The sequence below is a fragment of the Triticum urartu genome, chromosome 5A (genome assembly GCF_056163025.1).
Source record: "Triticum urartu cultivar PI428250 chromosome 5A, HENAU_Tu73, whole genome shotgun sequence".
NCBI lineage: Eukaryota > Viridiplantae > Streptophyta > Magnoliopsida > Poales > Poaceae > Triticum > Triticum urartu.
In genome coordinates, this window is record NC_141877.1 from 296,787,941 (window position 1) to 296,860,029 (window position 72,089).

The window sequence follows — 72,089 nt, forward strand, 5'->3', positions numbered from 1 at the left end:
GGATAGCCACCTCCTTGCTTTGCGAGAAGCTCATACTCTTCGACGGAATCCTTTTGGATCTCCGCTCCATACGAGAATATGGTGACATATCGACTGTATGACATATCCAGGAATAAGAGTAGTTCAAAGGAAATAGAAGTTGCGAAACAATGTACCGAGAACTTACTCGATGTACGGCCGCACTTCTATCAGGTTGTTGAAGATATACAACGAAATGGTCCGCCATTCTTCGTTATCCAAAGATACTGGATGTGAAACACTAGCTGGTGCGAGATTCCCTTTGAATAGGCTGAGGTTGGATCCACCCTTTTTAGACTCGTCAGCATTGTACCGAGGCTTCGGATTATGCAAATGACGATTTTTGGCTTCGTAGTGCGCTGTTACGAAGTTTGCCGCCTCCTCTGTGATGAATGCCTCAGCCATCGATGCTTCAATTCTACGTTTATTTTTACATTTTTCTCGAAGCGTCTTCTGCATCCTCTCAGTTGGGTAGCACCAACGATTTTGCACGGGCCCCCCCAATCTTGCCTCGGTCGGGAGATGCAAAATCAAATGCTGCATTGGATTAAAGAAGCCCGGTGGAAAGATCTTCTCTAACTTGCAGATCAACTCCGGCGCCAACTCTTCCATTTCTTCTAGCACGCCAGGCGATAGTTCTTTCGCACAAAGAACACGGAAGAAATAGCTGAGTTCTGCCAGTACTAGCCATTCATCCTCAGGGATGAAGCCACGCAACATCACCGGCATTACCCGCTCAATCCATATGTGCCAATCATGACTCTTGAGACCAAATATCTTCAGTCTATCAAGATTCGCTCCCCTCTTTAGATTCGCTGCATACCCATCGGGGAACATCAACTGTTGTTGCACCCACAAGAGAATTTCCCTCATAGCTGGCCTTCCAAGATTGAACCATGCCTTTGGCTTCGTCCAGTTCTGCTTTCCTTTCGGTTCTTTCATGTTTTGTAACGGCCTATCACATAGCGCCTCCAGATCGACTCTAGCCTTAGTATTATCCTTTGACTTCCCATCTATGCCGAACAATGTACCAAAAAGTGCCTCGGCGATATTCTTCTCAGTGTGCATCACGTCGATGTTGTGTGGGCAAATGAGGTCTTTGAAGTAAGGCAGATCCCATAAGCATGTTTTGTGAGTCCACGCATGCTTAGTATTATACCCCTTGAAGTACCCTGGACGTTGTGGATCTGGCTCGAGAGCGTTTAACTGATCCAGGGTCTGTTGGCCTGTCAATGCAGGTGGTGCAGAGTTTTTGACAACTCTACCCCTGATGAAGTTCTTCTTGTCTTTCCTGAACTTATGGCGAGGATCCAGGAACTGTCTATGCATGTCGAAGCAATAAAACTTGCGACCGGCCTGAAGCCAACGAAACTCAAGAGCTCCCTTGCATGTGGGGCACGGGAACCTTCCATGCACACACCAGCCAACGAATAGCGCATACGCCGGCAAGTCATGCGTCGAGTACATGTACCAGACACGCATTATGAAGTTCCGTTTGCTAAAGGCGTCGTATGTCTTGAACCCATTATCCCAGGCTTCTTGCAATTCGTCCTTAAGCGGCTGCATGTACACATTCATATTTTTGCCCGGATAGTTGGGTCCTGGAATTATCAACGTCAGGAAAATGTTCTTTCTTTGCATAATCTGTCCGAGGGGGGGGGAGATTGAGTGGAAAGACAAATACGGGCCAACAACTGTATTGGGCTGCCGTCATACCAAACACACTGAACCCATCCGTGCTGATGCCGACTCGAGGATGCCTCGGATCTGCCGCTTTGTCAGCATGTAATTCATCAAACTTTTTCCACGCAACACCATCCGATGTGTGTACCATCATCAGATTCCCATCTGCATCTAGTTCGGTTCTTTTGCCTGTTTTGTGCCATGTCATCTGTCTGGCCGTCTCTTCGACCATGAAAAGACGTTGAAGTCTTGGTACGATTGGCATATACCGAAGAACAGTAACGGGGATTTTGGTCTGTGTCTTCTCACCCATACCGTTGTCTACCACAATATACCTGGAAGACTTGCAAATGGGACAATAGTTCAAGTCCGCATAGTCAAGCCTAAATAAGGCACATCCTTTCTCACAGGCATGTATCTTCTCATAGGGCATCTTCAGTGCACGGAGGATTTTGTCCGACTGGTACAGGTTTGCAGGCATTACATGGCATTTGGGTAGAAAGCGTCCAAATACTGTCATAATTGCGTCATAGCATTCTCTGCCCAAGTTGAACTGAGCCTTCAGAGCCATTACTTGTGAGATGGCATCCAACTGACAAAGCTCAGTGTGCTCGTGGAGCGGACGTTTCGAAGACTCCAACATTTCATTGAAGGCCTTTGCAGATTCCTCCATCTCCTCGTCTGAATCCCGAGCATCATCATAGCCTTGCACCATGTTTTCCATCCCGGTACCATGCTCGTCGGTGCGACGACGATCCACCTCAGCTCGGTCACGTTGGGCAGACTCACCATGAAATGTCCACACCGTATAATCGGGCGTAAAACCACTCTTCTGCAGGTGTTTGCCCATTTCAGCCTCTGTCTTCTTTTCCCAATTGCCGCACCGGAAACAGGGGCACCAGGTTTTCTTTTGGCCATTTGCAAATGCGGCTTGCACAAACCCCTTAGTTTTTGTGAACCATTCAGCGCTCCATTTGTTCTGACCAGTGTGACCGGTATACATCCAAGCACGGTCACTCATCTTGACTTTCAGAGCTACTGGACACACAACAATTATATATGTAATTCACCATGTATATATTCATCAGTTGATCTACTTTGTCAATTTTATTACGTCCATGCAACCTACACTCTAATAGGTAATGGTAGGTCCTAATCCCACCCGTGTATGTGTAGATTGGGTTTATTTTCCCATGCTATGCTCCAGATTCGACGCAAATTTCGGCAGCACCTCCCCGCTGTTCTCCTGATACACGTCTCTGCAATAAATAGAGAGGATGTGTACCCGGAGAACAACAGGGGAGGCACTGACGAAATATATGCGTCGGATCCGGAGCAAAGCATATGGGAAAACAAACCCAATCTACACATACTCGGGCTGTCCATGGATAGCGTTGGACAATTCGAAAGAATCAAGGTTATATATATGCAAATGCATGCATATTTATAACTATGATGCTTTCGAACAGGAGACACATATTGGTTACGCATACTGATGATTCAAGACACATACATAGCTAGCTATCAAGTTTCATCGGAATAGATCAAATAATTAATGGGGGAGGAGGACTTGTCATTTGTGCTCACCCACGAACGAAGGGGCAGAGCTCGTCAAACGCACGGCGAGGTCGTCGAACACCAAACCTCGCAGCGATGAAACAACTGCACATTTAAAACTACACGATCAACACAATTATATATGATGTTTTTCATAACAAAATCGAAAAATATATGACCTAACTAATAATTCACAAATATATGACCCCGTTGGCCTCTGGAAGGCCAAAGAACACCTTTACGGGAGGTGTCGGTGGTCGGGGTGTCCTGTCGGTGTCGGCGTGCCGTGTCGGGGTCGGGGTGCTGTTTCGGGGTCGGGGGGTCGGGGGGTCGGGGTGTCGTGTCGATGTCGGGGTAGTGCCGTGTCGGTGTCGGGGTGTTGTTTCGGGGTCGGGGTGTGGTGTCGGGGTCAGGGTGTCGGGTCAGGCTCGGGGTCGGGGTGTCGGGTCAGGCTCGGGGGGTCAGGGTGTCGGGGTCGGGGTGTCGGGTCAGGCTTGGGGTGTCGGGGTCAGGGTCGGGGTGTCGGGGTCGGGGTCGGGGTCGGGGTGTCGGGGTCGGGGTCTCGGGGTCGGGGTCGGGGTCTCGGGGTCGGGGTGTCGTGTCGGGGTGCCGGGTCGGGGTCTGGGTACCGTGTCGGGTCTGGGTCGGGGTGTCGGGGTCGGGGTCGGGGTGTCGGGTCAGGCTTGGAGTGTCGGGGTGTCGGGGTCGGGGTCTTCTTCTTCCTCCTCCTTTCCTTTTTCCTCTTCTTCTTCTCCTCCTCTCCTCTTTTTTCTTCTTCTTCTTCCTCCTTTCCTTTTTCCTCTTCTTCTTCTCCTCCTCTCCTCTTTTTTCTTCTTCTTCTTCCTCCTTTCCTTTTTCCTCTTCTTCTTCTCCTCCTCTCCTCTTTTTTCTTCTTCTTCTTCCTCTTCTTATTTTTTCTTCTCCTCCTCCTCTTCTTCTTCTTCTCCTGATCTCCTCTTTTTCTCTTTTTCTTCTTTCCTAAAACTAAACTAAACCTAAAACTAAAACTAAAAAAACAGAAAAAGAAAAAAACTAAATCTAAACCTAAAACTAAACTAAAACTAAACCTATAAACTAATCCTAAAACTAAAACTAAATCTAAACTAAACATAAACCTAAAACTAAAAAAACAGAAAAAAGGAAAAAGAAAAAAAGGAAGAAGAAGGCCTCACCTGCAGGGTGGAGGAGGGGGGCGGTGCGGCCTGGGGAGACGGAGGAGCGGGGCGGGGCGGCCTGGGGCGGCGGCGGGGGGCGCTGGGGCGGGGGGGCGCCGGGAGGCGCTGGGGCGGGGGGGGGGCGCCGGGGCGGCGGCGGGGGGCGCTGGGGCGGCAGTGGAGCGGGGGGGCACCGGGGCGGCGGCGGGGGGCGCTGGGGCGGCGGCGGGGCGTGGTGCGACGGGGCGGTGGAGGTGGGAGAGAGAGATGAGGGTGTGGGGCGCGGCCCCGTTAACGTTACGTGGGGCCTCCCTCTTTGCCGTCCGCCAACCTTTGCCGTCCGCCTCCTTGCTCTTTGCCGTCCGCTAGCGGACGGCAAAGAGGGGGGCCCGTCAGGTTTTTTTTTTTGCAGCTCGTCAGTGGGGCCCCTCCCTCTTTGCCGTCCGCTAGCCGACGGCAAAGAATCTTTGCCGTCCGCTAGCAGACGGCAAAGGACTGGCTGATGGCAAACTTTGTCTTTGCCATCAGCCAGTTCTTTGCCGTCTGCTTTTTGGAAGCTGATGGCAAAGAGCTTCTTTGTCGTCCGCTAGCGGACGGCAAAGAACTGGCAGATGGCAAACTAGCTGATTCCAGTAGTGCATGAAAATTTCTACAATCATATTTTCCTATCTCATAATAATTACATGTAAGATCATAAGAAAATTCAACAATATAGCTATCATGTGAAATTTTCTCTTCATGATCCACATGCATGCAAAGTTGACACTCTTCCGAAATAGTGGGATTATCATAAAATAAAGTCATGACCTCTCCGAACCCACTTTTATCAGAAACTTCATAAGATTGAACATTATCCAAATATGTGGGATCTAAAGTTGACACTCTTCCAAACCCACTTTCAATATTATTGCAAACATTATTATCAATATCATATTCATCATGGGGCTTAAATAAATTTTCAAGATCATAAGAAAAATCACCCCAATCATGATCATTGCAACAAGTAGTAGACAAAGCAAAATTAGCATCCTCAAGCTTAGGGTTTTGCATATCATTAACACAATTGACATTAATAGAATTTATAATAACACCATTGCAATCATGCTTTTTATTCAAGGAGCTATCGTGAATCACTTTATAATTTTCTTCTTTCAACACTTCATCACAATTTTCAGATTCACGAATTCAAGCAAAACCTCATAAAGATAATCTAGTGCACTCAACTCACTAGCAATTGGTTCATCATAATTGGATATTCTAAAAATATTAGCAAGAGGATGAGGATCCATAAAATTAGATATTTAGCAAGCGAAGATGCAAGCTAATAGAAGGCACATGGTAACACGAGCAAACAGAAGGACGAACGGAAGAAGGGCGAAGAAAAGGCAAATTTTGTGAAGTGGGGGAGAGGAAAACAAGAGGCGAATGGAAAATAATGTAATGCGAGGGAGAAGAGTTTATGATGGCTACTTGGTATGTCTTGACTTGAGCGTAGATCTCCCCGGCAACGGCGCTAGAAATCCGTCTTGCTACCTCTTGAGCATGTGTTGGTTTTCCCTTGAAGAGGAAAGGGTGATGCAGCAAAGTAGCATAAGTATTTTCCTCAGTTTTTGAGAACCAAGGTATCAATCCAGTAGGAGATAACACGCAAGTCACCTGGTACCTGCACGAACAATCAAGAACCTCGCAACCAACGTGATAAAGGGGTTGTCAATCCCTTCACGGTCACTTGCGAAAGTGAGATCTGATAAAGATAGTAAGATAAATATTTTTGGTATTTTTGTTGTATAGATTGGAAAGTAAAGATTGCAAAATAGTAAACGAGATGTGAAAATAAAAGAGATGCAATATAATAAGAAAGAGACCCGGGGGCCATAGGTTTCACTAGTGGCTTCTCTCAAGATAGCAAGTATTACGGTGGGTGAACAAATTACTGCCAAGCAATTGATAGAAGATCGCATAATTATGAGAATATCTAGGCAATGACTATGAACATAGGCATCACGTCCATGTTAAGTAGACCGGAACGATTCTGCATCTACTACTATTACTCCACACATCAACCGCTATCCAGCATGCATCTAGAGTATTAAGTTCATAAGAACAAGGTAATGCTTTAGGCAAGATGACATGATGTAGAGGGATAAACTCAAGCAATATGATATAAACCCCATCTTTTTATCCTCGATGGCAACAATACAATACGTGCCTTGCTGCCCCTACTGTCACTGGGAAAGGACACCGCAAGATTGAACCCAAAGCTAAGCACTTCTCCCATTGCAAGAAAGATCAATCTAGTAGGACAAACTAAACGTATAATTCAAAGAGACTTGCAAAGATATCAAATAATGCATATAAAAATTCAGAGAAGAACCAAATATTATTCATAGATAAACTTGATCATAAATCCACAATTCATCGGATCTCGGCAAACACAACACAAAAAGTATTACTTCGAATAGATCTCCAAGAACATCGATGAGAACTTTGTATTGAGAACCAAAGAGAGATAAGAAGCCATCTAGCTAATAACTATGGTCCTGAAGGTCTGTGGTAAACTACTCACACATCATCGGAGAGGCTATGGTGTTGATCGAAGCCCTCCGTGATCGAATCCCCCTCCGGCAGATCACCGAAAAAGGCCCCAGATGGGATCTCACGGTTACAGAAGGTTGCGGCGGTGGAAAAGTGGTTTCGTGGCTCCCCTAATGTTTTAAGGGTATAAGAGTATATATAGGCGAAAGAAGTACGTCAGTGGAGCTCCGTGGGGCCCACGAGGGTGGGGGCGTGCCTACCCGCCTGGGCATGCCTACCCCCTGGGTGCGCCCTCCTATCTCGTGGAAGCTTCGCGGAGTTCCAGACTTCCACTCCAATTTTCCTGGTTTGTGTTTGTTCCAAGAAAGATCCTCGCGAAGGTTTCGTTTCGTTTGGATTCCGTTTGATATTCCTTTTCTGCGAAACGCTGAAATAGGCAAAAAACAAAAATTGACACTGGACCTCCGGTTAATAGGTTAGTCCCAAATATAATATAAAAGAGCATATTAAAGCCCATTAAACATCCAAAAAAGATAATATAATAGCATGGAACAATAAAAAATTATAGATACGTTGGAGACGTATCAACCCCAATATTCCAGAAACCCTAGGGGAGTCAACAGAAATCAATTCCAGCTGCCGCAAGTTCCAGATCCAATCTAGACACCATCATGGAGGGGTTCATCATCCTCATTGGCGCCTCTCCGATGATGCGTGAGTAGTTCATTGTAGACCTACGGGTCCATAGTTAGTAGCTAGATGGCTTCCTCTCTCTATTTTGATTCTCAATACAATGGTCTCTTGGAGATCTATTTGATGTAACTTTTTTTGAAGTGTGTTTGTTGGGATCCGATGAACTATGAGTTTATGATCAAATCTATGTTTTTATTCATGAAAGTTATTTGAGTTATTTTATCTCTTATATGCATGATTACTTATAGCCTCATATTTCTTCTTCAAATATTTGGTTTAGTTAGGCCAACTAGATCGATTTTTCTTGCCATGGGAAGAGGTGCTTTGTGATGGGTTCGATCTTAAGGTGCTTGATCCTAGTGACAGAAGGGGAAACGACACATATGTATCGTTGCCATTAAGGATAACAAGATGGGGTCTATTTCTACATAAATAGATCTTGTCTACATCATGTCATCGTTCTTATGGCATTACTCTGTTTCTCCATGAACTTAATACACTAGATGCATGCTGGATAGCGGTTGATGTGTTGAGTAATAGTAGTAGATGCAGGCAGGAGTCGGTCTACTAATCTTGGACATGATGCCTATATAATGATCATTGCTCGGATATCGTCATGATTATTTGAAGTTCTATCAATTACCCAATAGTAATTTGTTTACCCACCGTATGCTATTTTTCTCGAGAGAAGCCACTAGTAAAACCTACGACCCCTGGGTCTCTTCTTTATTATATTTGCCTTTGCGATATATTTTTATTTGCTTTTATTTTCAGATCTATTAATCCAAAAATACCTTGCTGAAATTTTTATTTATTTATTTTATCTCACGTTCCCACGAGATAAAAACTAGCTTACACCCGTTGTATCTGAACATAGAGTCTATCACACCCGATCATCACGAGGTGCTTCGAAACGACAAACTTTTGCAATGGTGCATACTTAGGGAGAATACTTTTATCTTGAAATTAAGTGAAGGATCATCTTATAATGCTACTGTCATCCTAAGAAAAATAAGATGCATAAAAAGATAAACATCACATGTAATCAATATATGTGACATGATATGGCCATTATCATCTTGTGCTTTTGATCTCCATCTCCAAAGCACCAGCATGATCTCATCGTCACCGGCATGACACCATGATCTCCATCATCGTGTTGTCACGTGGTTGTCTCACCAACTATTGCTTCTACAACTATTGCTAATGCATAGCGATAAAGTAAAGCAATTACATGGCGTTAAATCATTGACACGTAGGTCATACAATAAATTAGAGACAACCCATGGCTCCTGTCGGTTGCCATACTCATCGACATGCAAGTCGTGAACCTATTACAAAACATGATCATCTCATACATCAACATATATCACATCATGTTTTGGCCATACCACATCACAACATGCCCTGCAAAAACAAGTTAGACGTCCTCTACTTTGTTGTTGCAATTTTTACGTGGCTGCTAGAGAAAACTATAAGAATTGTTCTTATCTACGCAAAACCACAACGGTGATATACAAGTTGCCTTTTAACCTTCTACAAGGACCGCCTTTGCCAAATCAGATTCAACTAAAGTAGGAGAGACACACACCCGCAAAGCCACTTTTATGCAATACAAGTTGCATGTCACTCAATGAAACGGGTCTCTTGTGTATGGACAAGTAAGGTTGGTCCGAGTCGCTTCATCCCACAATAGCGCCGAATCCAAATAAGACAAAGAAAGTAAGCAATTTGAACATCAACACCCACAACTTCTTTGTGTTCTACTCGTGCAAATATATCTACGCATAGACCTAGCTCTGATACCACTGATGGGGAACGTTGCATGAAAATCAAAAAAATTCCTACGAACCACCCAAGATCTATTCTAGGAGATGCATAGCAACAAGAGGTGAGTGTATCTACGTACCCTTGTAGTCCAAAAGCGTTAGTATTGCAACATGGTTTATGTAGTCGTACCCGTCGTGATCCAATCATGATCCAATCCGATCTAGTGCCGAACAGATGGCACCTCTGAGTTTAGCGCATGTATGGCTCGACGGCATTCTCTCCTTACTGATCTGGCAAGGGGGAGAAGAGGTAGATGAGATCTGAACCAACACAATGGCGTGGTGGTGGTAATGACAGCGGAACACCGACAGGGCTTCGCCAAGCGCTGCTGGATCGAGGTGGAGGCTTCTCGGGAGAGAGAGGAGGCTTGGGTTTGGTGTGTCGAGCCCTTGCGCCCCTCCCCACTATGTATAGGGGTATAGGAGTGTTGGGGCGCAGCTCTAGCCCCTCCTCCAAGGAGGGGAGGCGTCCAAGGTAGGAAACTTACCTCCCAAGGCAAGTGGACTCCCACCCACTAAGGGTTTCTCCTTCCCAGATGCATGGGCCTTGTAGGGGTTGGTTCCCTTGGCCCATTAAGGCCAGGGCGCCCCTATAGCCAATGCTAGTGTATGGTACATGGTGGAACCCTCCAAGGACTCCCGGACCCCCTTGGAACCTTCTGGTGACTTCTCGGTACAATATAGAAAAAACTGGACCTTTTCCCGGAACCCCGACAACAACTTTCCATATATAAATCTTTACCTCCGAACTATTCCGAAGCTCCTCGCGATGTCCCAAATCCCATCAGGGACTCCGAAAAACCTTCAGACTTTCCACTATTAATATCTCAATACTACACTAGCGCTACCGAATGTTAAGCATGCGACCCTACGGGTTCGAGAATCATGTAGACATGACCGGGATTCCTGTCCAGTCAATAACCAATAGCGGGACTTGGATGCCCACATTGGTTCCCACATATTCCATGAAGATCTTTATCAGTTGAACCACGATGTCAAGGATTTAGTTAATCCCGTATACAATTCCATTTGTCTGGCGATATGTTACTTGCCCGAGATTCGATCATTGCTATCTCCATACCTAGTTCAATCTTGTTACTAGCAAGTATCTTTACTCATTCCGTAATAAAAGATCCCGTGACTAAACTCATTAGGTACATGCTTGCATGCCTCTTGTGATGTTGTATTACCGAGAGGGCACGGACATATCTCTCCGTCACACGGAGCGACAAATACCAGTCTCGATCCGTGCTAACCCAACAAACACCTTCACAGATACCTGTAGAGCACCTTTATGATCACCCAGTTACGAAGTGACTTTTGGATACACACTAAGTGTTCCTTCGGTGTCAAGGAGTTGCACGATCTCATGGTCTAAGGAACAGATACTTGACATGATGAAAGTTGTAGCAAATAACTAAACGATCTGATGCTAAGCTTATGGTTGGGTCTTTCCATCACATCATTCTCCTAATGATGTGATCCCATTATCAAATGACAACTCATGTCTATGGTTAGGAAATCTTAACCATCTTTGATCAACGAGCTAGTCTAGTAGAGGCATACTAGGGAAACGATGTAGTTTATGTATTCACACATGTATTTAAGTTTCTAGTCAATATAATTCTAGCATGAATAATAAACATTTATCATGAAATGGGAAAATATGATAATAACCAATTTAATATTTCCTCTAGGGCATATTTCCAACAAGAGAGTCTCCTATGTTTTCACTTTCATATACTAGTGGGAATTTTTTTTATTATAGAATTTGGCTTGTATATTCCGATGATGGGCTTCCTCAAATGCATGAGGTCTTCATGAGCAAGCAAGTTGGATGCACGCCCACTTAGTTTTAAGTTTAAGCTTTTCATACACTTATAGTTCTTAGTGCATCCGTCGCATGACAATCCGTACTCCTCGCATTGACATCAATTGATGGGCATCTCCATAGCCCGTTGATTAGCCGCGTCGATGAGGGACTATTTTCCTTTTTTTGTCTTCTGTATATTAATCTCTGCCACTGATTCCACCCGTAGTGCTATATCCATGGCTTATGCTCATGTATTGCATGGGGGTTGAAAAAGTTGAAGCGCATTAAAAAGTATGAACCAATTACTCGACTTGTCATCGGGGTTGTGCATGATAAATACTTTATGTTAAGAAGGTGGAGCATGACAAGGTTATATTATTTTGTAGGATAATGGTCTTTAGCATTTTTTATTTTGAAAGGAATGATTGTTTGTTGGTACGCCTGAGTATTGATGTCTTTATGTCAAATTATAGACTATTGCTTTGAATCATTACGATCTAAATATTCATACCATGAAAGAAAGATTACATGATAGACATGTCAGGTAGCATTCCACATCAAAAATTATGTGTTTATCATTTACCTACTCGAGGATGAGCAGGAATTAAGTTTGGGGATGCTTGATACGTCTCCAACGTATCTATAATTTTTGATTGTTACATGCTATTATAGTATCAATCTTGGATGTTTTATATGCAATTATATGCAATTTTATATCATTTTTTGGGACTAACCTATTAACCTAGTGCCAGTTGTTGTTTTTTTGCTTGTTTTTGGCTTTTCAGAAAATCAATATCAACATAGTCCAAATGAAGAAAAAACTTTGGATTAATTTTTCTAGACCAGAAGGGACCCATGAAAGTTCGCGAATAGACCAAAAGAGCCACGAGAGAGCGACAAGCCCGCTAGGCGCGCTCACGGGGGGGGGGGGGGGAGGGGGGCGCCCCCAGGCTTGTGGGCCCCTCGTGGCACCTCTTGACCTAATTTCGCCTCTATAAATTCCCAAATATTCCCAATATACCAGAGAGACACTCGAAACACTTTTTCCACCGCTGCCAGCTTCTGTTCTTCCGCGATCCCATTTGGAGGCCTTTTTTGGCACTCTGCTAGAGGGGGAATCGATCACGAAGAGCTTCTATATCGTCCTTGCTGCCTTTCGATGATGCGTGAGTAGTTCACCATAGACCTACGGGTCCATATCTAGTAGCTAGATGGCTTCTTCTCTCTCTTTGGTCTTTAATACAATGTTCTCCTTGATGTTCTTGGAGTTCTATCCAATATAATCTTCTTTTGCGGCGTGTTTTTTGGGATCCTATGAATTGTGGGTTTACGATCAGATTATTCATGAATATTAATTGAGTCTTCCCTGAACTTTATTATGCATGATTGTTATAGCTTTGTATTTCTGTGTGATCTATCGGTTTGGTTTGGCCAACTAGATTGATTTATCTTGCAATGGGAGAGGTGCATTGTGATGGGTTCAATCTTGTGGTGCTCTATCCCAATGACAAAGTAGGGGACACATATTTGTATTGTTGTCATTAAGGATAAAACAATAGGGTCTATTCATATTAGTTGAGTGTACTTTGTCTACATCATGTCATTTTGCTTAAGGCATTACTCTATTTTATACTTAATACTCTAGATGCATGCTGGATAGCGGACGATGAGTGGAGTAATAGTGGTAGATGCAGGCAGGAGTTGGTCCACTTGTCTCGGACATGATGCCTATATACATGATCATTGCCTCGAATATCATCATAATTATGCGTTTTTTTATCAATTGCCCAATAATAATTTGTTCACCCACCGTATGCTATGTGCTCGAGAGAGAAGCCTCTAGTGAAAACTATGGCCCTGGGTCTACTTTTATCATATATAAAAACACAAAAATACCTTGCTGAAATTTTATTTCCTTTATTTTGGTTTGCAATTTATCTTAATACCTACCACTACGAGATTTAGTCCTTGCAAATAACCACTGGGGGGATTGATAACCCCCTTGTTTGCGTTGGGTGCAAGTATTTGCTTTTGCGTGTGCAAGTGTTGCTAATGAGATTCTGTGTGGTTCTCCTAACCTTGATTCTTAACTGAGGAAAACACTTATATCTACTGTACTGCTTCATCCTCTCCTATTTGAGGAAATCCCAATGCAGCTCACAAGTAGCAGCCACCAAGGAGGTAAAGACCCTCCTTGGGCCGCCGGCCAAGGGGGAGGAGTAGACTCCTCCCCTAGTCCAATTCGCCCCCCCCCCTATATGACAAGGGGGCACCACTTCCTTATGGGCCTTCGTGGCCCATAATTCCTTCCACCACTTGGCCTTTTAAGGCCCATTGATATTAAATTAAATATATAAATGTTCTAAATATTTTTTAGACCATTATATATATATATATAATTTGACATCCCGGAAACATTTTCTACCTATATATATTTATCGGTAATACCCGGTATTACCTGATATTCACCGACACCCTTCCGGTGACCCCGAAACATTTCCAAATCCTCTTGGAACTATTCCAAATATTAATGAAATAATTCCACAAATATATTCTCATCACTCCTGTCCTACTTACACTCAGCATATCGTGATCGCCTTAAGCTTGTGACCCTGTAGGTTCGGTACCTCATAGACATGAACGAAACCGTTTGTTCAATGACCGATAGCAGAACCGTGGACGTCCATATCTTTTTTTCGAATCCGCAGACGTCCATATCAATCCCTATGAGCACACGAATGATATTTGAGTGAACCTTTGGCTATCATGTGATGTTCCCTTTGCTTCACGATACTTCACAAAACCCGAGATGCATCGGTATCCTCCTGAGTCATCACCATGCTCACTATACCGAAATCCTTGTTACCGGTTTTGTTCTTCTTTCTCGTTATTGCGTTTCGGCATCCCCGTAATGAAGTTATCTTTTCCTGGCCAAACAATACTTAATGTCTTCACACTAAGAGGGCCCTAAGAATATTTTCCATCGTCGGAGGAGAAAATCTCAGTCTCGAGCTATATAGTCCCTTGTCAAACTTTTCGATCTGCCTATAAGTTGTCTTTATGATCACCGTGTTACAGATGACGTTTGAGCAACCCCAAAGCTCACCGTACGGTAAGAAGTGACTACGATACTCTCATGGTCTAAGGAGCAAATTCACATGTTAACACTCCGTGTTATTACAATTGATTACAGATGATATTAACTCAATTCATAACATACAAGATTGGGTCGATTTAATATGATCGTTCTTCCAACGTCATAATCTCAATGTTGTTTTAGGACTATCGTTGCACTTAACGATATCCTAAGATCCGGAAAACATGATCACCAACAACACTTGAGCTAGTCTTAGAGACAAAACTAGGAACCTTTTATTAACCGTTTATCATTTCACACGTGGATATGAGTTTTCCACTAAATCACATATTGTGGGATCATAGTAGTTATAGAATGAAATGTAAACTCTATAACTATGAATATGGAAATATAATAATACAAATATTATTGCATCTAGGGCATATTTCCAACACCAAGCTAAGTTTTTCGACAAAGGGTGAATTTTATTGGCTCAAAATGGAGCATCAAGAGGATACAAACACAATGAGCACACCCGGCCTATGCATAACTAGGACGCACACAGCCAAAACTAACGCACGCACACAAAAACCTGCCAGAAATAGTAAAGTCATATAAGACCAAAGCTATGCATAAGCGAGGAAAAAATACAAAGCAACCAGATCCAATCAGCAAACTACATTAATGATCATATCCGCACCAACCATCTCATGGCACCACATGAATGACGAGGTTCTTCAACAGCAACGCCTTCAGGAAGGAAGCGATGATCAATCGCTGCCGTCACCAAATCCAACCACTCAAGTTCAGGATTTAGGGTTTCACCCTGAAGAATCAGTCTGAGCATATCCGAGCAATGCCTTCAACAAGGTAACGACGTAAAAACATCGCCATTGCCAGGCATAACCAACCTTGGTCACCTAGGCTTTCACACCGGAGCTCGAGACTCGGTGCTCGAGTAGCACCACCATCAAGTCACTCACGTGTTGTCGCCACCACTTTTCCGCGATCCCAGCAGCTACTTGCCATATGTGATCGCCGCTGCTACACCACCACCCCTCTGCGTCGAACCATTGTCCATAGTTTGCATCACTTCGCCTAAGTCAACCACCGGATCTAGAGGGAGAAACCCTCAGGAAGACCTTTCGGTGGTCACTGTAATCAATAGCGAGGCCGCCGCCTGGATGAGATGATCCAGCCGTCAGTGGGGCCCAACCGGCAACAACGTGTTAGGTCAGCCACACCAGCGATGGCCTCTGCATCCCAGCATGAGACGGAGCCCGATCCACCCAATCTGCATCTGGAGAAGCATGGAGTCTGACCGGATTGAGAGGCGTAAGAGCGGCGCAGAGAGGCCCGCCCATCCTCTCCAGACAAGCAGCTGGCAGACAACCAGCGGCTAGACAAATCCCAATCCATGGAGCGCCGCCCAAAGCCGTTGTCGTTGATGAGAACTCACACGATATGTTCAAAGCTAGCCTCAACCAACCACACAGGCAGCTTGATTGATTTGCAGCCTAACAACATATGCACGTCCGAGTAGACGTACTTACGAGTGAATCTGGCTTGATTGATTCGATCTCTTTGCAGGGCCCTCGTGACATCAAGAAGAACAACCACAAGCAGAGTCCCTGCCGCCGCCGTCAGCCGCACTAGCTTCGCCGGCGGCGTCCTCCGGCGACGGTGGGATGGATAGACGGGAGGAGAGGGAAGGTTAGGCTGGGGTACGGCGGTGCCGCCCGTGTCACCCAGGAAGAGCGACGCGAGGGCCAACATTATTTTTGGATCGGTTGTTTATCTCCAACACCAAGCCAAGTTATGTTGTGTGTTAAATGGAAGGTCAATTCACGTTTTAAATGATCCCACATCACCCCTTTACATCTAATCCACCCAGTTTATACTACACCATTGACTTTCCCGGGAGTTAGGAAGTTGTCTTGGGAATAAGGAAAGAGAGAGGGGCTAAGAAAGGATAGAGAGGTTTGTGTTTTAGAAATAAGGACGCAAAGAGAAACTGATGTGATTCAGGTTGCGTCAGAGGTTAAGGAAGAAAAGAGAGAGAGGATTTAAAGGAACGAAATTAAAGGCATGTGATTTCAGAAATACTTCCTCCGTCCCATAATATAAAATGTTTTTTAACACTAGTGTAGTATTAAAAAACGTCTTGGGACGAAGGAAGTAATAAGGAAGCAAATAAATGGATGTGATTCACGATTGCGTCATGATGCAGGTTTTGCCGTTGCTTCATGCGCTATCCAAGAAAATAAAACGTGGCTATTATGATCGTGCATATTTCAGATTTTAGACGTGAAGCAAAGAGAAACGGACGTGTGAATTTAAATTGCTTGGTGAGGTTTGCCTGCTGCCTGCACACGCTTGCTTAAGGATGGCAATGGGTTGGATTTGGATCGGGTTGAACAATATCAAATCCATATCCATATTCATAAACACAGTCTTTGCCCGTTCATGAAAAAATCCACGGGTGTAAAATTATATCCATGTCCAAACCCGATGGATATCCATTGGTCCTCTCGATACATATAAATAAGACATAACACAATGTTAACATAAGCACTTCCATTCATAACCTCGTGGCAGGCTAGGCTTCACTTATAATAAACATCAACTTGTGGTAAATGAACGTCCGCTAACAACCTAGGATCATTTAGTATTTTTCTAACAGATGAGAATGACGAGTAATTTAACAAGGAGATAAAAATAAGGGTAGGGGCGTTGGAGTATGTTATGGAAAGGATTGAATATCAACCAATAAAAGTTACAACAGGGATTGCGTAATTTGTTTTGCATGTTTTAGATAACAAAGTGTAAAATTGTAATGGGACATGTGGCTGTGAAGTAGGGATAGCAGATTTTTGCCCATTAACTTATACTATCGGGACGGGTTTGGGTATATCCATGGTACAAGATTATATCTATGCCCTACCCACGAGTAATCGGGTCGGGTTTGGACGCCGCCCATGAACACAAAAGCATATCCAAACCTTATCCATTCTGGTCGAATATCCATGGATATCCATGTCCATGGATAAAATTGACATCCTTACGCTTGCTCATATATCCCAAAAAATAAAACACGTCTTTTCGTACGACTACGACAATATGACATACAACCAGAAAGCAAAGAGAAGAAACAAACCGTGATTCCATTCTACGACGTACATCCGAAAAGCAACACGTTGTCCAATTAAGCACATAAACAAAACAAATAAACAGGAATATACGCTATTCCATACAATTAACATATTTGCTTTAGGAAAAACTGGACGCTCTATAAATTATACAATTTAGTTTCTTTTATTAACAACGGATGCATACAATATAAAGAGCTCTCATGCAAGCAAGAAATTTGGATCGCAATCTATAGTCACTAGTAGAGTGCCCGTGCGTTGCCACGGGCTCTTGAAAGATCGACATATCCATGTAACGATGTTCGGCCTTAACATCTATTACAAAACTATCAATATCATGAAAGTTGCCTTTAACTTCATTCCCATGATGTTTTAGCAAGTATAATAAAAAAACTGCTTCCTCAACTCATACTCATCCTGCACAAACAATATATGTAGTTAATATGAAAATTTCACGCCGAAGGTCTTAAAACATCTAACGGACAATACTCACCGCGCAAACCGGCTTGACCAATTCTTTACCATTCCACCAGAGCATAAAATGAAAAACAAAATAGCTAGACATATTCCTGCAATAATTTCAATTAATAATATAAAAATATAGTGATAACAAAAATAAATTGGAATTGGAATTGACCAAGTTGTAGGTTACCTAGATTAAAGGAATATAGGACGTCTAGCTGTGTGCGCTCTTTACCCGAGTGATAGAACCTATTGCCACATTGTTAGTTGAGTCCATGTAATAAGAAAGGCGAGAAAAGAGAATTACTACTAACCTGTTTTCTAAATAAGAAGATGGCATAAATACTTATAATAACATGGCATAAAAGTTAGCATAATAGATTCAATTTGCCCGTGCGTTGCAACGGGTGTGATACATATTGTATAGGCTCAACATCAATCATATGAACATCATCATGCACATCAAGCAGCATTATTGATTTCTTATTTACCGTTAAATCACTCATGTTCTTCTTCTTTCCCGATCCAACTTCGCCACTGACATCAATGGCACACCTAGCTCACAAACCCAACCTTCCACATCCACACGCAAATTTTTAGGGTTTTCTTCTCCATCCTTTTAGATTCACCATCAAGCAATAACAACAACGTAGGAAGAATTACCGTATACACCAAACTCCTCTACACTCAGTGCAATACCAGTCTGACCACGACCTCTCCTGCCTCACCTCCATGCCTCCATGTTGCGCGCCCTTTCGGCCACCACGGGCCGAGGCTGCCACGGCTGTCACATGTGTCGTTTGATTTGGATCCAAGAATCAAGATGACAACCATTATCATACAGATAGATTATATACGACATACTAAATGCAGAAGTGGTAACATCACAATTATCAAAAAGTCACCATATGGATAAAGTACATTGTATACCACATACCAAATGAGAAAGCTACGCCTACGAACTGAACTGAAACAACAAGTTAATCTGTCATATTGTGCATTAAGGAACTCTACACAAATTAAATTTGAATCCAAAAATAACTAACAGCAGTCGTATGATTAAGCAGAAAATTCTAATTAAGTGAAAGGACGCATGAGCCATCGCCGGTATGCACAAATGTGTCTCCAACAGACTCTTTGAGGTTGCTGAGCATGCACATCTAGTTGGATACGCTAGGTCTAAAGCAGGGTGTTAGTATGTTGATCAGTGACGCCTCGCATTGACGAGTGCCCAACACACCTGCTCGCCCATCATATTTCCCAGACTATGAGCCAATTTTGTTTCTTTTTTGCCCTGTGCAACCGACTTCTCCAGCCTCCAATTCTCTAATTCAATTAATTTAATGTCAGGTTATGGCTGCATAATCCTTAGTTTTTAAAGTCAATCTCGACTTGCCTTGTAGAAATTAGAACAACGTTTGTATGGCTCAACCACCAGCTAATAAGAATTCAGGCTTTTGTCTATCTTCAACTAATCTGAATGTAATACTTTCTGAAATCAACTGACTGCAACAAAGATGAAGCCTAATTAAAATGAAACCTAATTAACATTTGTCCTTCCTCGCCAAAATATATTTGCTCTTCAATTCGATCCAGTCGTGCATCGTTGTAGATGATTCCATGAAAGATGGGCTCCTTACTCCGCTTTCGATCAACAAAATTTGAAGCACAAGAAATCCTATGGACAACATCACCATAATTATCTGCAATATCATAATGTTGTAAACTGAACAATGGTGAAACTGGCTATAATCACTCGGACCACAATGTATATGTCAAGGGCATGTTAATTTTACATAAATGATGGTTGAGATTCATGACAGGAAAAGAAGTCTGGTTGAACAGTTCGGAGATCTTTGTGTTACACTACCTCCGTTCCTAAATATTTGTCTTTCTAGAGATTTCAACAAGTGACTACATACGGAGAAAAATGAGTGAATCTACACTCTAAAATATGTCTATATACATCTGTATGTGGTAGTCCATTTGAAATCTCTAAAAAGACAAATATTTAGAAACGGAGGGCGTGGTGTGCGCTCATACCTGTATAATCTAATTAAAATAGACATACCATTTTTGGTATCACATAATGTACAAAGAAAAAAGATCTAGATAGCCAACATTCTTGGTTAAGCACAGATTAACTCTAACCAATTTCCATGAAAATCTGGAAGGATATGGGTGTTTTGACTCAAGGCAGAAAGAAAAAGGCATACTTTGTTCATGTGACATCAAAAGCAATGTCTTCTTCATCAACTCATATATGGACACACCTCGATAATTTGAGATGAATAGTATACACCTTTACACGGTACATCCTCAAAGGTAATCTACATCATGTCAGAAAAAGGTAATCTACATTGGGAGAAACATGCAACTTACTTTCAGAAGCAGCTTGATTAGCAAGAAAAGGGAGCCGCAATATGGTTTTGAGCAATGTAATCAAGTAAAGCGCCAGTTGCACTTTGGCCACATTCCTTGAGCCAAAACTCAGGTACCATCGCTGGATCTGCAATGAAAAGATAAGCATTAAAATTTCAAGAAATAAAAGCATTAACTTAACATAACCAACATATGATTGCGGAGAGCAAACCACATACAAAAATTAATAGAGACGTTGGCAAGGAAGTAAAATATATGAAGGAAACTACACCAGACAAAAATAGTTCCCCAACACCAGGGATAAATAGCTTATTCTTTGAAAAAGCCATGTGGCATGTAAATGTTCCGCAAACCAAGACCATGCAATGGAATATTGCTTCTTCCTCAAATACCGCAGAAAAAATGCTCCACATAATCTTGTGCATTGTGTACCTATCTTAGGCTTGTACATATTATTTTTCTCTATCATTGCATCAATACACAAGTTTTTACGTCTTTCTTTGGGACAAATGTTTCACATAAATAAATGTGAAGCTTTAGAAGGAGTCATAGTTTCTTTAGAAAAACATAGGGGAACCGGCACCTACTTTCAGCTTTAAACTCTGCATTTGGCACACTTTCCATGACTCCAAGACACCCGGCATAAGCATCATAAGTGAAGTTCCAACATGAGTCCCGGGAAGCAAGCCTAACTCCTAAACATTGGAGGTAAACACCATTACAAAATGAAATACTGGAAATTAACATCACATACATTTATTATCTTGCTTCTAACATAAAAAACTACAAAGAAAGCACTTAGGTAATCGATTGTATCTTTGTTCACTCATGAAAACACTTTGCATTAACAGCTTAAATAGTGTCACATTAAATGAACTGCAAAACTGATCTGCTTGCCTTTGCAGAAGTAGGTGTCAAACCAGAACATAGATGATGACGAGGAAACACAATCAAGTGTCCTATTTGAGTTGTATAGAATGGCGTATTAGAAAATTAAGAACTACAAATGATACATCACCTTTAGTGAAAAAAAGGAGAAATGGATAAGCATTCAACCTGTTTTTGCGTAGCTCTCTTCATAAAGGTCTCCCAAACTTTCCGCCCAAAAGACTTCACCCCTTCCACACGGTTCCATACCACATGGTTTTAACTCCCTCCGCTGCTCCATGTGTGATAAGCTGCGGGTTTCATCACCAGTTTCCCTAGAAAAAAAAGAATGAAAGGAAACTTGTTAGAAATTCAGCTCATAGCTTATTACAAGCTTAGAGAGGTTGTGAGTTGAAACTCACCTATATAACATAAACCAAGATTTTTGTAGATTTTCCTTTACCCATAAATGTTTTAAAAGGTAAATCAATACGATACAATCAACGCCGGTAACTGTAAAATACACAGCAAATGTTGTCTACCGATCTTAAGAAATAATTCAAAACTATTTATCTGTATTCTGGGGAGACACTCCCACCATAAAATTGCAATACCGGTGAACTGTGAGAATTAATTCACTCGACTTGGTCAAGAACCCTATGGTCCATCCACACGATGATGCCCCTTCTTGAATCGCCATTCCAAGAAACCAAGACAGGGGAACCATCAGCACCCACAACAACTGCAAGCACCATCCTCTGTTATTAAGTTGGTAAAGCTCTACTCGCCTAACACAAAATTCTACATTCAAATTACTGAACACACAGGGCTAATGTGGAGAATCAACAAAACCCTAATTTACTACTATCAAGTGCCGCCAAAGTGTAGAAACATAGTTACAATGAGATTGTTGATGGGCGGTGGATGCTTACGGTGGAGAACTTTGTCATGACCTTGTGGGAGGGGCAGTGGAAGCCGACGTAGGCGAAGCTAGGGCCGCTGGTGCGCACGAACTCGATGCCGACAATGCGGCCGAGGGAGCCGAACACGACCTCCACGTCGTCCGCCGACACGCCCTCCGCCAGCCCGCCCTCGTCCAACAACATGACCTATCTGCAAAAAAAATTGAAATGCAACAATCATATAATAGTACATATGAGGCTATGATGAAGTGTAGACAAGGAAACTGACTATGATTTACTGCCATAATCTACTAACAGTGGGCTCCAGATCGACAAACAAGGCCCTTGAAACATGTTTCCTGAACATGTTAAATGCATCAAACAAAAAGCAAAGACACTTGTTAGTATGAATTCTTGAGAAAATTGTTAGTAGGATTTAAGCAAGGTGCGCTATCAATTCATAAACAGTACCCAGATGCCTCATGCTCGCTAAAATTAAACCAGACCAACAGATCATCTAACAAAAATCCGTGAACATTACACCTTTCATGATTTGCCAATGCAATTCTGAAAAAAAACAAATCAACAACAAATGATATAAAATAGTAACAGGCTGCTGCCTTTGGGCTGTAGTTAATTTAGCTGTTAGAAAGTAAACTTGTTAGAAATTCAGCTCATAGCTTATTACAAGCTTAGAGAGGTTGTGAGTTGAAACTCACCTATATAACATAAACCAAGATTTTTGTAGATTTTCATTTACCCATAAATGTTTTAGAAGGTAAATCAATACGATACAATCAACGCCGGTAACTGTAAAATACACTCCCACCATAAAATTGCAATACCGGTGAACTGTGAGAATTAATTCACTCGACTTGGTCAAGAGCCCTATGGTCCATCCACACGATGGTGTCCCTTCTTGAATCACCATTCCAAGAAACCAAGATAGGGGAACCATCAGCACCCACAACAACTGCAAGCACCATCCTCTGTTATTATAGTAGAATGCCCGTGCGTTGCCACGGGCTTTTAAAATATTTTGCTGGAGCTATGTAAATATAAAGCATGTTAAATTTCACGTGTAGAGAATAGATATCATGGGCCCAATCAAGTAACAATTTAAACCCACTTCACTTGCAATGTTAATTGATAGCAAAAAGGAAATTTGACCTTGGATACATATAGAACGATTATCCAACTTAAAAATTGTTACAAATTAAGATCTACTATTTATGCACTTAAGAAATCTCGCACAATATCAGAAATTTTGTTTTTATCTTCACTGGCATGAAATTCGAGCAAGTATAATAAAAACATCTTCCTGAACTCGTACCCATTATGCACAAGCAATATATGCAGTTAGCAAAAATACTTCACGTCAAAGGGATTAAAATGTCTAACAGAGAATACCCATCATACAAACCGGATGAAGTAATTCTTTACCATTCCACGAGAGCATAAAGAAATAATAACCAGACAAATCTCGGTAATTTCCTAAATTAATATTATTTTGAATATAGTGATAATAGAAGTAAAATGTATTCGTATGGTCACAATGCATGGAAATTTGAAGGGAGTGCCATTGCGATTAACTAAAAAGAAATGTGTGTTTTAGTCGAGCTCGATTGTCGCTGGTCTTCCTCCAAATGTTTGTCTTTTTCTTCACCCGTCGATCCAACCACCTTCACTACGCCACAATAGAGAGCATCTACATCCGAGCACCAAAAACCGCCCCTATACGCCCGGTCAAAAGGCCCGGTCACTAACCGGTCAGAAAAACCGACGCAGACCGATGACTCATAACAACCCTATAGGCATGGGTTGTCACGCACCCATCATATCTAACCAAAATCTGGGGCAGATATAGGAAGGCCGCGTCCGCTACATTAGCCTGGCCCATGCTAGCCCGCGTCGACCCCACTTTGTTCCTACTAAAATCCCCACCCGAAGCAAACCCTAAGTCCACTTCACTTTCAATCCGCACTCCATCGATTCACCTCCACTCCACGTCCATTCCCCTCCCCCTCTCTGTCCCAACGTCGACATCGACGGCGCCAGAGGTGACAGATCCGGCAAAGAGGATGACTGGGATGCCTTCGTTCTCGAGGTGGAGGGGGACAAGGAGGAGTTGCCCTCCACATCGCGCTATAGCGGTCGCGGGTTGACACGGGCAACAACTCCTGCTCATCTTCGCCCCTTGTCGCTCGCCACTGCAACGCCGATGTTGGTGTGGGCCCGTCCCATACCCGTGAACATACTGATCTGATGACCCTCGCAGCCCCTAGTTGAACCCGCCAACCCCCTGCCTTGAACTTATGTACTTGGAAATAATCGTCGTGGACAAGTCAATTCAAGTTTTCTTGAAGCGCAAATTCAAATTCATAAGATTAGATGTTTCTTTCGCGATAAAGAATGGGTCGGAGATTCGTTTTTGGGAAGACATCTGGCTAGGGAATGCCAGTCTCCGAGAACAATATCCAGGCTTATACAACATTGTTCGCGATAAGAATAATACTATTGCGCAAGTGCTCAGTTCATTCCCGCCGAATATTTCGTTCAGGCGGGATTTGATTGGCCCCCGACTTGTGTCATGGCATAATCTTTTATCCCGACTGGATTCGATTAACCTGACACAAGGGCAGGATGTGTTTCGCTGGAACCGTACTACATCAGGGTCTTTCACTGTAGACTCTATGTATCATGCGCTCACACATTCTGAGGTACCAGTGAGTAATAACTGATGGGGAACGTAGTAATTTCAAAAATTTCCTACGCACACGCAAGATCATGTGATGCATAGCAACGAGGGGGAGAGTGTTGTCTACGTACCCAACGCAGACCGACTGCGGAAGCGATGACACGACGTAGAGGAAGTAGTCGTACGTCTTCTCGATCCAACCGATCAAGCACCGAAACTACGGCACCTCCGAGTTCGAGCACACGTTCAGCTCGATGACGATCCCCGGACTCCGATCCAGCAAAGTGTCGGGGAAGAGTTCCGTCAGCACGACGGCGTGGTGACGATCTTGATGAACTACAGCAACAGGGCTTCGCCTAAACTCCGCTACAGTATTATCGAGGTATATGGTGGCAGGGGGCACCGCACACGGCTAAGGAATAGATCACGTGGATCAACTTGTGCCTTTTGGGGTGCCTCTACCTCAGTATATAAAGGAGCCAAGGGGGGAGGGGGCACCGGCCAGGGAGAGGTGGCGCAGGAGGAGTCCTACTCCTTCCGGGAGTAGGACTCCCCTCCAATCCTATTCCAACTAGGATTCCCCAAAGGGGGAAAGAGGGAGAAGGGTGGCCAGTCACCTCTCCTAGTCCTAATAGGACTAGGGGAGGGGGGAGGTGCGCAGCCCCCTTGGGCTGCCCTTTTCTCCTTTCCACTAAGGCCCATGAAGGCCCATATGGCTCCCGGGGGGTTCCGGTAACCCGGTAAAATCCCGATTTCACCCGGAACACTTCCGATGTCCAAACATAGGCTTCCAATATATCAATCTTTACGTCTCGACCATTTCGAGACTCCTCGTCATGTCTGTGATCACATCCGGGACTCCGAACAACCTTCGGTACATCAAAATGCATAAACTCATAATATAACTGTCATCGTAACCTTAAGCGTGCGGACCCTACGGGTTCGAGAACAATGTATACATGACCGAGACACGTCTCCGGTCAATAACCAACAGCGGGACCTGGATGCCCATATTGGCTCCTACATATTCTACGAAGATCTTTATCGGTCAGACCGCATAACAACATACGTTGTTCCCTTTGTCATCGGTATGTTACTTGCCCGAGATTCGATCGTCGGTATCCAATACCTAGTTCAATCTCGTTACCGGCAAGTCTCTTTACTCGTTTCGTAATACATCATCTCACAACTAACATATTAGTTGCAGTGCTTGCAAGGCTTATGTGATGTGCATTACCGAGAGGGCCCAGAGATACCTCTCCGACAATCGGAGTGACAAATCCTAATCTCGAAATACGCCAACCCAACATCTACCTTTGGAGACACCTGTAATGCTCCTTTATAATCACCCAGTTACGTTGTGACGTTTGGTAGCACCCAAAGTGTTCCTCCGGAAAACGGGAGTTGCATAATCTCATAGTCATAGGAACATGTATAAGTCATGAAGAAAGCAATAGCAACATACTAAATGATCGGGTGCTAAGCTAATGGAATGGGTCATGTCAATCAGATCATTCAACTAATGATGTGACCTCGTTAATCAAATAACAACTCTTTGTTCATGGTCAGGAAACATAACCATCTTTGATTAACAAGCTAGTCAAGTAGAGGCATACTAGTGACACTTTGTTTGTCTATGTATTCACACATGTATTATGTTTCCGGTTAATACAATTCTAGCATGAATAATAAACATTTATCATGAATATAAGGAAATAAATAATAACTTTATTATTGCCTCTAGGGCATATTTCCTTCAGTCTCCCACTTGCACTAGAGTCAATAATCTAGATTACACTGTAATGATTCTAACACCCATGGAGCCTTGGTGCTGATCATGTTTTGCTCGTGGAAGAGGCTTAGTCAACGGGTCTGCAACATTCAGATCCGTATGTATCTTGCAAATCTCTATGTCTCCCACCTGGACTAGATCCCGGATGGAGTTGAAGCGTCTCTTGATGTGTTTGGTCCTTTTGTGAAATCTGGATTCCTTTGCCAAGGCAATTGCACCAGTATTGTCACAAAAGATTTTCATTGGACCCGATGCACTAGGTATGACACCTAGATCGGATATGAACTCCTTCATCCAGACTCCTTCGTTCGCTGCTTCCGAAGCAGCTATGTACTCCGCTTCACATGTAGATCCTGCTACGACGCTTTGTTTAGAACTGCACCAACTGACAGCTCCACCGTTTAATGTAAACACGTATCCGGTTTGCGATTTAGAATCGTCCGGATCAGTGTCAAAGCTTGCATCAACGTAACATTTTACGGTGAGCTCTTTGTCACCTCCATATACGAGAAACATATCCTTAGTCCTTTTCAGGTATTTCAGGATGTTCTTGACCGCTGTCCAGTGATCCACTACTGGATTACTTTGGTACCTCCCTGCTAAACTTATAGCAAGGCACACATCAGGTCTGGTACACAGCATTGCATACATGATAGATCCTATGGCTGATGCATAGGGAACATCTTTCATATTCTCTCTACCTTCTGCAGTGGTCGGGCATTGAGTCTTACTCAACTTCACACCTTGTAACTCAGGCAAGAACCCTTTCTTTGCTTGATCCATTTTGAACTTCTTCAAAATTTTGTCAAGGTATGTGCTTTGTGAAAGTCCAATTAAGCGTCTTGATCTATCTCTATAGATCTTAATGCCTAATATGTAAGCAGCTTCACCGAGGTCTTTAATTGAAAAACTTTTATTCAAGTATCCCTTTATGCTATCCAGAAATTCTATATCATTTCCAATCAGCAATATGTCATCCACATATAATATCAGAAATGCTACAGAGCTCCCACTCACTTTCTTGTAAATACAGACTTCTCCAAAAGTCTGTATAAAACCAAATGCTTTGATCACACTATCAAAGCGTTTATTCCAACTCCGAGAGGCTTGCACCAGTCCATAAATGGATCGCTGGAGCTTGCATACTTTGTTAGCTCCCTTTGAATCGACAAAACCTTCCGGTTGCATCATATACAACTCTTCTTCCAGAAATCCATTCAGGAATGCAGTTTTGACATCCATCTGCCAAATTTCATAATCATAAAATGCGGCAATCGCTAACATGATTCGGACGGACTTAAGCATCGCTACAGGTGAGAAGGTCTCACCGTAGTCAATCCCTTGAACTTGCCGAAAACCTTTTGCGACAAGTCGAGCTTTGTAGACAGTAACATTACCATCAGCGTCAGTCTTCTTCTTAAAGATCCATTTATTCTCAATTGCTTGCCGATCATCGGGCAAGTCAACCAAAGTCCATACTTTGTTCTCATACATGGATCCCATCTCAGATTTCATGGCTTCAAGCCACTTTGCGGAATCTGGGCTCACCATCGCTTCTTCATAGTTCGTAGGTTCGTCATGATCTAGTAGCATGACTTCCAGAACAGGATTACCGTACCACTCTGGTGCGGATCTTACTCTGTTTGATCTACGAGGTTTAGTAGTATCTTGATCTGAAGTTTCATGATCATTATCATTGGCTTCCTCACTAACTGGTGTAGGTGTCACTGAAACAGTTTTCTGTGATGAACTACTTTCCAGTAAGGGAGCAGGTACAGTTACCTCGTCAAGTTCTACTTTCCTCCCACTCACTTCTTTCAAGAGAAACTCCTTCTCTAGAAAGGATCCATTCTTAGCAACGAATGTCTTGCCTTCGGATCTGTGATAGAAGGTGTACCCAACAGTTTCCTTTGGGTATCCTATGAAGACACATTTCTCCGATTTGGGTTCGAGCTTATCAGGTTGAAGCTTTTTCACATAAGCATCGCAGCCCCAAACTTTAAGAAACGACAACTTTGGTTTCTTGCCAAACCACAGTTCATAAGGCGTCGTCTCAACGGATTTTGATGGTGCCCTATTTAACGTGAATGCAGCCGTCTCTAGAGCATAACCCCAAAACAATAGCGGTAAATCAGTAAGAGACATCATAGATCGCACCATATCTAGTAAAGTACGATTACGACGTTCGGACACACCATTACGCTGTGGTGTTCCGGGTGGCGTGAGCTGTGAAACAATTCCACAATTTTTCAAATGTACACCAAACTCGTAACTCAAATATTCTCCTCCACGATCAGATCGTAGAAACTTTATTTTCTTGTTACGATGATTTTCAACTTCACTCTGAAATTCTTTGAACTTTTCAAATGTTTCAGACTTATGTTTCATTAAGTAGATATATCCATATCTGCTTAAATCATCTGTGAAGGTGAGAAAATAACGATATCCGCCACGAGCCTCAATATTCATCGGACCACATACATCGGTATGTATGATTTCCAACAAATCTGTTGCTCTCTCCATAGTACCGGAGAACGGTGTTTTAGTCATCTTGCCCATGAGGCACGGTTCGCAAGTACCAAGTGATTCATAATCAAGTGGTTCCAAAAGTCCATCAGTATGGAGTTTCTTCATGCGCTTTACACCGATATGACCTAAACGACAGTGCCACAAATAAGTTGCACTTTCATTATCAACTCTGCATCTTTTGGCTTCAACATTATGAATATGTGCATTACTACTATCGAGATTCAATAAAAATAGACCACTCTTCAAGGGTGCATGACCATAAAAGATATTACTCATATAAATAGAACAACCATTATTCTCTGATTTAAATGAATAACCGTCTCGCATTAAACAAGATCCAGATATAATGTTCATGCTCAACGCTGGCACCAAATAACAATTATTTAGGTCTAATATTAATCCCGAAGGTAGATGTAGAGGTAGCGTGCCGACCGCGATCACATCGACTTTGGAACCGTTTCCCACGCGCATCGTCACCTCGTCCTTTGCCAGTGCCCGCTTATTCCGTAGTCCCTGTTTCGAGTTGCAAATATTAGCAACAGAACCAGTATCAAATACCCAGGTGCTACTGCGAGCTCTAGTAAGGTACACATCAATAACATGTATATCACATATACCTTTGTTCACCTTGCCATCCTTCTTATCCGCCAAATACTTGGGGCAGTTCCGCTTCCAGTGACCAGTCTGCTTGCAGTAGAAGCACTTAGTTTCAGGCTTAGGTCCAGACTTGGGTTTCTTCTCCTGAGCAGCAACTTGCTTGCCGTTCTTCTTGAAGTTCCCCTTCTTCTTCCCTTTGCCCTTTTCCTTGAAACTAGTGGTCTTGTTAACCATCAACACTTGATGCTCCTTCTTGATTTCTACCTCCGCAGCTTTCAGCATTGCGAAGAGCTCGGGAATAGTCTTGTTCATCCCTTGCATATTATAGTTCATTACGAAGCTCTTGTAGCTTGGTGGCAGTGATTGGAGAATTCTGTCAATGACGCAATCATCTGGAAGATTAACTCCCAACTGAATCAAGTGATTATTATACCCAGACATTTTGAGTATATGCTCACTGACAGAACTGTTCTCCTCCATCTTGCAGCTATAGAACTTATTGGAGACTTCATATCTCTCAATCCGGGCATTTGCTTGAAATATTAACTTCAACTCCTGAAACATCTCATATGCTCCATGACGTTCAAAACGTCGTTGAAGTCCCGATTCTAAGCCGTAAAGCATGGCACACTGAACTATCGAGTAGTCATCAGCTTTGCTCTGCCAGACGTTCACAACATCTGGTGTTGCTCCAGCAGCAGGCCTGGCACCCAGCGGTGCTTCCAGGACGTAATTCTTCTGTGCAGTAATGAGGATAATCCTCAAGTTACGGACCCAGTCCGTGTAATTGCTACCATCATCTTTCAACTTTGCTTTCTCAAGGAACGCATTAAAATTCAACGGAACAACAGCACGAGCCATCTATCTACAATCAACATAAACAAGCAAGATACTATCAGGTACTAAGTTCATGATAAATTTAATTTCAATTAATCATATTACTTAAGAACTCCCACTTAGATAGACATCCCTCTAATCTTCTAAGTGATTACGTGATCCAAATCAACTAAACCATGACCGATCATCACGTGAGATGGAGTAGTTTTCAATGGTGAACATCGTTTATGTTGATCATATCTACTATATGATTCACGCTCGACCTTTCGGTCTCCGTGTTCCGAGGCCATATCTGCATATGCTAGGCTCGTCAAGTTTAACCTGAGTATTCCGCGTGTGCAAAACTGGCTTGCACCCGTTGTAGATGGACGTAGAGCTTATCACACCCGATCATCACGTGGTGTCTGGGCACGACGAACTTTGGCAACGGTGCATACTCAGGGAGAACACTTCTTGATAATTTAGTGAGAGATCATCTTATAATGCTACCGTCAATCAAAGCAAGATAAGATGCATAAAAAGATAAACATCACATGCAATCAATATAAGTGATATGATATGGCCATCATCATCTCGTGCTTGTGATCTCCATCTCCGAAGCACCGTCATGATCACCATCGTCACCAGCGCGACACCTTGATCTCCATCGTAGCATCGTTGTCGTCTCGCCAATCTTATGCTTCCACGACTATCATTATCGTTTAGTAATATTACATCGCGATTGCATTGCATACAATAAAACGACAACCATATGGCTCCTGCCAGTTGCCGATAACTTGGTTACAAAACATGATCATCTCATACAATAAAATTCAGCATCAAGCCTTGACCATATCACATCACAACATGCCCTGCAAAAACAAGTTAGACGTCCTCTACTTTGTTGTTGCATGTTTTACGTGGCTGCTACGGGCTTAAGTAAGAACCAATCTCACCTACGCATCAAAACCACAACGATAGTTTGTCAAATAGACTCCGTTTTAACCTTCGCAAGGACCGGGCGTAGCCATACTTGGTTCAACTAAAGTTGGAGAGACTGTCGCCCGCAAGCCATCTCTGTGCAAAGCACTTCGAGGGAACCGGTCTCGCGTAAGCGTACGCGTAAGGTTGGTCCGGGTCGTCTCGTCCAACAATACCGCCGAACCAAAGTATGACATGCTGGTAGGCAGTATGACTTGTATCGTCCACAACTCACTTGTGTTCTACTCGTGCATATAACATCAACATAAATAACCTAGGCTCTGATACCACTGATGGGGAACGTAGTAATTTCAAAAATTTCCTACGCACACGCAAGATCATGTGATGCATAGCATCGAGGGGGAGAGTGTTGTCTACGTACCCAACGTAGACCGACTGCGGAAGCGATGACACGACATAGAGGAAGTAGTCGTACGTCTTCTCGATCCAACCGATCAAGCACCGAAACTACGGCACCTCCGAGTTCGAGCACACGTTCAGCTCGATGACGATCCCCGGACTCCGATCCAGCAAAGTGTCGGGGAAGAGTTCCGTCAGCACGACGGCGTGGTGACGATCTTGATGAACTACAGCAGCAGGGCTTCGCCTAAACTCCGCTACAGTATTATCGAGGTATATGGTGGCAGGGGGCACCGCACACGGCTAAGGAATAGATCACGTGGATCAACTTGTGCCTTTTGGGGTGCCTCTACCTCAGTATATAAAGGAGCCAAGGGGGGAGGGGGCGCCGGCCAGGGAGAGGTGGCGCAGGAGGAGTCCTACTCCTTCCGGGAGTAGGACTCCCCTCCAATCCTATTCCAACTAGGATTCCCCAAAGGGGGAAAGAGGGAGAAGGGTGGCCTGCCACCTCTCCTAGTCCTAATAGGACTAGGGGAGGGGGGGTGCGCAGCCCCCTTGGGCTGCCCTTTTCTCCTTTCCACTAAGGCCCATGAAGGCCCATATGGCTCCCGGGGGGTTCCGGTAACCCTCCCGGTAACCCGGTAAAATCCCGATTTCACCCGGAACACTTCCGATGTCCAAACATAGGCTTCCAATATATCAATCTTTACGTCTCGACCATTTCGAGACTCCTCGTCATGTCCGTGATCACATCCGGGACTCCGAACAACCTTCGGTACATCAAAATGCATAAACTCATAATATAACTGTCATCGTAACCTTAAGCGTGCGGACCCTACGGGTTCGAGAACAATGTAGACATGACCGAGACACGTCTCCGGTCAATAACCAACAGCGGGACCTGGATGCCCATATTGGCTTCTACATATTCTACGAAGATCTTTATCGGTCAGACCGCATAACAACATACGTTGTTCCCTTTGTCATCGGTATGTTACTTGCCCGAGATTCGATCGTCGGTATCCAATACCTAGTTCAATCTCGTTACCGGCAAGTCTCTTTACTCGTTTCGTAATACATCATCTCACAACTAACATATTAGTTGCAGTGCTTGCAAGGCTTATGTGATGTGCATTACCGAGAGGGCCCAGAGATACCTCTCCGACAATCGGAGTGACAAATCCTAATCTCGAAATACGCCAACCCAACATCTACCTTTGGAGACACCTGTAATGCTCCTTTATAATCACCCAGTTACGTTGTGACGTTTGGTAGCACCCAAAGTGTTCCTCCGGAAAAAGGGAGTTGCATAATCTCATAGTCATAGGAACATGTATAAGTCATGAAGAAAGCAATAGCAACATACTAAACGATCGGGTGCTAAGCTAATGGAATGGGTCATGTCAATCAGATCATTCAACTAATGATGTGACCTCGTTAATCAAATAACAACTCTTTGTTCATGGTCAGGAAACATAACCATCTTTGATTAACGAGCTAGTCAAGTAGAGGCATACTAGTGACACTTTGTTTGTCTATGTATTCACACATGTATTATGTTTCCGGTTAATACAATTCTAGCATGAATAATAAACATTTATCATGAATATAAGGAAATAAATAATAACTTTATTATTGCCTCTAGGGCATATTTCCTTCAATAACAAGAAAATTTGGAAGTCCAAGATTCCACTAAAAGTGAAAATTTTCATGTGGTATCTTCGTAGGGGGGTTGTGTTAACCAAAGACAATCTCGCACGACGCAACTGACAAAGGAGTAAGAAGTGCTATTTTTGTACTCATGACGAGACAATCAAACACCTCCTTTTCCAATGCAAGTTTGCACGTTCTACGTGGTCAGTCATCCAAATAGCGTCAAATTTGTATCCGCCCACAACTGTTGCCAATATTTTTGGTCATTGGTTGGACGGTATTTCAAATAGGTTCAAAACGCTAATAAGGGTGGGAGCGTATGCCTTAATTTGGTCGCTTTGGCTATGTAGAAATGATTTTGTTTTTAACGGAAGAAATGCTTCTCCTCTACAGGTTATTTTCCGGTGTACGCAATTGCTACGTATGTGGTCTATGTTACAACGACCGAGGACCAACCGCTGTTCAAGGAGGTGTGTATGCGATTGGAGCAGGTGGCTATGGAGGTTTTTTCCCAACATGGGTGGCAACATAACCTTCGGATCAATCCACCACCTCCATCGACATAGGCATAGTGTCGGTCTATAGGGCTCTACTGGTGCTGATTTGTCAATTTTTTTTTCATCAATTTTTGTCAGACCTTCATATTGGGCCGTGTGCATCCTAGTTATGCAGAGGCCGGGTGTTCTCATAATGCTTTGTATCCGCTTGATGCTACATTTGAGATAATAAAATCGCCCTTTATCGAAAAAAATAAGATTAGATGTTTCTATCTTTAGGGCATGTAAAAGTTAAAACACGATGAAGAATTCTCGCTTTAAACAAATATCATTGAACTTTTGCTAACATATTACCGACAACAGTATGCAAGACCTGGAAAATAAAACATATCAAGAGTTTTTCTTGATGAAAAAGCAGCAGATTGCTGATTTTCATTGATGAAGCGGTAGAAGAAAACAGTTACAGGGAACTGGAAAGAAAGAAGAAAGAAATCCATGCAAGGCGCCAGCAGCCTCGCCTATAAACATACCAAGAGTAATGTTTCCAATCATTAAATACTTAGTAAATCCTCAAATGCCATCTTACAATCCACCAGAACATAGTAGCATCACATCCTTTCTATTTCACAGTCCTCGTATCATTCTAGATATAGGTTTATGTCATTGTGTGAGATTTTCTTAGATGGATCGCACCAGTAAGCTTAGCTATTTCCAATATCACCAATCGAACATATAAAAAGTGTATCAACTTACATAGTATAACAAAATTGGGTCTTCTCAAACTTGCTATATCGACCAAAAATTACCAATTTGCCCGCTGTTAAGGAAGTAGAATAAGTGTCACTGGTCCCGGCAGTATATTGTATACTATACGTTGTCAGTGCTAGCACGACCAACATGATCACAGTGGCAAAACCCTCTGAGCTTGTCGTTACCACCGGTCCACCGCAACAGCCCATGCTCTCAATACTTAGTTCATCGAGTTGTGTCATTAACCATTACGTAGTTCATGAAAATAGCAACAATATTATGACCTGGATATAGTAAATTAGTAGGCTAACATAATACAAAGGTAACATGAGATTACGTCCGCAATATCTTAATTATGTTTTCATCAAAGATCTACATGCTTAAATTTCTGCATTCTGATTAAGAAAAACTAAAGGCTCTTTCTTTAAGTATTGACACCTGATCACACGCCTCAATTTTTTATCTTCAAATTTCCAGCTTGGCATTTGCTTAGTTGTTATGATAATCCTGCTAGTACAACTATGAACAATAGGAATCACCATGGAAGAAAGAAACACCACCAGTAATGAGGCCCTTAAGGAATCATGTCATGACCTGAATCTGATCTGCTACAAGATATTTGTCCTTCCTCATATTCAGATCAAGTGGGCAAAACTCCAAACGAAACGATGTACGCATGAAAGAAACACTATTTTTGGCATTTGCTAAATAATCATGGGAGTACATAGAAAACAGAAGATGATTTGGGGCTTCAGGGTCCAGTAGTATATATATTGCCTTTTGCTTACGTGTTTGATGTGACGAAGCCGATGAAGAAAAATGCAATGATTCCGAAGTACGATTTGTCGGGTTTGTAAGGGAGCTTCGCGTACCTTACTCATAAATTGAAAACCCCCAACGATTGTAATGGGAGATGTCCTCCAAAATATTACAGGAATGGACCTTTGAGAAGCTCAGTAGAAACAAAGGTGAAAAGATGGAGATGTAGTCACTTCATTGTCAAACTCATTATTAACAAAAACAAAGGTTGGTAAAAAAAGAGTGGCTATCTATAGTCTTCGAGTCTTGGTCTGATTTACCTGAACAAAGGCTACAAAAAGAATATACCAGCACAACACCTATCTGCAGCAGCTTTCCGCGGAGTTTCTGAAAATGCATAGCAGAAGGACAAGCAGATTGTCAGATACCAAGCAACTTGTCATAATAATTTGCATGGGAGTTCAAAAAATTGTGTGGGATCTCCATTGCCTGGGTAACTAAACTAGGAGGTTAATATTCCAAACTTCTCTACCAAGCTATATCATTTTGGTAGCTTATTTGTGCTTTCTAATTACATGGTTGACCAGCTCAGAAATGATTTAGAGTTAGCTTGTACTATTTCCTCCATAATTGCTCCGTGCAAATTGAATCAATCATCAATCAGAAGAAAAATATCAGCAAAATGTGATTATTTAGATGTTCCAAGAGGCGGTGGTTGCGTGGGCTACTCCCATAAGTTGAGCACCACCATGTCGGCGTGTACGATGAGCACGGCAGTGCCGACGTTTTGGAGAAAAAGGGTTCTCCAGCCACATGGACCCACCAACACCAATTTATTACATCAAAGAGGCTTACCAAGTCAACGACCCTGTTGTGTTCTTGGCTCTTGAACTTTTCTCTCTAGCATTTTGGCACTTATAGCATGTTCTTGCTTATAGTAACTAACCAATTGAATCAAAATTCGTCAGTAGTTACCATTCCCACTGTCTATAACAATCATAGCACATCTAGCAATCAATCGCTAGCAACAAGCATAGCACTGTCTACAACAAGCCTAACATGCCCACTTTTAAAGGACACAACACTACAGAGCTCACAACAAACAGTTCATATTGTGTAGAACTTCACAGCTTAGGTGGCGTCCGACAAACAAACTGCACATCAACAAAAATTGGAGCTCACCTTGGTGATCGGCAGTCAGGGCATCCACCTTCGCTCGCGGTGCTCGAGATAGGCGGCAGACGAGTAGGATATTAAACACGGCGACCGGGAGGAAGGGTCACGGCTGAGGTTGATGAAGCAGTGTACGGAAGCGGCGTCCGGAGGTTGAAGATGCAGTCGACGATGATGTTTGTGGATGCATCAGCTCGCAGCCTCAGACTTGACCTCGACGTGCAGCGATGAGGACCGGAGGGCACCGGTCGCCTTAAGCTTTCCCCCGCCTACTGCACTGGGGACACCTCACTCTCTCGCCAACGCTGGCGCTACCAGCTCGTATTGCAAGCTCCTCAACCGACCAACAATCGCCGCGACAGTCTCCGGTCACCGCCAATGTCCGGTGGCGTACCCCCGACGACGGGGGGCATCGCGCTGCCATCGATGGGGCAGCCGGCCCCGCCGCTACACCCGGAGCCCACCTCGCCCACGGCGCGCCCGCACCACCACTACTACCTCTTCTCGGGGCATCTAGGAAAATAAATGCATCCGAAAGACTAACAACTTTCAGGAAATTAGACACATGACTAGACAGAGATAAAATTATAAATTCTTTCCATGAACCAAGACTTCGAAGCAAGCAGTAATAAACTATAGCCAGCACAGATCATGTAATGTTAATTGTGTCAAGAACTAAATTTTCCTTGGTTGTGAGCGAGATTGTCAGCAAATTAGCTTGAATTGTACCTGCATTGCCACAGTGAACCGCTCCTTTGGATCGGGGTCATAGGCCTCAATCTGTTTGGTAGTCTTATTGGTGAAGTAGCCCACAGAGAGATTGTTTTGGGCGAAATGGAAGGTGTACAGTGCCTTGGAAAAGTACTCGGATTTGGGTAGGATCTCATGATAAATTCCACCTATAGAGTAAAATATCAAAAATTACTGTCGCGTTCTCTGAAATCTGAATGAAAATATGGAATATGACACGCCTTTACTCCTCACCCATTCTGTTATACACGAACTGGCTTCTCTTGGTGAATTGTTCCAACTCCCAGGTCTGCACATCCAAGTAGATCGGGCTGTAAATGAATGTCCAAAAAATTATGAGGCTGTAATTGGAGATGAATATACACCAATTAGATAGCTGTGACTGAGAGTCTGAGATAGATGATGCACTAACATATGTACCGGCCGGCCGGCACCTCCGCGGAGATTTAATGAAAGACATTAGACATGATTGCACGGTATGTCAATTTTTGATATTGAATAAGATTCCTATGCATCTTGCATTAGCAGCATCAGGGAGGGACGAAGCTACATTACTCTCTCGCCGTGATTCAATACTGGTCATACATGTAGCTCTCTTCTGCTTTGACATTGACCAAAACTACTGCACCTAATTACACTGGTCATACATGTACGTTCACATAAAGAAGAGAACGGAGCATCTCACTAATTTGACTACAAGAGGAAAAATACGCCACCGCCAATCCAACTCGACATGGCACGAATTCATCATCAGAGCACGTAAATTTCATTAGCTGGTACCATGAACCAAAATGATTAAAGAAACCCTGCATAAGCATCTCTGAAACATCCAACAGAAGACATGTGCACGCATTATGTATTTCAGTACCAATATAATGCAGGACAAATCAAACTATGTGAGGAAATAGACAGGGCTCAAGTGAAAGTCATCTTACCTGAGCCAATCTCTCCTGCCTCCTCACAATATTCCTCTCCCTGCTAGCTAGCCTTGCTCTTAGCACGCTTGGCCTCAAACTGAAGCATCAAACTGGTCAGAGAGGGTCTTCTCTCTTGCCTTCTCAGCCTCGGACTTGTGGATACTCTCCATGAGGACCCGCTTGTTCTTGAACATGTTAACCAGCGGCAGATCAACAAAATAGGCCAGGTCACCAAAAACTCATCTCGAGTTTGAGCTCTTTATTGAGAATCAGACAAAGAAACATAGAAAATTTAAGAAAAGAGCAAAAATTTACTGGGTGGATAGACTGTCGATCCAGCCGGAGAGGAAGCTATCAGTCACCATGGTCCCAGTTGCGGAAGGCCTCGATGGAAAATAAGAACCCCAGCCGGCAGGGCGGTGCTGAGCAATGGCAAGACGGAGATGTCGACGTGCTCCACGTGCAGCCCCTCGGACTACTCGAACACCTCCGCCGCTGGTCAACGACAGGTCAGCTGCGTTGGTGCGTGCATGAGCGAAGAGAAGAAGGTTCGGATCAGAGAACGTACTGGCGTAGAGGATGCCTTGCGGAGAGAGCCCCTCCTCGAGATGCTCAAGCCATACCATACTGCATCCTGCGCAGCCGCCGTTGACCACCGAACCACATCGTCCCACTTCGACCCGCTTCGGTAATTATACTCCAGTTCAAAGCAATAGTTGGTTGATTTCCAGTTAAATTATACTCCCTGCTTGGCAAACTGAAACTATGATTATCCTAAATCTTACTTCTAGAGTTGCTGCAGATCAACAGCTGCTCTGAGTACAAGAATTCTCCCCCTATATGCAAGATCAGCAGTACAAACAGTACCTTTTTTGAGTATATTTTCAAAGTACTTCAAGCAGGATAATTGAAGTTACTGAAATTTTACTAAAAATGTGCCTACGACTACATCTCCTACTCATAATCTGTACCCATACTCATACAAAAAAACTGAACCGTACTTCTAATCTGTACCCAAGCAGTACTCCAAATTTAAAGGGAGGAGACAGGGGAAGCTCACCATGCAATGGAGATGTGTAACGCCCTCGATGCGGCTATATTTCCCACGTGTCGAAACACGACTTAGAGGCATAACCGCATTGAAAGCAATATCGTAAGTGAGGTAATCTTCACAACAACCCATGTAATACATAAGGGAGAAAGATACATAGTTGGCTTACAATCGCCACTTCACACAATACATGAATAAAGCATTACATCATCTAGATACAAACAAGGTCCGACTACGGAACCAAAATAAAAGAAGACTACCCCAAATGCTACACAGATCCCCGATCGACCCCAATTGGGCTCCACTACTGATCAACTGGAAACGGAACAACATAAAGAACGAGATCTCATCGAGCTCCTCCTTGAGCTTGGTTGCGTCACCTGTACGGTTTCATCGGCACCTGCAAGCTGGTTTTTGGAAGTATCTGTGAGTCACAGGAACTCAGCAATCTCACACCCTCGCGATCAAGACTATTTAAGCTTATGGGTAAGGTAATGGTATGAGGTGGAGCTGCAGCAAGCGGCTAGCATATATGGTGGCTAACATACGCAAATGAGAGCGAGAAGAGAAGGCAAAGCATGGTCGAACAACTATGATCAAGAAGTGATCCTAGAACAACCTACGTTAAGCATTACTCCAACACCGTGTTCACTTCCCGGACTCCGCCGAGAAGAGACCATCACGGTTACACACGCGGTTGATGTATTTTAATTAAGATCAACTTCAGGTTTTCTACAACCGGACATTAACAAATTCCCATCTGCCCATAACCGCGGGCACGGTTTTCGAAAGTTCAAAACCCTGCAGGGGTGTCCCAACTTAGCCCATCACAAGCTCTCACGGTCAACGAAGGATATTCCCTTTCCCAAGACAATCCGATCAGGCTCGACATCCTGGTTACAAGACATCCTCGACAATGGTAAAACAAGTCCAACAACACCGCCCGAATGTGCCGACAAATCTCGATAGGAGCTGCACATATCTCGTTCTCAGGGCACACTCAGATGAGCGCTCCATACAACTAAAACCAAACCTCGAGTTTCCCCGAGGGGGCACTGCACAGGGCTCTAGCTTGGACCAACACTCAGAGGAGCACTGGCCCGGGGGGGGGTAAAATAATGATGACCCTCGGGAGCGCGACTCCCAATGGAAAAAGAGGCTAGGTGGCGAATGGTAAAACCAATGTTGGGCATTGCTGGAGGAGTTTTATTCAAGGCGACCTGTCAAGGGGTTCCCATTATAACCCAACCGCGTAAGGAACGCAAAATCCGGGAACATAACACTGATATGACGGAAAGTAGGGCGGCAAGAGTGGAACAAAACACCAGGCATAAGGCCGAGCCTTCCACCCTTTACCAAGTATATAGATGCATTAATTAAATAAGAGATATTATGATATCCCAACAAAATATCCATGTTCCAAACATGGAACAAGCTCCAATCTTCACCTGCAACTAACAACGCTATAAGAGGGGCTGAGCAAAGCGATAACATAGCCAAACAACAGTTTGTTAGGACAAGGTGGGTTAGAGGCTTGGCTTAACAATATGAGAGGCATGATAAGCAAGTGGTAGGTATCGCAGCATAGGCATAGCAAAAAAGCGAGCAAACTAGCAAGCAAAGATAGAAGTGATTTCGAGGGTATGGTCATCTTGCCTGAAATCCCGGAAGGAAGAAGAACGAGTCCATGAAGAAGACAAACGGACGTAGTCGAACGGGTCCTCACAAACGCGACGTTAACGGAACCAACCCGAAGAAGCAACACCGGAAAAAAGCACACAACATAGTAAACAACCAACACATGAACATGGTATGATATGCGGGATGCGGTATGTGATGCATATGCATGATTTGGAAATGAATGATTGAACCTGGCCTCAACTTGGAAATCCAAGAGTGCCTCTGGAAAGGTGATTTGATTTCGGTTGAAATCGATATAAAGATCACCGGAATCGGATGCACGGTTTGGAAATGACAAGCAAAACAAATATGGCACCGGTCTGCGATTAACAACAAGTAGCCATTTAAATGCATCAAGATAAATATGCTACTGCACTCAAACATGGCAACAAAATACATGGCAGGGATCCACTCATGATTCTTGACAAAAAATGAACACTGAGCTACGACTAATTCATCCATTAACAGGTTCAAACAAGCATGGCAAAAGTGCAAATGATAACAGGTTTCAGACTTAGTGAAATTAACACAAGTCTGGAATTTATCACCAGGAAGAAATCTTTAGAGCAGGAAAACTACAAGCTACAGGAACTTAACATGGAAAAGTAAGGCATGGCATGAAGCTACTCAAAGCACGTAACAAAAGTCCCTTAGTGACCTTGAGCCAAAAGGGATCAGAAAATACAATTGCAAGCATGTGAACATAGCAAAAACACAAACAGATTCAGACTTAGTGAAAAACTGGAGCATGCAAAACAGTTAACGAGTAGGCATGTTTACGAGCTCGATGCACTCACTAAAGAGCATGGCATGACAAACTAAGCATACACCCGTCAAAAAGACATAGCATAGAAGCTAGACATGGCAAGAACATCATCATAGCATGCACGGATCAATAGCAACATCCTCGGCAAAATCGCTAAACATGTCAACAATCTGCCCGGAACATTTTATAGCAAAAGTAGAGCTCGATTGCCTCAAGCTAGGTTGCTACATAAATGCAAACAAATACATGGATGGATAGAGCACCACAATGTTAACAAAACATCCTTACTGATCATCCTCAAAAGAGACATGGATTACTAGGAAACAACATGAACATATGACATAACAACAAAATCAGGACAAGGACTTGGTGAAATTCTAAGTCCCTGAAATCAGCATTACCGATTACGCTACTTTGCAAGCTTGTGCTAGTCACCACAAATATCACAAAAAATACATGGCAAGCACCTCTATAAAGATGAAATGGCATATAAGAAAACACATGTAGAGCTCAGGATCATAGCATGCACACATTAATCATGGCAAAAATGACAAATAGCTATTTGTTGAAACAGATCTGACAAATTATCCATATAGCCCTCTTCCAACAGCATATCGGGCGTTAAGATGAGCTCAAATGAAAATGATGCAATGAGATGAAATGATATACTCGTCGAGACGAACATTTTGATATGCTACACGCATGAATCAGAGCCACGGATGATGAGTTATGAGCGACGGAAAATGCATAAAAATTCTGAGATCTGGGGACTTTGCAGATCTCGAGGGGAAAGAAAGTCATCCTCTGGTTTTCTTCCAGATCTGGGCGCGGTGAACGAGGATCGCCGGAGAAGACCTCGCGGTTGCCGGAGACGAAGAGGGAGGTCGCCGGCGAGGGAGTTCCGGGGCGGATCCGGCCGGAGGAGGGCGTTACCAGCGCGGCCGTCGACGTGGGCGGACGGATCCGGTCAGCGCGGCCCCGTCGTGGGTTGGTGGCGCGGGCTCGCCGAAGCAACGGCGAAGGCGGCGGGCGGTGGAGGCGGCGCACGGCGGCCGAGGCGGCGGGGCGACGCCGGCGAGAGGGCGCGGTGGCCGGCGCATGGCGGCGCTGCGAGGAGACGGGTGGCGGTCGGCGGCACTGGGCGGCGCGCGGGCATCCGGCGCGGTGTCGGCGGAGATCGACGGCGGCGCGGGGTGCCCGAGGCGGCGGGGCAGACGCGCGACGGTGGCCGGCGGCGAGGCGCGAAGCGGCGGCGCAGGGGAGGAGTTTTTAGGGTTTCATCTGCGCGAATTTCGGAGGAGGGGTGTTTAAATAGGTAGAGGGAGGTAGGAGAGTCCAAATGAGATGCGGTTTTCGGCCACGCGATCGTGATCGAACGATCGAGATGATGGAGGAGGTTTAAGTGGGTTTTGGGCCACTTTGGAGGGGTGTTGGGCTGCAACACACACGAGGCCTTTTCGGTCCCTCGGTTAACCGTTGGAGTATCAAACGAAGTTCAAATGATACGAAACTTGACAGGCGGTCTACCGGTAGTAACCCAAGGCCGCATGACAAGTCTCGGTCCAATCCGAACACGTTTAACACCCACACACGAAAAGAGGTAGAAAGGGACACCGGATGACATAGGAGCGCCGAATTGCAAAACGGACAGCGGGGAAAATGCTCGGATGCATGAGACGAACACGTATGCAAATAAAATGCACATGATAACATGATATGAGATGCATGACACGCAAGCAATGACAATGCAACGACAGCGAATAACTGGAGGACACCTGTCACATCGGTCTCGGGGCGTCACGAGATGCTAGCGAAGAGGGGCATCGTCGAGCAGGGTGTCCTCGAGTAGATGTTCGTCGTCGAGCATCACCTGTTCGCCTCCCGGTCCTGGGTGTAGTAGGTTTAGGCGGGGACGCCGGCATGGGCGCGCGCGAAGGGCTTGGCGCTGGCTGGGCCGCGCACGGCCTTGTGGAGCTGCGGCCACGACAGCACAAGCGCGTACAGCCTCCGACCACCGTCGGTTGTGTGCTCGGAGAAGACGCTGCGGGAGGCGAGCAGGCGATGGACGGGTCCGGGTGGCCGAGCAGGAGCAGCGCATTGGCGCGACCCGCCCACACCGCGGTTGTCGCTCGATCCGCCACGAGGGGAGGGGAAGAGAGGGGGCCACGACGGGAGGCGAAGTCGCCGGTTCTGGGAGGAGGTGGGGAGGGATCTGGGGATGCGTCGGTGCGTGGGGAGGAGCCGCCGCTGACGAGATCCAGATCGAGCGGGGTGATCCTGATCGAGCGGGGTGACGAGATTCGTTACTGTTTTTTTAACCTGGTTAATTTTCGTAGGTTAACCGTCGTAGATTTTTTTAGGTCGATTTTCTGTCGCTGAACCGTAGTGTTTCACAACGGGCCTAGTTGTAGCATGCCGTTTTTTTGGTCGGTCTGGAGGGAGGAAGTGGGGGATCGTTGGGTAGTGGGAGGTGGGAGAAGGTACCAAAAAAAACCAGGAAAGGTGGGACGAAAATTGACCGGCGGAGACTACCAACTGCTCCATTAGGAGTAGATATTGATACCAAGTAACAGAAGCAAAATGATAGAGAGCGGCATGCACGGATGACCAATGAAGAAAAATATGGAAAAGTAAAAAAACGCCGTGAAACCTATCAACAAAATAAAACACTTAAAGATTCAATCCAGTTGCAAAAAAATCACACAAAGAAGGAAGAAATATGCAAGCCAGCACAGAAGGGAAAAATGCGCATAAGAAAGACAGAAATATGCAAATACGCAGCCAAAACAAAAAGAAAGCTAGAATTGAGCAAATTGCAGCTACCCGTGAATTGAAACGCAACACACCATATAAATATTCAATTGTGATGGAGAGCGCTGCATATATTGCAACAGAAGAGGAAAGAGTAAACCTATACGGCGAGGATTTCGTGGTTAGCACACACACAACGGAAGCATATATGCATGGACACCCGATGTGTGCAACATTTTCATTGTATGATGTTAGTAACTCAACAGAAATGCTGCATGTATGACATTTTTATTTTCTGTATAATGCTTAATATGCATTGTATACTAACCTTCTGTTATGGTTGATAATCTATATCTTTTGCACTTATATTTGGTTTGTTTGTTGAGATATACGCACACTATAAACCTAAGGATGGTAGTCAACCATGTCTATGCTTGATTATAGTACCGCAATATGCTTTGTCAGTGACAACCTAGCACATGCTTGATTATAGTACACATTATTCCTATTGAAAGATGTATTAAATCTGAAATATTCATTCTTTTGATAATGAAATGAAGGCGAGAAATAATACCTTGCATTGGCAGAAGAAATTATGTTTCAGTAATTCCAATTTTGTTATCTTTTGTATGTCTTTTTATTCTTATGTTGAGTTTATTTTTTTCATTTCTGTTAGAGATGATTGTCTGTAACTCTTTTTTTAGTAGGTGATTGTCTTTAACCTAACCCGCAAATTGTACAATGCATAAGTTTGTTAGCCGTTTGCAAAGATTGGTTGGCTAAAATCACAATTTTTCTTCATGTACATTCCCATCACCTTGCATATTGGGTTTAGGAGCGTGTGTTTTTCTCCCACTGCAACACACATGCATGTTTGCTAGTAAACCTAACGAGAGGATACACTTTTATTTTAACATCAAAGTACTTTTTTATTGCAAGGTGATCACCCTAACAAGAACACCTTTTACAAAAGAGTTGGTATATCAAACGGGTTAAGAATCAAAGCTGTTGTTACTAGATTGCTTGATTGGCACGTCGGCGTCCTGTTCAAAATTTTGAATTTCTAATGGGCCGTGGAAGGCTTAGCTGGCAGCAGCAACGAGTGTTGGGCTCTCAAGTTCCTCGCGCGAGGCCTTCAAATACCCCCACCTCGTCGCAGCCGCAGTGATCCACATTCCACCCGCACCTGCGCTTCCCAAACCTCCCCTCTCCCCCAGCCTCCGCCCCACTTCCTTCTCCTCCAGCAGCACGCGATCCTCCGGCTCGTACAGGTCTCGTCCTCCTCCACGGCTTCCACTCGCCGTCTTCGCTCGTGCGTCCCAGTGCTCGCTCCTTACACCTTCTCCTGTGACGCAGGCGCGCACGCGGGATGGCGCCGTCCAAGCAGTACGACGAGGGCGGGCAGCTCCAGCTCATGGAGGCCGACCGGGTCGAGGAGGAGGAGGAGTGCTTCGAGTCCATCGACAAGTGTACGTTCGCCGCCTCCTACCCCTCTCCTCTCGAAACCCGCCCGCTGCCCCGTCTCCGGTGCTGCATTTACTTGCTTGTTCGTGTGCCTGCGTCGCGCGTGTGTCGGCATGTGGGGGTTAGGCCTGCTCACCGTTGCGTTCCGGGTGCTTCCGCCTCTAAGTTCGCGCGTTTCGGTCGCAATTTCGTGCTGTTTGGAGATGGGTTTGGTGCGGATTTCGCTTAGCCTCCACATTTGGTTGGTTTTTGGTGCGTGCAGCGCGTGGTCGCGTGTGCTCGTGTTGCGTTTGTTTTGATTTTCTCCCCTATTTCTTGCAGTCTGGGGATTAACTAGCGCCCTTGGTAGGCTAATTTCGTGCAGCTTTGCTGATTCCCCCCACTTGATTTCTCTTTACCGGTTAGTTTGTGCTAATCGCTGTGTGGTGCCGTTTTTTCTCCACGGATTAGTCTGAACTTAGCCCCAATTTTGAGCTGCCATGCGTTTAATCCGCCGTAGCGATCACTGTCTGTAGAATCCTTTCGAATTCGGCACTAGATACAGTTCAATCGCGTGGGTTTTCTGTGGAAACTTGGACCAATTACGGACGCGTTTTCGTCCACTTCGTGGCGTAGGGTTTAAGCCTGTCTTCCTCATCTGTTCCACTTTTTTTTTCTGAATGTTCACCTGTTCTGTTCCATAATTACGGGTAGCTTCCGCGAGTTTAGCAAGTTTACTTTAAACATTTGTCTAGATGTGATCCGCGCTTGTGTTTTGTTTGCGTGATCCAATTGGTTCGTCGTGCACTTTGTTCATTGCCATGAATTTGAATCCTAAGCCGTAACCTTCCTTTTAACGCTGTAACTGATCACTCGTCCAAACAGTGATCTCGCAGGGAATAAACTCAGGAGACGTGAAGAAGCTGCAGGATGCGGGGATCTACACTTGCAATGGGCTGATGATGCACACCAAGAAGGTCCCAATCCCGTCAGAGCATAAATCTGCATGCATTCTCCCTAAAATTTGTGGTTGCATACTGAAGCTGATTTCTGGTGCACGACACATGACTGTTATTAGTTGCTTTATGTATTCAAGTTTCAACACATGATTGATGTTGTTTCAGTACCAATGTATGGATTCATCTTGCAGAGCCTTACAGGGATTAAGGGCTTGTCTGAAGCAAAGGTTGATAAGATCTGCGAGGCTGCTGAAAAACTTCTGGTATGATTGTTATCATCTTTGCATTGATTCTGGTTTACAACTTCTGTGCCATATTATTCTCTTTGCATTGATTCTGGTTTACAACTTCTGTGCCATCTGTGCTATGCGATCGAGTCTTCTGAAATTTGTATTCTATTTGATTTTCAGAGTCAGGGTTTCATGACAGGAAGTGATCTCCTTATTAAGGTAAGGTTTAGGGAGCTAAGCTACTGATGAAGGACGACCATACAGTTTAGTGCTGTTTTTGCAGTAGTGCTACACCGCTACTATGCTAAACTTACTGTAATAGTTTGTTTTTGGAATCTGCTTGAGTGCTTTCATTACTCCACCTGTGTACTGCCCAGTTGTTTGATTTACTTTTTCGTATATTGAAGCGAAAGTCTGTTGTCCGGATTACCACTGGGAGCCAAGCGCTTGATGAGCTGCTTGGAGGTAACATATGTCGCCCTTGATTCTGTTCTGATTATTTCTGATGTTATGCTCTAACCCATTCACATATTTCCATAATTTGAAGGAGGGATTGAAACACTCTGTATCACAGAGGCATTTGGAGAGTTCCGGTCAGTAAATGTTCCAGTTACCATTTTCTTCTGGATTTTTTTTTGCAGGGAGCGCCTATTAGTTTTATCTCTGTTATGTATGATTTGTGCCATATTTCGCAGTAGATGTAGCAATTTTTAGTCCCAGTAATTTTTTAGTTGGTAAAACTCTGATAAGCTGCTTTCACCTCCTTTTCTGCTGTCTAGTCTTCCAGAGGTATTGATGATGGTGCATATTCAGTTCCAACTTTCTAGCGCTAAAATCCATATTATTTACTTTGTCTTGCAGGTCAGGGAAGACCCAGTTGGCTCATACTCTTTGTGTCTCCACTCAGGTACATTTCCTGCCTTGTATATTCTCGGTGAAACCTCACTACATCAGAATCCATGAATAACTCTGCTTGTTTAATCAAATGTATAACAGCTTCCACTCCACATGCATGGTGGGAACGGGAAGGTTGCCTACATTGACACTGAGGGAACATTGTATCCTTTGAATTCCTTAGTAATACCTATAGTCGATTTGTTCAATGAATTCATTTACATTCCTGTGCTTATCGAAACTATTCCCTTAACGGAGTTATCAGCCGGCCTGAACGCATTGTGCCAATTGCTGAGAGATTTGGGATGGATGCCAATGCTGTTCTTGACAATGTATGGCTCCTTTTACATCTCTCTTAACCCATTTAAGGAAGAATAGATCAAGATCTTTGTTTAATTCGTGATCTTTCTGTTTTAGATCATATACGCTCGCGCATACACCTATGAGCACCAGTACAACTTACTCCTGGGCCTTGCTGCCAAGATGGCCGAAGAGCCTTTCAGGCTTCTGGTACGCATGACTTTGCTGACATGTACTATCAAACTTACAAGTTGATAGATCTCAACTGTGCTCATGTGATCTTTGTTTGGCTTGGAAATGATAGATCGTGGATTCTGTGATTGCGCTATTCCGTGTTGATTTCAGTGGTAGGGGTGAACTTGCAGAGCGTCAGGTATTCTACTGTAACTAGCTAACTATGTGAAAAAATCAAGCAACTCATGATGTAGTCGAATGCTTGCATTTTATACACTTGCTCTAAGTGATGTGCTCTGGAACTGCAGCAAAAACTGGCACAAATGCTGTCCCGCCTTACAAAGATTGCTGAGGAGTTCAATGTTGCAGTGTACATCACCAACCAAGGTGTGCTTTCCAATCTATCCTGTCTGTTCCAAGAAAGAGCTCCTTATATTCGTGGATCTCAAATCATATAAGTTCTTTCCTTGTTCCAGTGATTGCGGACCCAGGTGGTGGTATGTTCATCACTGACCCCAAAAAGCCGGCAGGAGGCCACGTGCTGGCGCATGCAGCCACCATCCGGTTGATGCTGAGGAAAAGCAAAGGCGAGCAGCGTGTCTGCAAGATCTTTGACGCCCCTAACCTTCCCGAGGGAGAAGCTATATCCTTTTGCTTACTAGTACTTGTTTACTGCTTGTGCTATTCATTGCTTTAATTTGTTTGGTTGCTGAACTCTTGATAGGATTGTTTTGCTCAGACTTGCACAGCTTTATGATTTAGTTCTTAGTTGTTAACCTCCTTTACTGAAGCTTCACGTAGCACAAATTAGCAATGATCAGATGTCGAGAAATTGTTTCCCTTGACCACCAACACGTTTTCCAGATTACAACAGGCGGATTGATGGATGTGAAAGACTGATTGTTCATCCAGGGCGCTTCCTGTCTTAAGCTGTTGATAGTTCTGCTAGCAAATCGACAAAGGCTACTGCACCGTTACTCTGTTCTTGCCACTGCAGAGAAGAAATTGGGCAACCTCTATGCTGTTTATACCTCCTGTTGGGTGTTCTGTAAGCTTGTAGTAGTAATGCCTTAAGGATTTGTGGTGAGGACAAAAGTTATCTCGCGTGACTCATCATAAGACCTTAGCCTGATGTAGTGGAGATGTAAGGTTAACATGTTCTTTGCTTCAGGAAGACACCAAACTGAAGGATATGAAAATGAAATAGTCTGTCTTATTCTTTGAAGAATGAAATAGTCATATGCTTTTGTTACTTATATACACAAAGTGATCTTCCATTCTCTTTCTGTATGAGTAAAGGTGGACTCTATTATCTTGCATGGATCGAGCTCTAAATAACTATTGAAGTGAATTCCATTTTTTATCCTCTAGTTTCATGTTCGTGGCAGAAATTACAACATTTTGCAGTTTTTCCATGTTTTTACCAATTTTAAGCGAACTTGTGCCACAAATTACCCCATTTAATATTATTTTTTCTGCTTTAGTGCTGATGTGCATGCCACGTCGGCTGGTTTATTTTACTCTTTGTTTTTTTTTTCTGGTTTGCTCTCCATTTGGCAGGGGATGAGTCCTACATGTCTGCCAGCAAGGGAGAAAGAAATATGAGTGAAAAATAAAAAAGTGTGTTTGGGGTTCGGACACATCTCATTTAGTCCGCTCAACCCTGCCTCCGCAACTAACGGTTGATTGCGTTCCCTACAAAGATAGAGATATCTATATCACATTAGTTGCAATGCACAAAGGTGGATGTTTTCATGGATAAATGTTTAATTGTCAGCTTGCTTGGCATCCAATAATCTAGTCGCCATGAAAATATCGACGTATAATAGTACCAGATGAGATCAGATGTGCATCTCAAAAAAACAAGATGCAGAGATTTGCAGCAACAATGCAAAATGTGGAGTCCGCCTAATGTTGGTTTGGTCAAGCTGAACGTTGATGGATCTTATACCGAGGATCGTAAAGTAGGGGTCGGTATGGTGCATTGGTCCTATGGATGACAAAGGAAGCATTACATTCTCATCTTGTAGAGAACTTTTCTCTTGTTGTGAAGCTTTGGAAGCCGAATTGTGTGCGTGCATGGAAGGTCATCATTTGAAATCCAAAGAACTACTACAATACGCGGACGACGCGCTCATTCTTCTGAAGGGCACGGTTTCACAAGCTGCACGTATCAAAGACATCTTGCAGGCATTCTTAGAATTTTCTGGGTTGCAGATTAACTATCACAAGAGCACCTTCGTGCCTATTCACATGAATGCGGATGATGCAGCAGAAGCAGCAAGTATCTTGGGATGCCCGATCAGCTCGTTATCATGCAATTATCTTGGCTTGCCTCTCTCGATGCAGAAAATCTCCAACTCGGTTGTGATGCCGGTAATTCAGAAGATTGACAGACGCTTGGCAGGTAGGCTGGCAACATATCTCTCCTGGGGAGGGCGCCTCACTCTGATTGATGTTGTCCTTTCTTCCATTCCGAACTACTACATGGCTTGTGTAAAATGGAACAAGGGCATCCTAGGCAAAGTTGGCAAGCTAAGGAGGAATTTTCTATGGCAGAAAAAAGCGGACAGACAGCATGCTGACTGCTTGGTTGCTTGGGACCAGGTTGTCTCTCCCAAGCAAAGTGGTGGCCTCGGGATCAGAGATCTGGAGGCTCATAACGATGCAATGCTCTGCAAGTTCACCAACCGTATTCTGCAAGGTTCATCATCCCATGCTATCAGTGGTTCCAGCATAGGTACCTCCGCAAGAGGTTGCCCAACAAACTAAAAACCACCGACACGCCTATCTGGAGAGCCCTAGCAGCATATATCCCGATGGTGCAACAAACATCCTTTTGCCATATCGGAGATGGAAAGTTAACAGCTTTCTGGCAAGACAAATGGTGCTTTGCTGGCCGCCTCAATCAACTCTTCCCCACCCTGTTCTCGTTTGCCAAGGACAAGCAATGTTCGGTGGCCTCGCAATACCCTGATCGCTGGACGTTGCAGCTTCATCCCAACATTTCTAGGACTGCTACTCTGGAGCTTAAAGCTTTGAGAGAGCTTCTTGCCTCTGTCCGCACACCTTCTGCAAACTCCTCTGACTCCCGAGTCCACATCTTCTCCGGCAAACCTGAAGTGGCCAGAGATTACTATGCTTTGCTTACCTTCAGGGGGATCAGCTGGGCACCTACAGACATAGTATGGCATAAGGTGATCCCCAATAGATGGAGGGTTTTTCTCTGGCTAGTTCACCGAGGGCGTTTGAATGTCAGAACGACCATGCTCCGTAAGCAATGGAACAATATTGAACACCCCTTCTGTGACTTATGCCCGGCGGAAGAAACCATTGATCATATCGTGCTGCGTTGTGTACCTGCTCATTACTTATGGCAGAAACTCGGGCTACTCCACCAAGCCATTTCATCGCTTTCCTTGAAGGATTTTGTGTTCAAGATGAGAGAAGCTTCTGGCCAGTGGACAATTCTGATTGTTGCATGTGCTGCTCAACTATGGAAGGTGCGCAACGCCAGGGTTTTTGACAGCGAAGACATACTGCCTGATGCTATGGGGGCTGCTATAGCAGAGATGCTGCTTCTTTGGTGCGCCAGATCGAACGATAGTTCTTTGCGAAATTTCCTCCGGTGTAAAGCGGATTTTCTTTCAGCCGCTTCTTAAGTTAGCAACGCTCTGCTGTACCCTTTCTCCCCTTCTTTCTCTTTCTGATGCAGCTAGCTAGCTAGCATCCTTTGTACCCTGACAATTCTCAGACCTTGGTCTGGTTTTGGAATATATAAGGTAGACTGCGGCCTGCCTTTTTTATCCAAAAAAATCCAAAGAAGTGACCTACCTATCATTGTGGAGATGGACTCTATCATTGTAGCCAAATTGATCCAGTCGAGGGATTTGGACAGATCGGTTTATTCACTGATAGTTAGGAAGATCAAGTACCTTATGGGTCTTCGTTATTTTTGTAGTACTCATGTTAACCGTACTCAAAATAAAGTTAGTTATAGCTTAGCTAGATTTGCTAGAATAGAAGATGATGCTATAGAGCTAGCTCTTGCTGATTGTATGAACACTAGGAGTTAAGTAATATGATTTTTCACCCACAAAAAAAATTCAGAATGTATGTAAGTTCCTTGAAGCTTCTCATTTCCGTCGTGTAGTGATGTTCGGTTTACCGAACATTTTTGTGGTATTAGTAAAAATCAAAAGCTGATATAGAATGGACCACAATCAAGGAGTTTGCTAATTAAACTAGTTCTCTAGGGTTCTGCTTTGTACACTCCCACGTCTAAAGAATTAATGATGGAAATTAATGATGATGGTGCCCGTCTCGCCGAAGGCGGTGGGCTAAGAAGGCATGCAACGGCGGTGCATTAGGGCGGAGATGCATGGCGACGGGCGTGTGCGGTTGGTGGATCGCGGAGAAGGCGCGATGGTGGCGGCGCTAGGGGAGGGCGGATTGGGTGCGGCAATGTCCACGGCGGCGCCATCCAAGGCGCTGCTGCCATGGCGAGCGGAGGTAGCAGCGGGGCCGTTCTTGGCCTGATCTGGGCTGGCAGGCGGTGGCTTCGCCAATCGGCTAGACAAGCAGTTGTCCCCGGGTGGTGGCGGCACGGGCCTGTTCTGCGCTGGATCCAGCAGGTTTGGCGGAGGTATGGTTCGTATTCTCCTCTGCAGTCGGCTGGTGGCATGGGGGCCGTTGGCCCGGATTGCATAAAGTGCCAAATCGTCCATCTGCTTCACGCCATCCTCCATGGTCTTGTTGTCGACGAGTTCCGAACTTTCCTTCGAAGATCTCCGCTATTTGGCGCACGGGGCCACTAGATATCTAGATTGGAATTGATACGGTCATGCGCGCACTTATCTTTGGCCATAGAGGCTTCATGAGTGCGATGCACGAAGCTTCGCTGTCTTGCTAGTGTCATGGGACATGTCTAAATAGAATTCCATGCCATCAACAGTAGTGAAGAAAGTCATGGTGGCCATGATCGGAGGCTTATGATGGTGGAGAGGAGTTTTGGTTGTGTTGAAGACTTGCGACACAAATTTTTATGTGTGTCGGGTGTGGAGTACTTGCAGCAACGGCCTTTGCACGAGGGGCGGCAACACAGGTGGACAACATTCTGGTGGTACATCTCAAGTACCGAGCCGCGATTTTCGGGGTGAGAGCCCAAGGTCTGGCCTTCATTGGTTGTACCTGGCAATTGCCTTGCTGGAGGCATTGATTTGGGATTCAAGTCTTTCTCCAAGGTGAAAACTCAAGATTCTTGATCGGGTGACGACAACGCTTCTGCATTGTTTTCTTGTTGGAGGCGTCGCTTTTGAGGAACCTCTTTTGTGGTTTGGGTGTTGTATTTGATGGTGGTTAGACTGTTGATGTTGCGAGTGTTTCATTAGTGCGACGGGTTCTTTATTTTTATTTTTCTCTCTTTTTTTTTGTTCTTAACTGTGTGCATTCTTGTTGGTGCAGAAGTTGGATGTAATTGGTATCTTTGCAATATTAATATATTTCTATTATCAAAAATAAATAAATATAAAAAGGTATTATAATCTATTTTATTTCTTTGCATCGAAACTAGGATTTTAGTAATGTATCAAAAGCGGAAAATGTCTATTACAATCAGCTAGCAGGCTCTCAACCAAGAAATCTAGACTACAGCCAATTTTCTGTCACCACCAAAACATAGAATAATTTTTTTTACCAAATCATCAGCAGCCCGAAACAACAGGGTCCCCGCCCCCTCCGGAGAAGGGCTCATAATTTCGCTAGGAGTAGGTAGATGCCATGGCTCTATGGTTTCATGGGAGGAAGGTGAAGGATAAAAAGTCTCCGTGCCTACGTGGGCCCTTTTTTGCGAGAAAATTTCTGATCTATTTATTTTCAATCATGGAAGTATAATGAATATCAAAAATAATAAAAATTGCATCCAGTTTCCTAGACCACCTAGCGACGACTACAAGCACTGAAGCGAGCCGAAGGCGTGCCGCCGTCATCGCCCCTCCATCGCCGGAGTCGGGGCACAACTTGTTTTTTTTTTTGAAATCCGGGGCACAACTTATTGTAGTAGACAATCGGGAAGTCATTGTGCTAAGGTCTTATAGGACCAGCGCACCAGAACAACAACCGCCACAGATGAAGAATAACGTAGATCAGAAGGATCCAACTCGAAGACACACGAACGTAAATGAACAACGACGAGATCCGAGCAAATCCACCAAAAATAGATCTGCCGGAGACAAACCTCCACCGCCCACCAACGGTGCTAGACGCACCGCCGGAACGGGATCTAGACAGAGAGACCTTTATTCCATCTTCAGGGAGCCGCCGCCGTCTCGTCTTCCTGAGCAGGACACAAACCCTAGCAAAATTAAAAGAAACGGCTAAAAATGGAGCCCTCCTGCCGGCCCTTGCCAAGATCCACCACGCCCCCATGGCCCTAAGGCCACCGGAGAGGAGCGGATCCGCGGCGGTGCCGGCGGGAGGCAGAAACCCTACCTCTTTTGTGGAGGAGGAGGAGACGGCGACTAGCAGGGAAGGCTCCCACGTGCCTACGTGAGCCCTTGTCACTACAATCTCAGACATCTACACGTCTGAGTTATCTTTTTCTAAAAAATAAGATGCACAAATTAATTAATCAAACCAGTCTTACGAACAACCTGAAAGATAAAGAAATACGTTAAAGTATTTATATGTCAATCATCTTTTTCCTTCTGAATGGGCTAATCAGTAGATGGCATGCCAAATTACTGATATGTGGACACTTGAAACTCGTGCCCACTTTGCTTTGAATCTTCGTGTTAAAATTTTGGAAACTGAACTCCCAAATTTTTCTTGGGGGGGGGGGGGGGGGGAGGGCCCTCGAATACGTTCTTGAAAATTTTGAATTCGAAGTTGAAGAGACTCGCCGGGGTTCGATCTATAGTCAAACACGACCAGTCCACCTATGGATGAACGGTGCAGATACGATAACAAAAGTCACCCCATACTGTAGAAAGTAGCCTCCACACCGAAAGTGTTCTTTTAATCCCGAGCTCAAATACTCTTGCTATGAACAATATAAAATCTAAAAAAATAGAAATTTCTGGGTTTTCTTTACAATAAACAATGCCTAGTTTTACAGGTGCGTGCAAATTTTGCGACGAAATTGTTAGAAGGGACAGAGAGAGATTGGTGGAATCGTTGATGGATGCATTATTGAGCCTCGAGGACAACGCAGCGACAGCCCGATGCTCGATTGGTGGAGAGGTGCGTTGTACTCCGGACAATTTTCACGGGACCTACAGAGGCGCGCGCAATCGACGGCCCGATCGATCGCACGGTGCGGGCGGGACGGATCGCGGCGCGAGCGGGTGATCAATCCGATAACGCACACATCGATCGACTCCTGCCTGCATCTAGAGTATTAAGTTCATAAGAACAGAGTAATGCTTTAAGTAAGATGACATGATGTAGCGGGATAAACTCAAGCAATATGATGAAAACCCCATCTTGTTATCCTCGATGGCAACAATACAATACGTGTTGGTTCCCCTTCTGTCACTAGGATCGAGCACCACAAGATTGAACCCAAAGCTAAGCACTTCTCCCATTGCAAGAAAAACCATTCTAGTTGGCCAAACCAAATCGATAGTTCAAAGAGACTTGCAAAGATATCAAATCATGCATATAAGAATTCAGAGGAGATTCAAATAATATTCATAGATAAGTTGATCATAAATCCACAATTCATTGGATCTCGGCAAACACACCGCGAAAGAGTATTACATGGATAGATCTTCAAGAACATCGAGGAGAACATGGTATTGAGAATCAAAGAGAGAGAAGAAGCCATCTAGCTACTAGCTATGAACCTGTAGGTCTGAGGTAAACTACTCACACTTCATCGGAGGGGCAATGGTTTTGATGTAGAAGCCCTCCATGATCGAATCCCCCTCCGGCAGGACGCCGAAAAAGGCCCCTAGATGGGGTCTTACGGGTACAGAAGGTTGCGACGGTGGAAAAGTGTTTTCGTTGCTCTCCTGGTAGGTTTTGGAATATTTGAGAATATATAGGCGGAAGAAATAGGTCGGTGGAGTCACGAGGGGCCCACAAGTGTGGGGGCGCGTCCTTCGTCCTTGTGGATGCCTCGTGGCTTCCCTGATGTGCACTCCAAGTCCTCTGGATGTCTTCTGGTCCAACAAAAATCATCGCGAAAGTTTCATTCCGTTTGGACTCAGTTTGGTATTCCTTTTCTACGAAACTCTAAAACAAGGAAAAAAATATAAACTCGCACTGGTATCTAAGTTCATAGGTTAATCCCAAAAATAATATAAAATAGCATAATAATGCATATAAAACATCCAAAACTGATAATATAATAGCATGAAACAATAAAAAATTATAGATACGTTGGAGACGTATCAGCGGGTCGATGACGGCAACGGGTGACGCAAACCGATCATAGATCAAAAGCCAAAAAGGAAACATCGATCAAAGCGACCGACGAGAGAGAGAGAGAGAGAGAGAGAGAGAGAAAACACCCGGAGCAAGGGCTCGGGAAAAAGACTCTCTAGAGCAGCCGGTCAACACGAGCGGTAGACGAACCCTAGGTACAGGCGGCGCAGCCCCCGGCGGCAGTCATGGAGGCCGACCGCCCTGAGGGCGGTGCGCAGAGCAGAAGGGGTAGGCAGCGGCTGATAACCTACAAGTATAGGGGATCGCAACAGTTTTCGTGGGTAGAGTATTCAACCCAAATTTATTGATTCGACACAAGGGGAGCCAAAGAATATTCTCAAGTATTAGCAGCTGAGTTGTCAATTCAACCACACCTGGAAACTTAATATCTGCAGCAAGGTATTTAGTAGCAAAGTAATATGATAGTAGTGGTAACGATAGCAAAAGGTAACGGTAGCAAAAGTAATATTTTGGCTTTTATAGTGATGGTAACAGTAGCAACGAAAAAGTGAATAAGCAAAGAACAATATATGGAAAGCTCGTAGGCAATGGATCAGTGATGGAGAATTATGCCGGATGCGATCGATCATGTAACAGTCATAACCTAGGGTGACACAGAACTAGCTCCAGTTCATCAATGTAATGTAGGCATGTATTCCGAATATAGTCATACGTGCTTATGGAAAAGAACTTGTATGACATCTTTTATCCTACCCTCCCGTGGCAGCGGGTGATGTCTACTACACAACCTTCTTCTTGTAGACGTTGTTGGGCCTCCAAGTGCAGAGGTTTGTAGGACAGTAGCAAATTTCCCTCAAGTGGATGACCTAAGGTTTATCAATCCATAGGAGGCGTAGGATGAAGATGGTCTCTCTCAAGCAACCCTGCAACCAAATAACAAAGAGTCTCTTGTGTCCCAACACACCCAATACAATGGTAAATTGTATAGGTGCACTAGTTCGACGAAGAGATGGTGACACAAGTGCAATATGGATAGTAGATATAGGTTTTTGTAATCTGAAAATATAAAAACAGCAAGGTAACTAATGATAAAAGTGAGCGAAAACGGCATTGCAATGCGTGGAAACAAGGCCTAGGGTTCATACTTTCACTAGTGCAAATTCTCTCAACAATAATAACATAATTGGATCATATAACTATCCCTCAACATGCAACAAAGAGTCACTCCAAAGTCACTAATAGCGGAGAACAAACAAAGAGATTATTGTAGGGTACGAAACCACCTTAAAGTTATTCTTTCTGATCGATCAATTCAAGAGTCCGTAGTAAAATAACATGAAGCTATTCTTTCCGTCCAATCTATCATAGAGTTCGTACTAGAATAACACCTTAAGACGCAAATCAACCAAAACCCTAATGTCACCTAGATACTCCAATGTCACCTCAAGTATCTGTGGGTATGATTATACGATATGCATCACACAATTTCAGATTCATCTATTCAACCAACACAAAGAACTTCAAAGAGTGCCCCAAAATTTCTACCGGAGAGTCAAGACGAAAACGTGTGCCAACCCCTATGCATAAGTTCACGAGGTCACGGAACTCGCAAGTTGATCACCAAAACATACATCAAGTTGATCACCAAAAAGGGAAGTAAACTAGCATGTATGATACAATGAAAAAGTATGAGCACCGACAACTAGCATGAGTGTGTGAACGGGAATGTAATGTCGGTGAGAGATATGTACTCCCCCAAGGCTTTGGGCCTAAGTTGGTCTATGGCCACGGCTGGCCTGGCGGATATCCAAAGTAATAGTTGGGGTCGTACTGAGATGCAGCGGCAATTGCCTGATGAGCTGCAACTTGGAGGCGAGCTGTCTCCGCCCTCCTCTCGTACTCGGTCGCCTCCTCCCTTGTTATAACATATCTCCCCTTTGCCTGAAAGTCAAAGAAAGTAGGGTCAGGGAGAGCGACATGATAGGTGCGTCGTCTGTCAAAGATTAGTCGGTACTGGAGGAACTGATCGTTCCTCTCAACAAACTGATGACGAACCATGGCATCATAATCTAGATAAGAAGGAGGCAACTCAATATCATCTCCATGTATGGGTATCTCAAGAAAGTTAGCTATACGAGTTGCATAAATTCCACCAAAGAAATCTTCATGAATACGATCATTATGCAACCTACGTGCAACAATAGCCCTCAAGTTGTATTGTTTATCTCCTAAAACAGCGCTCCTGAGAATGCTAAGATCAGGTACACACATGTGACATGCTTCATCTTTATCGTTTATGCACCTTTCTATGAAGAGACCAAAATAATGTATAGCAGGAAAATGAATGCTCCCTATGGTGGCTTGTGTTACATCTCTAGATTCCCCTACTGTAATACTAGCAAGAAAATCTCTAAATTCAGATTTGCGAGGTTCACTAACATTACCCCACTGTGGGAGTTTGCAAGCAGTGTTAAAATCTTCTAAGTCCATGGTATAAGATTTATCATAAAGATCAAACATGATAGTTTGAGAATTGCTTGATGATGAAAAATTAAACCTTCTCACAAATGAATCAGTTAAATAGAGGTATTGACGGCACTTATCTGCCTCGAAGCTCTCAAGATCAGCATTGCGCACATATGCATCAAATTCCTCCTTAATTCCTGCTCGGACCATGAAATCCTATGACAGCCATTCACAAGGCCGCACTTGAGCATCTCTTGGTGGTTCCTCATCCGCATCGCGTATTGCAGGCCTGGATCCTTGCTTCCTTGAAGAACCACCTTGGTACATTTTCCTAAACATATTTCTTCCTCTGAAAAATTTCTGAATTTTTTTAGTAACTTCAAAATAAAAGTGAACCAAACTCAACAATATTGATAGCAACTACTCCTAAAAGTGCCTAGAGACAATATCATGCATTAAAACTACTTTTGACCATATAAATTTGACATGCAAGCTCAAGAACAGGGTCACCTAAGAAGCAAAAATTTGCAATGAATAAAGCACTAGAACAAAAACTAATTGGACCATTGGAGGAGTCACATACCAAAGAACAATCCCCCAAAGCAGTTTTGTGAATGGAGCTTTGAGCAAGGAGATCGAAAATGGCAGCAAGATGAGCAAGAACTCGGGTTTGAGCTGGTTGGTGATTTTTTTGGGAGGAAGAAGGAGTGTGTGGTAGCTGTAATAAGTGGAGGGGAGCCACCATGGGCCCACGAGGCAGGGGGCGCGGGCACGCCCAGGGGGGTGGGCGCGCCCTGGATCCTCGTGGCCAGGTGCTTGCTCCCCTGCTGTGTTCTCAGTGCCAGGCATTCTCAAATATTCTAGAAAAAACATATTTAAATTTCAGGGCATTGGAGAACTTTTATTTTCGAGGTATTTTTTATTGCATTGATAATTCAGAAAACAGACAGAAAAATACTATTTTTTCTTTATTTAATATAAATAATCAGAAAGTAAAAAGAGGATACAGAGAGTTGTGTTTTCTAAATTTATCCATCTCATACTCATCAAAAGGAATCCACTAACAAGGTTGGTCAGGTCTTGTTAACAAACTCATTTCGAATAACATGAAACCGGAGAATTTTCGAATAACACTAGGTTACCTCAACGGGGATATGCACATCCCCAACAATAAGAATATCACATTTCTTCTTGACAGTAGGGAGAGGAAATTCAAAACCTCCAATAGTGATTGTTGAAAATTTTCCAATAGAATTGATACTGTGGACTTGAGGTTGTTTCCTCGGAAAGTGTACCGTATGCTCATTACCATTAACATGAAAAGTGACATTGCCTTTGGTGCAATCAATAACAGCCCCTGCAGTATTCAAAAAGGGTCTTCCAAGAATAATAGACATACTATCGTCCTCGGGAATATCAAGAATAATAAAGTCCGTTAAAACAGCAACGTTTGCAACCACAATAGGCACATCCTCACAAATACCGACAGGTATAGCAGTTGATTTATCAGCCATTTGCAAAGATATTTCAGTAGGTGTCAACTTATTCAAATCAAGTCTACGATATAAAGAGAGAGGCATAACACTAACACCGGCTCCAAGATCGCATAAAGCAATTTTAACATAGTTTCTTTTAATGGAGCATGGTATAGTTGGTACTCCTGGATCTCCAAGTTTCTTTGGCATTCCACCCTTAAAAGTATAATTAGCAAGCATGGTGGAAATTGCAGCTTCCGGTATCTTTCTCTTATTTGTAACAATTTCCTTCATATATTTAGCATAAGGATTCATTTTAAGCATATTAGTCAAACGCATACGCAAAAAGATAGGTCTAATCATTTCAGCAAAGTGGTCAATATCCTCATCATCCTTTTTCTTGGATGGTTTAGGAGGAAAAGTCATGGGTTTCTGAACCCATGGTTCTCTTTCTTTACCATGCTTCCTATCAACAAAGTCTCTCTTATCATAACGTTGATTCTTTGATTTTGGGTTATCAAGATCAACAGCAGGTTCAATCTCTACATCATTGTCATTGCTAGGTTGAGCATCAACATGAACATCATCATTAACATTATCACTAGGTTCATGTTCATTACTAGATTGTGTTTCAGCATCAGAAATAGAAATATCATTGGGATTCTCAGGTGTGTCAATAACAGGTTCACTAGAAGCATGCAAAGTCCTGTCATTTTTCTTTTTCTTCCCTTTAGAAGGACTAGGTACATCTACATTAGCTCTCTGAGAATCTTGCTCAATTCTCTTAGGATGGCCCTCAGGATACAAAGGTTCCCGAGTCATTTTACCACCTCTAGTCATAACTCTAACAACATTATCATGCTTCTTATTATTTAATTCGTTGAGGAAATCATTCTGAGCTTTAAGTACTTGTTCTACTTGAGTGGTAACCATAGAAGCATGTTTACTAATAAGTTTAAGTTCACCTTTAACATTAGCCATATAATCACTCAAGTGTTCAATCATATAAGCATTATGTTTCAATTGTCTACCAACATAAGCATTAAAATCTTCTTGCTTAACCATAAAGTTGTCAAATTCATCCAAACATTGGCTAGCAAACTTAGCAGGAGGGATTTCAGCTTTATCATATCTATAGAGAGAATTTACCTTTACTACCCGTGTCGGGTTATCAAGACCGTGTGTTTCTTCAATAGGTGATGAATTAAGACCATGTATTTCTTCAGCAGGAGGTAAATTCTTAACATCCTCAGCTTTAATACCCTTTTCTTTCATAGATTTCTTCGCCTCTTGCATATCTTCAGGACTGAGAAATAGAATACCCCCTTTCTTAGGAGTTGGCTTAGGAGTTGGTTCAAGAAGTGTCCAATTATTTTCATTAGTCAACATATTATTCAATATAATTTCAGCTTGATCAACAGTTCTTTCCCTGAAAATACAACCAGCACAACTATCCAGGTAATCTCTGGAATCATCGGTTAGTCCATTATAAAAGATATCAAGTATTTCATTTTTCTTGAGAGGATGATCAGGCAAAGCATTAAGTAATTAGAGAAGCCTCCCTCAAGCTTGTGGGAGACTCTCTTCTTTAACTTGCACAAAATTATATATTTCCCTTAAAGCAGCTTGTTTCTTATGAGCGGGGAAATATTTAGCAAAGAAGTAATAAATCATATCCTGGGGACTACGCACACAACCAAGATGAAGAGAATTAAACCATATATTAGCATCACCCTTTAACGAGAACGGAAATAATTTAAGGATATAGTAGTAGCGAGTTTTATCATCATTAGTAAACATGGTAGCTATATCATTTAATTTAGTAATATGTGCCATAACAGTTTCAGATTCATAGCCATAGAAAGGATCAGATTCAACCAAAGTAATTATATCAGGATCAACAGAGAAATCATAATCCTTATCAGTAATAAAGATAGGTGAAGTAGCATAAGCAGGATCATAGTTCATTCTAGCATTTAGAGATTTTTCTTTCAGCTTAGCTAATAATTTCTTAGGATCACTTCTATCATTGCAGGCAAGAAAGTCTCTAGCAGTTTCTTCATCCATAACATAACCCTCAGGAACAACGGACAATTCATATCTAGGGGGAGAATCTTCATCATCACTTTCATCAATATTATCAGTTTCAATAATTTCATTCTCTCTAGCCCTAGCAAGTTGTTCATCAAGAAATTCACCTAGTGGCACAGTAGTATCAAGCATAGAAGTAGTTTCATCATAAGTATCATGCAAAGCAAAAGTGGCATCATCAATAACATGCGACATATCAGAATGAATAGCGGGTGTAGGTGTCGCAAGTTTACTCATAATAGAAGGTGAATCAAGTGCAGAGCTAGATGGCAGTTCCTTACCTCCCCTCATAGTTGAGGGATAGATCTTGGTTCTTTGATCTTTCAAGTTCTTCATAGTGATAAGTAGATATAAATCCCAAGTGACTCAAAGAATAGAGCTATGCTCCCTGGCAACGGCACTAGAAAATAGTCTTGATAACCCACAAGTATAGGGGATCGCAACAGTTTTCGAGGGTAGAGTATTCAACCCAAATTTATTGATTCGACACAAGGGGAGCCAAAGAATATTCTCAAGTATTAGCAGCTGAGTTGTCAATTCAACCACACCTGGAAACTTAATATCTGCAGCAAGGTATTTAGTAGCAAAGTAATATGATAGTAGTGGTAACGATAGCAAAAGGTAACGGTAGCAAAAGTAATATTTTTGGGTTTTATAGTGATGGTAACAGTAGCAACGGATAAGTAAATAAGCGAAGAACAATATATGGAAACCTCGTAGGCAATGGATTGGTGATGGAGAATTATGCCGGATGCGATCGATCTGTTGGGGAATGTAGTAATTTCAAAAATTTCCTACGCACATGCAGGATCATGGTGCTGCATAGCAACGAGAGGGGAGAGTGTTGTCTATGTACCCTCATAGACCGTTTGCGGAAGCGTTATATCAACGCGGTTGATGTAGTCGTACGTCTTCACGATCCGACCGATCCAAGTACCGAAAGCATGGCACCTTCGAGTTCTACACACGTTCGGCTCGGTGATGTCCTCGCCTTCTCGATCCAGCAAGAGGGGCGAAGTAGTAGATGAGTTCCGGCAGCACGACGGCGTGGTGACGGTGTTGGTGAAGAACAATCTCCGTAGGGCTTCGCCTAAGCACTACGAAAACTACGACGGAGGATAAACTAGAGGGGACGGGGTTGCCGGCACACGGCTTGGTGTTTCTTGATGTGCCTTTGGTGCTAGCCCTGCCCCTCTATTTATATGTTGAGCCGTGGGGTCGAAACATGGAGCAAAAGCCTCCTCAAAGCCGGTTTTTCCCGAAAGGCAAGAGTCCCACTCGGACTCCAGGACCAAACGCCACAATCCTTGGCGTCTGGCCCAGATGCCATGGGCCTAGGTGTCTGGACCAGGGCCAGACGCCAGGGTCTCCGGCGTTTGGCCCCCTGGCCTCCGCAAAACTCCTTTTGCACCGACTTATAGCCTCATGGGCCTGACCCCTTGGCCAAACCATATCATCCAATATATGAATCTTTACCTCCGGACCATTTCGGAGCTCCTCGTCATGTCCGTGATCTCATCCGGGACTCCGAACAACATTCGGTCACCAACATACATAACTCATAGTACTATATCGTCAACGAACGTTAAGCGTGCAGACCCTACGGGTTCGAGAACTATGTAGACATGACCAAGACACCTCTCTGGTCAATAACCAATAGCGGAACCTGCATGCCCATATTGGCTCCTACATATTCTACGAAGATCTTTATCAGTCAGACCGCATAACAACATACGTTGTTCCCTTTGTCATCGGTATGTTACTTGCCCGAGATTCGATCGTCGGTATCTCAATACCTAGTTCAATCTCGTTACCGGCAAGTCTCTTTACTCGTTCCGTAATACATCATCCCACAACTAACTCATTAGTTGCAATGCTTGTAAGGCTTATAGTGATGTGCATTACCGAGTGGGCCCAGAGATACCTCTCCGACAATCGGAGTGACAAATCCTAATCTCAAAATACGCCAACCCAACAAGTACCTTCAGAGACACCTGTAGAGCACCTTTATAATCACCCAGTTACATTGTGACGTTTGGTGGCACACAAAGTGTTCCTCTGGTAAACGGGAGTTGCATAATCTCATAGTCATAGGAACATGTATAAGTCATGAAGAAAGCAATAGCAACAAACTAAACGATCAAGTGCTAAGCTAACGGAATGGGTCAAGTCAATCACATCATTCTCCTAATGATGTGATTCCGTTAATCAAATGACAACTCATGTCTATGGTTAGGAAACTTAACCATCTTTGATCAACGAGCTAGTGAAGTAGAGGCATACTAGTGACACTGTTTGTCTATGTATTGACACATGTATTATGTTTCCGGTTAATACAATTCTAGCATGAATAATAAACATTTATCATGAAATAAGGAAATAAATAATAACTTTATTATTGCCTCTAGGGCATATTTCCTTCAGTCTCCCACTTGCACTAGATTCAATAATCTAGTTCACATCTCCCTGTGATTTAACACCAATAGTTCACATCACCATGTGATTAACACCCATAGTTCACATCGTCATGTGACCAACACCCAAAGGGTTTACTAGAGTCAACAATCTAGTTCACATCGCTATGTGATTAACACCCAAAGAGTACTAAGGTGTGATCATGTTTTGCTTGAGAGAGAAATTTAGTCAACGGGTCTGCCATATTCAGACCCGTAAGTATTTTGCAAATTTCTATGTCAACAATGCTCTGCACGGAGCTACTCTAACTAATTGCTCCCACTTTCAATATGTATCTAGATTGAGACTTTGAGTCATCTGGATCAGTGTCAAAACTTGCATCGACGTAACCCTTTACGACGAACCTTTTGTCACCTCCATAATCGAGAAACATATCCTTGTTCCACTAAGGATAATTTTGACCAATGTCCAGTGGTCTACTCCTAGATAACTATTGTACTCCCTTGCCAAACTCAGGGAAGGGTATACAATAGGTTTGGTACACAGATGGCATATTTTATAGAACCTATGGCCAAGGCATAGGGAATGAATTTCATTCTCTTTCTATCTTCTGTCGTGGTCGGGCTTTGAGTCTTACTCAGTTTCACACCTTGTAACACAGGCAATAACTATTTCTTTGACTGTTCCATTTTGAACTACTTCAAAATCTTGTCAAGGTATGTACTCATTGAAAAACTTATCAAGCGTCTTGATCTATCTCTATAGATCTTGATGCTCAATATGCAAGCAGCTTCACTGAGGTCTTTCTTTGAAAAACTCCTTTCAAACACTCCTTTGTGCTTTGCAGAATAATTCTACATTATCTCCGATCAACAATATGTCATTCACATATACTTATCAGAAATGATGTAGTGCTCCCACTCACTTTCTTGTAAATACAGGCTTCACCGTAAGTCTGTATAAAACTATATGCTTTGATCAACTTACCAAAGCGTATATTCCAACTCCGAGATGCTTGCACCAGTCCATAGATGGATCGCTGGAGCTTGCATATTTTGTTAGCACCTTTAGGATTGACAAAACTTTCTTGTTGCATCATATACAACTCTTCTTTAATAAATCCATTAAGGAATGTAGTTTTGTTTATCCATTTGCTAGATTTCATAAAATGTGGTAATTGCTAACATGATTCGGACAGACTTAAGAATAGATACGAGTGAGAAACTCTCATCGTAGTCAACACCTTGAACTTGTCGAAAACCTTTTGCGACAATTCTAGCTTTGTAGATAGTAACACTACTATCAAAGTCCGTCTTCCTCTTGAAGATCCATTTATTCTCAATGGCTTGCCGATCATCGGGCAAGTCAACCAAAGTCCACACTTTGTTCTCATACATGGATCCCATCTTAGATTTCATGGCTTCAAGCCATTTTGTGGAATCTGGGCTCACCATCGCTTCTTCATAGTTCGTAGGTTCATCATGGTCTAGTAACATGACTTCCAGAACAGGATTACCATACCACTCTGGTGCGGATCTTACTCTGGTTGATCTACGAGGTTTGGTAATAACTTGATCTGAAGTTTCATGATCATCATCATTAACTTCCTCACTAATTGGTGTAGGCGTCACATGAACCGGTTTCTGTGATGAACTACTTTTCCAATAAGGGAGCAGGTACAGTTACCTCATCAAGTTCTACTTTCCTCCCACTCACTTCTTTCGAGAGAAACTCCTTCTCTAGAAAGGATCCATTCTTAGCAACGAATGTCTTGCCTTCGGATCTGTGATAGAAGGTGTACCCAATAGTCTCCTTTGGGTATCCTATGAAGACACATTTCTCCGATTTGGGTTTGAGCTTATCAGGTTGAAGCTTTTTCACATAAGCATCGCAACCCCAAACTTTAATAAATGACAACTTTGGTTTCTTGCCAAACCACAGTTCATACGGTGTCGTCTCAACGGATTTAGATGGTGCCCTTTTTAACGTGAATGCAGCTGTCTCTAATGCATAACCCCAAAACGATAGCGGTAAATCAGTAAGAGACATCATAGATCGCACCATATCTAATAAAGTACGGTTACAACGTTCGGACACACCATTACACTGTGGTGTTCTAGGTGGCGTGAGTAGTGAAACTATTTCACATTGTTTTAACTGAAGGCCAAACTCGTAACTCAAATATTTTACTTCTGCGATCATATCATAGAAAGTTTTATTTTTGTTACGATGATTCTCCACTTCACTCTGAAATTCTTTGAACTTTTCAAATGTTTCAGACTTGTGTTTCATCAAGTAGATATACTCATATCTGCTCAAATCATCTGTGAAGATCAGAAAATAATGATACCTGTCGCGAGCCTCAATATTCATCGGACCACATACATCAGTATGTATGATTTCCAACAAATCTGTTGCTCACTCCATTGTTCCGGAGAACGGAGTCTTAGTCATCTTGCCCATGAGGCATGGTTCGCAAGCATCAACTGATTCATAATCAAGTGATTCCAAAAGTCCATCAGCATGGATTTTCTTCATGCGCTTTACACCAATATGACTTAAACGGCAGTGCCACAAATAAGTTGCACTATCATTATTAACTTTGCATCTTTTGGCTTCAATATTATGAAAATGTGTATTACCACGATCGAGGTCCAACAAACCATTTTCATTGGGTGTATGACCATAGAAGGTTTTATTCATGTAAATAGAACAACAATTATTCTCTAACTTACATGAATAACCGTATTGCAATAACATGATCCAATCATATTCATGCTCAATGCAAACACTAAATATTAGGTTTAACACTAATCCCGAAAGTATAGGGAGTGTGCGATGATGATCATATCAATCTTGGAACCATTTCCAATACACATCGTCACTTCACTCTTAACTAGTCTCTGTTCATTCTGCAACTCCCGTTTCGAGTTACTATTCTTAGCAACTGAACTAGTATCAAATACTGAGGGGTTGCTATAAACACTAGTAAAGTACACATCAATAACATGTATATCAAATATACCTATGTTCACTTTGCCATCCTTCTTATCCGCCAATTACTTGGGGTAGTTCCGATTCCAGTGACCAGTCCCTTTGTAGTAGAAGCACTCAGTTTCAGGCTTAGGTCCAGACTTGAGTTTTTTCACTTGAGCAGCAACTTGCTTGCCGTTCTTCTTGAAGTTCCCCTTTCTTCCCTTTGTCCCTTTACTTGAAACTAGTGGTTTTGTTTACCATCAACACTTGATGCTTTTCTTGATTTCTACCTTCGTCGATTTCAGCATCACGAAGAGCTTGGGAATCATTTCTGGTATCCCTTGCATATTATAGTTCATCACGAAGTTCTACTAACTTGGTGATGGTGACTAGAGAATTCTGTCAATCACTATTTTATCTGGAAGATTAACTCCCACTTAATTCAAGCGATTGTAGTACCCAAACAATCTGAGCACATGCTCACTGCTTGAGCTATTCTCCTCCATCTTTTAGCTATAGAACTTGTTCGAGACTTCATATCTCTCAACTCGGGTATTTGCTTTGAAATATTAACTTCAACTCCTGGAACATCTCATATGGTCCATGACGTTCAAAACGTCTTTGAAGTCCCGATTCTAAGCCGTTAAGCATGGTGCACTAAACTATCAAGTAGTCATCATATTGAGCTAGCCTAATGTTCATAACGTCTGCATCTGCTCCTGCAATAGGTCTGTTACCTAGCGGTGCATCAAGGACATAATTCTTCTGTGCAGCAACGAGGATAATCCTCAGATCACGGATCCAATCCTCATCATTGCTACTAACATTTTTCAACATAGTTTTTCTCTAGGAACATAATAAATGGGGAGCAACATCGCGAGCTATTGATCTACAACATAGATATGCTAATACTACCAGGACTAAATTCATGATAAATTTAAGTTCAATTAATCATATTACTTAAGAACTCCCACTTAGATAGACATCCCTCTAATCCTCTAAGTGATCACGTGATCTATATCAACTAAACCATGTCCGATCATCACGTGAGATGGAGTAGTATCAACGGTGAACATCACTATGTTGATCATATCTACTATATGATTCACGCTCGACCTTTCGGTCTCCGTGTTTCGAGGCCATATCTGTTATATGCTAGGCTCATCAAGTTTAACCTGAGTATTCCGCGTGTGCAACTGTTTTGCACCCGTTGTATTTGAACGTAGAGCCTATCACACCCGATCATCACGTGGTGTACCAGCACGAAGAACTTTCGCAACGGTGCATACTCAGGGAGAACACTTATACTTTGATAATTTAGTGAGGGATCATCTTATAATGCTATCGTCAATCAAAGCAAGATAAGATGCATACAAGATAAACATGACATGCAATCAATATAAGTGATATGATATGGCCATCATCATCTTGTGCTTGTGATCTCCATCTCCGAAGCACCTTCATGATCACCATCGTCACCGGCGCGACACCTTGATCTCCATCATAGCATCGTTGTCATCTCGCAAATCTTATGCTTCCACGATTATCGCTACCGCTTAGTGATAAAGTAAAGCATTACAGGGTGATTGCATGGCATACAATAAAGCGACAACCATATGGCTCCTGCCAGTTGCCGATAACTCGGTTACAAAACATGATAATCTCATACAGTAAAATTTAGCATCATGTCTTGACCATATCACATCACAACATGCCCTGCAAAAACAAGTTAGACGTCCTCTACTTTGTTGTTGCAAATTTTACGTGGCTGCTACGGGCTTAGCAAGAACCGTTCTTACCTACACATCAAAACCACAACGATAGTTTGTCAAGTTGGTGCTGTTTTAACCTTCGCAAGGACCGGGCATATCCACACTCGGTTCAACTAAAGTTGGAGAAACTGACACCCGCCAGCCACCTGTGTGCAAAGCACGTCGGTAGAACCAGTCTCACGTAAGCGTACGCATAATGTCGGTCCAGGCCGCTTCATCCAACAATACCGCCGAACCAAAGTATAACATGCTGGTAAGCAGTATGACTTATATCGCCCACAACTCACTTGTGTTCTACTCGTGCATATGACATCTACGCATAAAACCTGCCTCTGATGCCACCGTTGGGGAACGTAGTAATTTCAAAATTTTCCTACGCACACACAGCATCATGGAGATGCATAGCAACGAGAGGGAGAGTGTTGTCTACGTACCCTCGTAGACCGTTCACGGAAGCGTTATATCAACGCGGTTGATGTAGTCGTACGTCTTCATGATCTGACCTATCCAAGTACCGAAAGCACGGCACCTCCGAGTTCTACACACGTTCGGCTCGGTGACGTCCTCGCCTTATCGATCCAGCAAGAGAGGCTAAGTAGTAGATGAGTTCCGGCAGCACGACGGCGTGGTGACGGTGTTGGTGAAGAACAATCTCCGTAGGGCTTCGCCTAAGCACTACAAAAACTACGACGGAGGATAAACTAGAGGGGACGGGGTTGCCGGCACACGGCTTCGTGTTTCTTGATGTGTCTTTGGTGCTAGCCCTACCCCTCTATTTATATGTTGAGCCCTGGGGTCGAAACTTGGAGCAAAAGCCTCCTCAAAGTCGGTTTTGCCCGAAAGGCAAGAGTCCCACTCAGACTCCAGGACCAAACGCCACAATCCTTGGCGTCTGGCCCAGACGCCATGGGCCTCGGCGTCTGGCCCAGGGCCAGACGCCAGGGTCTCCGGCGTTTGGCCCCCTGGCCTCCGCAAAACTCCTTTTGCACCGACTTATAGCCTCATGGGCCTGAGCCCTTGGCCAAACCATATCATCCAATATATGAATCTTTACCTCCGGACCATTCCGGAGATCCTCGTCATGTCTGTGATCTCATCCGGGACACCGGACAACATTCGGTCACCAACATACATAACTCATAGTACTATATCGTCAACGAACGTTAAGCGTGCGGACCCTACGGGTTCGAGAACTATGTAGACATGACCGAGACACCTCTCTGGTCAATAACCAATAGCGGGACCTGGATGCCCATATTGGCTCCTACATATTCTATGAAGATCTTTATCGGTCAGACCGCATAACAACATACGTTGTTCCCTTTGTCATCGGTATGTTACTTGCCTGAGATTCGATCGTCGGTATCTCAATACCTAGTTCAATCTCGTTACCGGCAAGTCTCTTTACTTGTTCCGTAATACATCATCCCACAACTAACTCATTAGTTGCAATGCTTGCAAGGCTTATAGTGATGTGCATTACCGAGTGGGCCCAGAGATACCTCTGCGACAATCGGAGTGACAAATCCTAATCTCAAAATACGCCAACCCAACAAGTACCTTTGGAGACACCTGTAGAGCACCTTTATAATCACCCACTTACGTTGTGACATTTGGTGGCACACAAAGTGTTCCTCCGGTAAACGTGAGTTGCATAATCTCATAGTCATAGGAACATGTATAAGTCATGAAGAAAGCAATAGCAACAAACTAAACGATCAAGTGCTAAGCTAACGGAATGGGTCAAGTCAATCACATCATTCTCCTAATGATGTGATCCCGTTAATCAAATGACAACTCATGTCTATGGTTAGGAAACTTAACCATCTTTGATCAACGAGCTAGTCAAGTAGAGGCATACTAGTG

The 72,089-nt window shown here is 43.5% G+C and overlaps 2 protein-coding genes and 1 pseudogene across 11 annotated transcripts; 1 reads left to right on the forward strand and 2 right to left on the reverse strand.

Moving 5' to 3' along the window:
- Positions 1-19,396: 19,396 nt before the first annotated feature.
- Positions 19,397-21,973, reverse strand: LOC125518127 (uncharacterized; annotated as a pseudogene).
- A 192-nt stretch (positions 21,974-22,165) lies between these two features.
- Positions 22,166-39,333, reverse strand: LOC125508361 (GDSL esterase/lipase ACHE-like). Of its 10 annotated transcripts, none has more exons than XR_015604544.1 (10): positions 38,961-39,323; positions 38,708-38,887; positions 38,411-38,577; positions 37,888-38,295; positions 37,710-37,786; positions 37,455-37,624; positions 36,735-37,238; positions 35,582-35,939; positions 22,410-22,687; positions 22,168-22,331 (listed from the first exon to the last, which is right to left on the reverse strand). XR_015604544.1 is itself a non-coding variant. In XM_087525912.1 (8 exons), exons 3-6 carry the CDS (start codon positions 37,933-37,935, stop codon positions 35,722-35,724), a joined length of 477 nt encoding a protein of 158 aa, XP_087382038.1. In that variant the 5' UTR covers positions 37,936-38,577; positions 38,708-38,887; positions 38,961-39,296; the 3' UTR covers positions 22,166-22,331; positions 22,410-22,687; positions 35,582-35,721. The 10 variants fall into 10 exon arrangements, 2 of the variants coding, with proteins under 2 accessions (XP_087382038.1, XP_087382039.1); XR_015604542.1 differs by having other exon boundaries at positions 35,582-35,735; positions 35,873-35,939; positions 37,888-38,577; positions 38,961-39,322; XR_015604541.1 differs by having other exon boundaries at positions 22,410-22,479; positions 22,592-22,687; positions 37,888-38,577; positions 38,961-39,321.
- A 6,485-nt stretch (positions 39,334-45,818) lies between these two features.
- DMC1 (DNA repair (Rad51) family protein) lies at positions 45,819-49,920 on the forward strand. Its single transcript, XM_048718653.2, has 15 exons — positions 45,819-45,911; positions 45,997-46,109; positions 46,969-47,060; positions 47,234-47,305; positions 47,453-47,491; positions 47,680-47,737; positions 47,820-47,865; positions 48,134-48,179; positions 48,269-48,330; positions 48,432-48,498; positions 48,584-48,676; positions 48,771-48,839; positions 48,949-49,027; positions 49,117-49,283; positions 49,496-49,920. Exons 2-15 carry the CDS (start codon positions 46,010-46,012, stop codon positions 49,538-49,540), a joined length of 1,035 nt encoding a protein of 344 aa, XP_048574610.1. The 5' UTR covers positions 45,819-45,911; positions 45,997-46,009; the 3' UTR covers positions 49,541-49,920.
- The last annotated feature ends 22,169 nt before the right edge of the window (positions 49,921-72,089 follow it).

Coding starts and splice junctions, on each gene's coding strand:
- LOC125508361 (XM_087525912.1), bottom strand. CDS start 37,935: ATGTCTTTCATTAAATCTCCGCGGAGGTGCCGGCCGGCCGGTACATAT. Junction 37,625..37,709: donor GTTCGTGTATAACAGAATGG/GTGAGGAGTAAA, acceptor TTTACTCTATAG/GTGGAATTTATCATGAGATC. Junction 35,940..37,454: donor GGTTCACTGTGGCAATGCAG/GTACAATTCAAG, acceptor ATGCATTTTCAG/AAACTCCGCGGAAAGCTGCT.
- DMC1 (XM_048718653.2), top strand. CDS start 46,010: ATGGCGCCGTCCAAGCAGTACGACGAGGGCGGGCAGCTCCAGCTCATG. Junction 47,061..47,233: donor TGATGATGCACACCAAGAAG/GTCCCAATCCCG, acceptor TTCATCTTGCAG/AGCCTTACAGGGATTAAGGG. Junction 48,180..48,268: donor CTCTTTGTGTCTCCACTCAG/GTACATTTCCTG, acceptor AATGTATAACAG/CTTCCACTCCACATGCATGG.